The sequence below is a fragment of the Oncorhynchus gorbuscha genome, linkage group LG13, assembly GCF_021184085.1.
Source record: "Oncorhynchus gorbuscha isolate QuinsamMale2020 ecotype Even-year linkage group LG13, OgorEven_v1.0, whole genome shotgun sequence".
NCBI lineage: Eukaryota > Metazoa > Chordata > Actinopteri > Salmoniformes > Salmonidae > Oncorhynchus > Oncorhynchus gorbuscha.
The window spans coordinates 66,661,512-66,714,774 of record NC_060185.1 but is presented as its reverse complement, the minus strand read 5'-3'; the positions used below and the strand labels follow the sequence as shown (position 1 = coordinate 66,714,774).

The window sequence follows — 53,263 nt, the reverse complement described above, 5'->3', positions numbered from 1 at the left end:
TTAAACTGGTCTATGTTACAGTTAATAACAGTTATACATGTTTTCTGAGAAGGCTGTGAGGTTATCACACAACTGTTCAGAAATACACAAGTGAATTAAGTTTTGTGACATTTTCTGGATAGAAGCATTGTTACACATCCATTGAGCACAACATGTCAACAAATGTATGTCTTTGGCTGTAGCTTTTGCTTAGCAGGCCTATAAATCACAGGGGAACAGGCCCTAACAGAGAGGTTTTATGACACAGAGACTTCCCTTCCATCCTGCAGGGGGTATGAAGCTAACACTGTTCATGTGTCAAAAGCCTTTTAACTGGTAGGGTCCCAAAGCAAGTATTATTACTTCAATGGGCACCATTCAGACAACTCCTTTGTATTCAATGTGAGTCTTACCAATAAATCAGGGAAGGGAGAAACTGAAGGGAAAACATAGCTTTTAAACACTGTATTGTGTGTCATTTTTCTCACCCTCTAACGCAAGGTGAGTTGAGAGAAACTGATAATGTTATTACAATTGAAATGCACAGTTACAATTTTCTCTCATAAAACTGTTATGCATACAAACTCTGGAGTCTTTAAGCTTCCTCAATTGATCATTCATCCTCGATGCATACTTAATTGATCATTACATTGTAGGCTACTAGCTACTAAAAAATGGTATTCACTTTTAATTTAACACAAAATGGTCATCACTTTTAATTTAACATTACGTGATAATTTTGCCAATTAAAATCGAAGCTTTCCCAAAATGTGTTTATTACTTCATAGGCTACAATCTAGGCTGCTACTATGTGAAGAAGGGACTGCCTATTGTAAAATATCGTGAAATGCAGATGATGACACGTACAGGAAGGTGTTCAATATTTAAGGATGAAAGAATATCTATGCAGTGAGTCACTCACGTGTGGTGTTGGACAGTAACCTGCCTAATTTAAATATCACCTGCATGGACTTCCTGTGGAGACGTCAGATCCTAGGATACTTGTTTTGTTGTTCGAAATTAGGGATATTACCTGTACTTCTAACAACTGAGTCGGTGCCCTCGGACAAATGAGCTGTATTATTCACCCAGACATGTAACGTATACGATTATATTAATCGTTTCTCGATACTATAGGCTACTTTAGTCATAGCACGAGTTCACGACTGTGTTTGTTTTGTTATTCCGGAAAAAGCCCTTCACAAATTGTAGAAGACGAGTTTCGGTCTCGGCTATCTCTATGTTCTCGTACGTTCTATTCTCTCATCGAACATGACGGTGTTAAACTTTTTAAATGTATTCTCACACATTTTATACAGCCCACCATTAACATAAGTGTACGAATATATAATATATATATATATATATATATATATATAGACTAGTCTAACACATTCCAATAAATGTTAAAGGTAGTCTAACATATCTCAGGCTGTGTTGTTGAAGGTGAGAACGTAATGTGGTCAAGTAGTTTGTTTTTAGAGTGCGGAATGCTCAGCATTATTTTCCAGTGACGTGAGTAAAAAAGGTAATATGCCATAAAATGTATAGGAGTGACACTTAATTGATTTACTACGCATGTGTGCAACGCACATTTGAATGAAGGGGGAAGTTTGCTCGGTTGTTAACCTTGACATCAGCTGTCAGTGGGGACATTGGATTATTTATGTTTTCTGACCAAGGAATAGACCAGTCCTCAACGATGGTCTCTCCTACAGTAACACAATAGTGCTAAAGCCTGTGTGTCAGGTGTTAGAAGTGGGCACTTTCTGGTGAATGACTAGGTTTTATTCTATACTACTAAGGCTATGTCACTGACAGTGAATATTGAAATGATAGAGTATTGCAATGGCACATCATTTGAATTAAGGTATATGAATAGAGAGGTAACAGGAGATTTGCTCATACAACCAGTATATGCTCAGTGGTCAGTTTATTAGGTACAGCCATCTAGTACCAGGTCAGACCCCCCTTTGCCTCCAGAACAGCCTGAATTCATCGGGCATTGAAACGTTACTCAATTAGTGTCAAGGGACCTAAACGTGTGCAAGGAAAACATTCCCCACAACATTACGCCACCAGCCTGTACTGTTGACACCAGGCAGGATGGGGTCATGGACTCATGCTGCTTATGCCAAATCCTGGCTCTGCCATCAGCATGACGTTACAGGAACTGGGATTCGTCAGACCAGGCAACATTTTTCCACTCCTCAATTGTCCAGTGTTGGTGATTGCGTGCCCAATGGAGCCGCTTCTTCTTGTTTTTAGCTGATAGGAGTGGAACCTGGTGTGTTCGTCTGCTGCAATAGCCCTTCCATGACACGGACCAACAAGTTGTGCCTTCCGAGATGCTGTTCTGCACACCACTGTTATACTGCGCCATTATTTGCCTGTTTGTGGCCCGCCTGTTAACTTGCACGATTCTTGCTATTCTCTTTCGACCTCCCATCAACGAGGTGTTTTCGCCAACAGGACTGTCGCTGACTGGAGGTTTTTTGTTTGTCGCACCAGGAGGCCGGCCATTTCTGAAATACTGGAACAAGCGTGCCTAGTACCGACGATCACCCCACGCTCAGTCTCTTAGGTCACTAATTTTGCCCATTCTAACATTCAATCGAACTGTAACTGAATGACTCGATGCCTGTCTGCCTGCTCTATCTAGCAAGCCACGGCCACGTGACTCTCTGTCTGTAGGAACAAACCATTTTCGTGAACAGGGTGTACCTAATAAACTGTATATTGTATGGGATGTGCATGTCAAGTTCAGACAGTCCTATTTGATCTTGAGGTGGTAGTGGCTATTGGCTAATGACTGTTTGTTTTATTGTTAGTTGTGAGCTCCTCTCCATGGGAAACTAGTGTCATGTTCCTAAGAGCCTAAATCAAGAGGTTGTTTGTGTCAAATCATCCATCTTCACATCTTTATAAAACCAGATGTAGGCAAAAGGGGTAATTGGTTTGGAAGAGGTATGTTCCTTTTGAGTAATGGATGATAATTCATGCTTTTCTATTTCATTCACTCTATTGAGTAGCAGACCTAAGGAGCTCTCTATTCATGGATGGATATTCCTGGTCAGAAGTTGATGTTGTGTTTCTGGAACCCAGTGTGGTGTGTGCTTTTCAGACAGTGGTCTGCTGGTGAACAGTGGGAGGATTACAACCTGTAACTTTTTAGCCTGGATGGGGTTCTGTAGTGGAGACTGGCACCAATGGGTACCATGCTCAAGGCTTCAGGGTGGCTAGCAATCATACTGGTGTAGAAAGGGAGTGGGTAGATTATGAAGCAATGTGAACTTTAGGGGGCAAGTACACAGGGCGTTCCCTGTATTTTCACTTTCAGTCAACCATAACGGACAGTCAAATCAGTCAGGATTTCCGCACACCCCTTTTAGCTGATCTAATACGTCTCTCTTTTCTGTCTGCTTCATGGATTTACCTGCGTTCACTTTTATGAGGGTGTGCGGAAAATGTGACTCACCTCTGTTGTGGAGACAATGGAAACATTGGTGAGGGGAGGTTATTGTCTATCATAACCACAGTGACTGAACAGCTGGCAGTCCTGTTTGACTTAAAAGCTCATCTGGCTATGAGTGACTGTTCCAATGGCACCCGTACATGGGAGGCTAAGTTTAAATGTTGATCCTAGAAAGCTTTGAATGTCACATGATTACACATTGATGTTGAGGTATCCCCCCCCCCTGTTACGGTCACCTTGTCATCTTCAGAGCACACCTTATACCAGAACTACACATGATGTTATGTTATGTTCAGTACTTAACAACGCCACGTTGCCAATATTACAATGTATAGCACTGCATACCACTGCTGCCAAAGCATGTTTAGCCCGGGATAACGATTTGACTGAAGACATACAGTGCCTTGCGAAAGTATTCGGCCCCCTTGAACTTTGCAACCTTTTGCCACATTTCAGGCTTCAAACATAAAGATATAAAACTGTATTTTTTGTGAAGAATCAACTAGTGGGACACAATCATGAAGTGGAACGACATTTATTGGATATTTCAAACTTTTTTAACAAATCAAAAACTGAAAAAAATTGGGCATGCAAAATTATTCATCCCCCTTAAGTTAATACTTTGTAGCGCCACCTTTTGCTGCGATTACAGCTGTAAGTCGCTTGGGGTATCGCAGCAAAAGGTGGCTCAATAAAATACAGTTTTATATCTTTATGTTTGAAGCCTGAACTGTGGCAAAAGGTCGCAAAGTTCAATGGGGCCGAATACTTTCGCAAGGCACTGTATACCATGAGTTATTTCTTCCCAAGCAGTTTTCTCCCTAGTTATTTCCTCCAGGCATTAGAAACCATTGATTTTAAAATATGTTTTAATGTATTTTTCATTATGATATTTAACATTGATTAATATGATTTAAACATTGAAGCACAATGGAACATTTAAATGGGTTATACATGAGAACGTGTCCTTTTAGGAGATGAGTAGTTGAACATACTTAATAAAGTTATCCTCTGAAAGAAGGTACCTTCTGTCAGAGGATAACTATATTAAGTATGTTCAACTGCTCATCTCCTAAAAGGACAATAATTCAGGGTCCCTGCCTGCCTGGCTCCTCAGCAGCCCACGGCCTCTAATAACCACCCATGCTACATCCCCAAAGAAACTCGATAGACCCTTTCATTCCCTATCTCTAAGCTACATTCTCTGTCCAGCTCTCTCCTATTAAACATTTATAGACTGTGTGCTTTTTATGCTATGGCAAATATGCATACCAAAGATTAGGAGGAATTGTATTTAGGCTAATCTCTGTTTCGCCCAGGCAAGTCTAAACATGCATGTGTTGATAAGGAGGCATTCCGTCTACTCCAGTCAAGTGGGTGGAGTTTGTTTTATTTTACACAGAATTCCAATTATGGGACACACTTGACTTCATCATCCATCTTCTGAAGTAATCTCAGGTCAGATTGAGTATTTTTGGAGTCATTGAGTCTGGTTATGTGAATTCCCAAAGAAGTTGGGCAGAACCTTGGTTATGCTTCCTCTGCTTTGCCACAGGATCCGTGACGCTTATCCATTACAAGACGAAGGATCACTTGAGTAACGAGAAAGGCGGTGAGACAGTGGGCCGTCCTGTTTGACCTCCATGTATGTGTACACTACAGCCTTGGTGTAATTCCTCAGCCTTGGGTTTGGCCTCAGTGTTTTGCATGCGCTAGTGCAACATCAGCAGTCTGAGTCCCCCCTCCCTCCACCTCTACATCCCCTCCCTCAGTCTAGTCACACCACTCTCCCTCAGTTTGCCACACAGCTGGTGCAGTGCTGGGCACACACGCAGACCCTCTGACTGTGTGCCGGGGATGTAGAGCTCTGGTTTCAGTCAGGCTGCAGGCAGCCAGCACAGCTGTTGGGTCTGAGTTTCTTGTTTGCATACGGTGGCTGCCGACCGGCCGGGGCCCTTGGCAACGCTGATATCAGCTTCTCAGGTAGGTGCAACAAGCTAATGACGAACAAGCTACAGAATCAGTCTGCTCTTTTGCCTTGCTGACCTCTCGACGGGGGTCAGAGAGGAGTGCTGGGAATGCAGGGAAGCTGGTCTGTGTACATAATGCTGTTGGCTGGGTTTTTATCATGTGACAAAGTGGAACGAGAAAAGGTGGCACGTAACAGCTCAGTATTTGCGTCAGTATTGTTGGTTAGGTACTCCTATTTAGTGTACTTTGAGATATTCACACCACACTCGTATGCTTGTTTGTTTGTGCTGCAATTCGCAGGTTAAACGATACATTTGACAAGTGTTGATTGAAGCTTACACATCAGCTTCTTTTCTTTGCACATGTGTAGAGTAAGTTTCTAAAAGCGAAGAATGCATTTTTAATCAGCCTCACCTAAAGACAGGGAATTAGTGGAGAGATTAGAAGCCTCACAGAGGGATAGAGACGGCTGAGGGGGTCATTAGAGGATTTAATTTCTGCCCAGTTCATTCAGTTTTCATTCTAGTACGTTTTTTAAAACTTTTAGTCCTTTCTCGCCCCCCCCCCCCCTATTTTAATGAAGCGCACAGTGACATGTAGCCGAAAGGAGAATTCCTTTTTTCTCTCAGGAAACTGGCTGAGAGGAAACAGCTGCTCCAGCCTCCATATTGTTGCCGCTCTGTGTCATTTCCTGTTGAGCCAGTCAATATGAGTAGGAAAATCCCAACTCTAACGGCAGACCTCTTTTTGTGCTTCCCTAAACAGAAATCTAGGATGAAGACGTGAGGTGGAGATGACACGCGGTGGATCAGGGTTTCAACTTCACCTTCACTTTGGGATGTTTGCCCCACTTATGAAATAAACTAAGCATATCCTTTCAGGGAAACGAGGGCACAGAGGAAGTAGGACAGTGGAACATTGGAAGTTGGACTTGCTAGCTAGGTACTCCAGCCTGTGGCCATGACGGAGCCTATGGTCCCCAGTAGCAGCAGCAGTGCTGGCCTAACATGGGCAAAGATGTGCAAGGAGTGTGGCCAGCAGCACGAGGGAGGCCAGGAGAACCACCTGTTTGAGTACCAGGATGAGGTAGATGACGAGCTGGTGTGCCACATCTGTCTGCAGCCCCTGCTGCAGCCCATGGACACGCCGTGCGGACACACCTACTGCTTCCAGTGCCTCAGCAGCTTCCTGAAGGAGCAGGACTTTTGTCCCGTGGACCGCCAGCAGCTGCAGCTGTACCATTGCCGCCCCTCCAGCCTGCTGGTCAGGAACCTGCTGGACAAGCTGACTGTGCTCTGTCCACACCAAGCTGAGTGCCAGCAGCAGATGCAGCGCTGCGAGCTGCAGCCCCACTTGCACAACAGGTGAATAGGGTTATGGCTGGGGCACCACGGAGGGGTGATGATTGGCATGGGCTGGGGAAGAGGCAGTTTGAGATGGGGAAAGGTATTTAGTTAAGAGTTGAGTTTAAACTGTCTGCTTTGCAACCAGAGTAAGTAAGCCAAAATAGTACCTGTCTGTTTACTGTAGTTTATATTTGGCTGGTCTATTTATTTTCCCATGCCTGAATTTAGGAATTAACATTTGACCCATTAACTCAAAATTAACTTAACATGGATTCACATAACATAAGTCAATCAGTCTCCCATGACAAAGCTTTTATTACATAGTGCCTGGACTCAAAGGAGAGGTTCAGTCTCAAATGTCATATCCCCGACATCTTTGTAATTTGTGGATTAGCCTTCCCTTTCCTCACTTGGCCAGTGTGGTGTGGTGCTTATCGTCTTAGTGGTTAGCAAGCAGCTATGACACAGTCAGTAGTGGGTAAAGGTTATGTTATGATAACTGGTCATCCTACAACCATCCGTGCAAACAGACCGGAGGCAAAGTTCAGACAGCAGGACCAGCAGCAGTAGCTCTCTCTCTGACTTAATCACACTCGACCTGTCCCCCCCTCAGACTCCCTGCAATGCAGTAAAAAAAGGCTCCTCATCTGCATAGTTATCCTCTTCTCATAGTCTCGCTCTCTCTGACTCCCTCACCAGTCACTAAATCTATTCATTCCCATTTCCCACACCTCTAGCTTTTTAGACTTGTCCTCCTCCTCACTGAAACAAATGAATGAACATTGATCGTACTCCTTTTTTTGCTGGTCACACGGTATCTAAAGAAATGTAGGAGGCGTGTGCTCACTCAGGGTATTTTAGGTTACCTTCACGGACAGTTTTGGATGAATGTCATGAGGTTTAATTAAAAGGAGGATTGTTGAATGTTGACTTAACTCTCTCACTCTTTCTCCCTCTCCTCCCTCTCTAAGATGTCCTGTTTTCAAAAGGCTGAGGGAGGAGGCAGAGAGGAGGAAGAGACCCCCCTGGAATGAGCTAAAGGGGAACAGGGGGGAGGGGGAGTCAGGCGCTGATACCAAACATACCCGTACTGCCACCCGGGACACCCAGCCCGAGCCTGGCCTCATCAACCCTGCCTTCGAAGAGAGCGAGGATGGTAAGATGTCACACGTCACTCACTTCCTGATTTGCCCACAACACAAACCAGATAGACGTCACACTAACGTCACTGTCTGAAGTCTGATTATTGTTGTATGATAATGATAGTCTGTCAGTCTAAGTGAATAGCAGTGAGCTCCCACTGGAAAAAAATAGGATACTTTCTAAGAATAGACAAATCTATATCAGTGTCAATCGGGGCAACGAATATGTAAGGATTTTATGAACGCACCCGGGGAAAGGAAGGGAGAGGAAACAGTCTGTCAGCTGTGTTGACTTTAGGGAAAACCCAAAGCCCCTTTGATGTGGCCATCCCTGGCAAGAGAGTAGTCAGACCTGGATAAGACGAGTGCTGATCATTTAGCTGGGGGCTTAGTATTTCAGACACTTAGATTTCAGACACAAATCCTCGTCTGAACCTTCAGAAGGTGTATTTACCAGAGGAGGCTGGTGGGAGGAGCTATAGGAGGATGGGCTCATTGTAAGGGCTGGAATGGAATCAATGGAACGGTATCAAACATATGGAATCATGTGTTTGACTCCGTTTCATGTATTCCATTCCAGCCATTACAATGAGCCTGTCCTCCTATCGCTCCCCCCACCAGCCTCCCCTGGTATCAACATAACCTCTGTCTGGTCTAGACTTAGAACCCCTCCAGGGAATTTGTAATCCAGTACTCTGGAACAAAGTCCATCAAAACAAAGTTACCTGGCAACACTGGCGATCATTATCGCAGAAATTATTACCTCATTGTGAGTGATTCTTGGGGAATAGGTTGCCACTTGCCCTACTTGATTCAGAACCCCAGGGTGTTTTGGCATTGCGCACACAATGAAAGGCAACCATGGACCATTGATATGTGTTTGAGCATATTTGAATCTCGGTGAGTGTGTGTGCCCGTGCATGCGTTTGTCAGGTTGTTTGTCTCTGTTTATGTAAACGTGTACCTCAAATCATCATGCCCTTGTCTGCCCCCTTCTCCCCCCACAGAGACCTCCATGCGGTCCAGCCTGGTGGCCGAGGCCAACGTGGTGGAGATGAATCGGGAGGAGCAGGAGTTGGGCCTGCGTATCGTGGGAGGAAAGGACACGCCCCTGGGCAACATAGTCATCCAGGAGATCATCCGTGACTCACTGGCGGCCCGCGATGGCAGGCTGGCCCCGGGGGACCACATTCTGGAGGTGAGACGGGTTCTTCACTGTAAATAATAGAGGGATAGGTCACCTGAAAAATATGTTCAGGCCGCTCCCCTCCTTCCAATCATCTTATGTAGCTTTAGTGCCGTAGCCGTATACTTTGAAATGTCCACCTTAACAATGGTAATGGCTGCACTTTGTGAAGATGGTGCTTTATAAGAAGCTTTGACCTATTATTCCACACAACCCTATTCCCTTGGGTTCCCATGATCCTCAGTAAATGGGGGGGAATTTGTTGGTGGGGAAGGAGATATTCAGGATGAACGGGTCTCTGGATTCATGGTAACATGCGTGGCAGAGATCTGTTCTCCATGCAGGCCCATGAAACAGGGTTTTGAAACTCACTGTTGAGCTATTGCTGTTTCAGGCCGAGCCCCATCTTCTGGAAGGAACAAAGTTCACCTGATTGCAGACAGGCTCTGTCTGGTTTTCTTCAATGTTTTATTTTTCTTGGTCAGAAAGGGCTGATTATGACACGTAGTCTAGTGACATTTAGGCTATGGTCCTGGTTGTATGTAAATAGGCTAAGGAAGATTACATGCTAGTGGTGAGGTTGTCTCAACACACAAGACCACTCACTAGATGGTCTGTGCACTGTCCCTGTAAAAATCTAAATAAACTCAAATCTGGTTTCCACCCAGAGTGTAGAACTAGCGTACAGAGATGGTATATCTTTTGAAGGGGGTTTTGCAAAGATACAGCTTCCTTTCTTCCCAGAAGCCTGCTCCCTCTCTCTTCCTCAGATTTCTCCTCCCCCCGGCCGTCTGGCAGGGGTACATGACAATGCCTGAGCCCATCTCTTCACAAATTTAGAATAAAAACTCATCTCACCCCTACTAGCTGCCTTGGTAGCAGTAATATAACCGCTCACTTTTTGAGGTCCTTTGTGGACAGCTATTGGCTGTAAAGAGAGATGTGTGACAGAGCGGAGATTGCGTTCTTAATTTGTTGAAATTGAATCCCTCGCTTCCCCCTGAGTCGATGTATTGATTTTTAAGAAGGGCTTCTCTCGGATGAGGTTTGTAAAGCTGGAATTGGTCAAAAATGGGTCCAATAATTTCGTACACCTTCTCAACCAAAGGTCGATGCAATGTCTCGAGCAATATCAGTCGAGGTAGCTGTGGTTTTTGGCTGTAAAGATGGAGGCACAGCTCTGTGTTTTTAAAGTGGTATGTCTAAATCTATTGATTTTCTTAGTTAGTCAATAGTTTTGAATGACATAAGGCCAATCTGAAACAATGCTTTTCACCATACAAACAATACCAGTTTAGAAGTAACTAGTTGCACCTCTATCCTAGGATGTATTGTTCTACATAATTCTACCGTGATCAGCAGAAAGCATTTTAATTTGGCTCTCCATCAGCGCAGGGACCAGTCACTCCGCTCAGCTGTCGATACTCTATGTATATTTAGTCCACCTGCAGTGTTCCAGAGGGATGCTGTATCAGTGTCCGTGTTGCTGACCATGTGGTGTTGTGTCTAGGTGAATGACGTCAGCCTGGCGTCTATCCCACACGGCCGGGCCATCTCCGTGCTGCGGCGGCCATGCCCTCTGCTCAGACTCATCGTCATGCAGGAGAAGGGCTTCAACCCCCGTCTCCTGCAACGCCCTGGCCTCGAGCACCACACTCCCTCCTCCACCATCATGGCCACCGCCTCCCCTCCCTCTCACAGTCCCCACGGCACCGCCCACAACCAGGGTACGGTGATCCAGGTGACGCTGGTAAAGAGGGATCGCTCGGAGCCGCTGGGCATCAAGCTGATCCGCAAGTCGGACGAGACGGGGGTCTTCATTTTGGACCTGTTGGCAGGGGGGCTGGCGGCCAAGGACGGGAAATTATGCAACAATGACAAGGTGATGGCCATCAACGGGCAGGACCTGAGACACGGCACCCCAGAGAACGCAGCACAGATCATACAGGTAGGTCTTCTGTAGTAGACAAGTTACAGCACAGCTATTTCATGGAGACCAAAGCACGAGACATTTTGGAAATAGGATTTATTATGATCTCTTACGGAAATATTGACTTTCATGCTAGCAGAGGTTCCCAGGATATGTTTGCTGGCTGTGTAATGAATCTGAGGCCTGAACTGTGTGTCTGCAGGCCAGTGAGGTGCGGGTGAACTTTGTGGTGATGAGGCAGCCAGAGGCCCAGGAGGAGGGGGGCAGTGGGGGAGAGGGGCAGGGCCGAGTGGCTAGGAGGGCTCCAGAACCCCAGTACTTCAGACGCCCCTCCACCTACATGAAGGTAAACAATCTCCTCTCCGGATGTTTAGAACTTACAAATCACTGTACTAAACTGCTGTATGTTGGTGTGTACACACATGACCCTACAAGCTTCTCATGTTTACATAATGTGATCATGGCACCAAGGTCGATCAGTCACACCCCAGCCCTCTGTCACCAGTACAGGCTTCCTAGCACGTCCACAGAAGCCCTCACTCAGGCAGTGGTGAAAGGGGCCTTGGGAGCAGACTGACACCTGTGTCCCTGGTCCAGGGACAAAAGCCCTTCTCTGGGGCCTGCTCACTCCTGATCAAAAGGTCCAGAGTGCTGCCTCACCATGTTCTATTTGTTTGTTGCTTTGGGTGGCAGAGGATCAAAGCTGCTGATGGTTAGCTTTCACCTGCAGAGGCCAGGCTTTGAGTGTTGCTGGGGGTGAAGGGTTCCCTGCTGGGGGGAGGAAGAGGGAGGTCTCTCCTCCCCAGCCCCCTCTGAAGGTTAACAGACTCCAGAGAGAGAGCAACAAGGATGCTGGCAGGAGCTGTGGATGTCGACACGTGCACTCGGGAGCCGAGTGTCGATCCTTGCACATTACCTCTTGAGTCCGCAGCTGCATCTGAGATGTTGCTGCTTACATTGTTTTGGACAAGCGGTTTCACAAGGAATCAATTAAGTCAAAAGATCCTTCTCAGTCCTAGGAAATGGAGAGGGGCAGATGATGAGCAGCACACCCCAGAAGGAATGCAGAGTCAGGCATACTGTGCTACTTTTCTTTGACGCCAGTCTTTTCTATGATGACCAGAAATAATTCTTATGTTTTGATCTTAAGAACAGGAAGCAAATCTAAATAGCCTACTGCATGCTCCTCATCAATGTAAAGCAAATGAAGGGTTCTTCCTGGTGTTTCCCAGGATCCACCAGGGGGCTTCTGCAGTCAGGAGAAGATGGTGAGTCTGAAGAAGGAGCCAAGACTCTCCCTGGGCATCACCATCGCTGGGGGGAGGGACTGCCGCAGCCGACTGCCCGTCTACATCACCAGTGTCCAGCCTGTCGGCTGCCTGCACCGAGACGGCACTATCAAAAAAGGTACACTTGGGATATATAGTGCATTCTGAAAGTATTCAGACCCCTTAACTTGTTTCTCATCAATCTACACACAATACCCAATAATGACAAAGCGAAAACAGGTTTTTAGAGATGTTTGTAAATGTATTAAAAATAAAAAACAGAAGTACCTAATTTACAAAAGCATTATGACCCTTCACTATGAGACTTGAAATTGCGCTCCGGTGCATTGGTGGCAGGTAGCCTAGTGGTTAGAGTTTTGGGCCAGTAACCCAGGTTGCTGGATCGAATCCCCAAGCTGTCAAGATAAACCCACTTCCCCGGGCGCCAAAAATGGGGATGTCGATTTTTAAGGTAGCCCCTGGCACCTCTCTGATTCAGAGGGGTTGGGTTAAATGCAGCAGACACATTTCAGTTGAATACATTCTGTTGGACAACTGACTAGGTATTTCCCTTTCCTGTTTCCATTGATCATCCTTGATGTTTCTACAACTTGATTGGAGTCCACCTGTGGTAAATTCAATTGATTGGACATGATTTGGAAAGGCACACATCTGTCTATTTAAGGTCCCACAGTTGACAGTGCATATCAGACCAAACACCAAGCCGTGAGGTCGAAGGAATTGTCTGTGGAGCTCAGAGACAGGATTGTGTCGGCACAGATCTAGGGAAGTGTACCAAAACATTTCTGCAGCATTTGAGGTCCCCAAGAACAGTGGCCACCATCATTCTTAAATTGAAGAAGTTTGGAACCACCAAGACTCCTAGAGCTGGCTGCCCGGAAGTGACCAAGAACCAAATGGTCACTCTGACAGAGATCTAGAGTTCCTCTGTGGAGATGGGAGAACCTTCCAGAAGGATAACCATCTCTGTAGCACTCCAACAATCAGACCTTTTATGGTAGAGTGGCCAAACGGAAGCCACTCCTCAGTAAAAGGCACATGATAGCCCGCACATGATAGGACTCTCAGACCATGAGAAGCAAGATTCTCTAGTCTGATGAAACCAAGATTGAACTCTTTGGAGGAAACCTGGCACCATTCCTAAGATGAAGCATGATGGTGGCAGCATCATGCTGTGGGGATGATTTTCAGCGGCAGGACTGGGAGACTATTCAGGATCGAGGGGAATGATAAACAGAGCAAAGTACACAGAGATCCTTAATAAAAACCTGCTCCAGAGGGCTCAGGACATCAGACTGGGGTGAAGTTTCACCTTGCAACAGGACAACGACCCTAAGCACACAGCACACAGCCAAGACAACACAGGAATGTCTTCGGGACAAGTCGTTGAGTGGCCCAGCTAGAGTCCGGACTTGACTTGAACATCTCTGGAGAGACCTGAAAATGGCTGTGCAGCGACACTCCCCATCCATCCTGACAGAGCTTGAGAGAATCTGCAGAAAGGAATGGGAGAAACTCTCCAAATAAAGGTGTGCCAAGCTTGTAGCATCATACCCAAGACAACTCTAGGCTGTAATCGCTGCCAAAGTACTGACTAAAGGGTCTGAATAAATGTGATATTTTCAGTTTATTTTTAACTTTTTATACATTTGCAAAAATGTCAAAAAACCTGTTTTTGCTTTGTCATTATGGGGTTTTGTGTATAGTTTGAGGGGAAAAAAATACAATTAAACAATACAAGTTAAGTTTAAACTAAGGCTGTAATGTAAAAATGTGGAAAAAGTCAAGGGGTCTGAATACTTTCTGAAAACCATATGCTTTCGTATAACCACCAAACCAGTGAGGATTATCAGTCATGGTTTTGATAGGACATGAGTTTTCATTCCATACATTGACCCCACGTAGCATGGCTAATGTTCAGATTTAAATTTTTAAGGGGATAATTCTGTTAGTGAAGGGGTAGACAATATGCATACCTCTTACATCAAAAGGTCTTCCCGTTAAATGTCAAGGCCAGCTTTGCATGCAGAGGCTACATTTTCTTGATGATTTTCTTGATCATGTTTCTGATTTCTGTTGCCCAGGGGATGTCTTGCTGAGCATCAACGGCGTGGATCTGACCCAGCTGACTTACAATGAGGCGGTGTCGGTGCTGAAGGCCCAAACGGCTCAGGCCCAGGTGGTCCTCAGGGTCATCCAGACCATCTCAGAAGACCCAGAGGATGAGGGGGAGGCCGCCAAGGAGGCTATGGAGTCTGTGGAAAATCCAAGGGAGGATGATGTCAACTGGGCCCCGTTGTGGACCCGCTGGCTGGGGCTTCCCGGGTAAGCACACACACTAACCATTGGTTGAAAAATAACTTACCTCAAGTTTGCATGACCTCTACTTTGCATTTCTTCAAAACCAATCTGTGTCATGAGTACAGCTTGTACTCAACACTTCAGTAGTTGGACAATACCAGCAAGCAATATTACTGAACAGTGTGATAATGCTTGGACAGTCTGTTGCGTCGGAAAAGTACCCCATCACTTGTTTCAGGTGGCCATTTAAAACACGAAGGTCTTAATTCTGCGCTTATGAAATCACACGGACACTGTTTTTTTTTGAGCGTCACTTCCTCTCCTCCTTAGTCACATGCACTGGTGCCGTGACATCGTGTTGCTGAAGACCAATCAGGAGAGCTGGGGCTTCAGCATTGTGGGTGGCTTCGAGGAGAGTCACGGACAGCAGCCGTTCTTCATCAAGACCATTGTGCCTGGTACACCCGCCTACCTCGACGGACGCCTCAAGTGAGTTGCTTCACACGGCCAGTGCTAGTTTCTTCTAATAAACTTCAGTGAGGAAAAACATGTTGTTACTATTTGGGTGGGTGACGGAGTTTAGGAGCAGTGAGAAAGGAGTTATGTTTTGGTAAGCCTGCCCTGTTCTTTGATAAGGCATGTACTCCCTTTTGTGCAGGCTTGCCTCCCCAAGGACAGGATTGAACAGAAATACCTGGTTTCACCATTTTAATTCAACTGAGAGCAGAGATGGAGCCAGCCTGGTATCCAGTGCTCATTTAGATGTGATTCTCCTGTAGAAGTCCATCATATTTTGAAATTAATGCACAGCTGTTAGGAGACTGATTATTGTGGCGGGTAGGTCATTGTGTTGCATTTCTTGTGCCCATCTCTGTGCCCCATGTTTACTGACTGTCCCTCTGTGTTGTCTCTAGGTGTGGTGATGAGATTGTAGCTGTGAACGGAGCCACCACGGTGGGCATGAACAACTCGTCCCTCATCCCCATGCTCAAGCTGCAGAAGAATAAAGTCACACTGACTGTGGTGTCCTGGCCGGGGAGCCTGGTGTAGACACGCATGTGTATGCACACGAAGATACAGACGCACACCCTGCCTTCCTCAGCTCCTGTCTCCACTGAGCCTCTTGTCTCTGCACATACCACCCTAGAATCTCATTGGTGACATTCTTGGAAAGATGGTTACTTTTCCGATTGATTAATTTCACTAGGTAATCTCTTCTGATGTGGATTGTAATCTAGTTTAATTTGCACATTAACCTAGCTGACTAGTGTGACTGACTTCCACATTTTAGTTGTTTCACTGCTTTGGTTGTTGTTTTTGTTGTTACTCAAAAGGGCAGTTGATTCTCTGGCTGAACAAATCTGGCTTATCAGGGTGAAGGATGAATTGACAATCAAAAATTGGAACCCTTAATGGTGGAAACAGCCACATCTATTTATATATATATATATATATATATATCACACTCACCGGCCAGTTTATTAGGTACACCCCGTTCACAAATTGATCCCTCCTACAGACAGTGAGTCATGTAGCTGTGGTGTGCTATATAAAGCAGGCAAACAGATTTTGAGACATTCAGTTACTGTTCGATTGAACGTTAGAATGGGCAAAAATAGTGACATTTGAGCGTGGTATGATCTTTGGTGCCAGGCACGCCAGATCCAGTATCTCAGAAAAGGCCGCCCTCCTGGGCTTTTCACGCATGACGATGTCTAGGGTTTACCAAGAATGGTGCGACAAACAAAAAACATCCAATCAGCGGCAGTCCTGTGGGAGAAAACAGCTCGTTGATGAGAGGTCGAAGGATAATGGCAAGAATCGTGCAAGCTAACAGGCGGGCCACAAACGAGCAAAAATAATGCCGCAGAGCAGCATCTCGGAATGCACAACTCGTCTATCCACAGACTCCAACATGACAGCGAGTTCAGTTTACTTGAGTGGCCTGCACAGTCCCCACAGACCTCAACCCAATAGATCATCTCTGGGATTAGATGGAACGGCCTGTTCGCAGCATGCATGTACCTCCGTCCAATCTGCAGCAACTGCATGATTCCATCGCGTCAGCATGTACCAACATCCCTGTGGAATTTTTCCAACACCTTGTAGAATACCCAAAGAATTCAGGCTGTTCTGGAGGCAAAGGGGAATCCGACCTGGTACAAGATGGGTGTACCAAATATACACACACAGAGGTCGGTTTATCTGCGATATTACAACTAAGAAGTTTCTGAAAACAAACACTTTTTTTCCCCCTGGTACATCATTACATGCTCGATAGAATCGCACAATATGTATGTACTGCAATATTTTTTTACATGCTGTGCGACGTGCCTCAGTTTGGCAACAATAACAGCGGTGGTAGGGTGGCCAGTGGCGCTGTTTCCCCCTACTGCGGATTCCATCTTTAAATGTAAACTGGAAGGATCTTTACTGTTTTGGAATTATTGTTTTTACCTTGTCTTGAACACTTTAAACATTTGTTTTTAGCAGGTTTTGCTTACTTGTTCACAATACCCATTTGCCCCCCCCCCCATATGTTAATGGTGATTTTAATTATTCAATGCTGGGATATATTTGTAGATTTCAAATTCCATGGAGGGGGGTGGCATATTTTAGGCTATGAAACATATCCTCATAATTCCACAGTTAATTAAGATGTATTTAATATACCTAATCAATTAGGAAAGGGTGACTGTTGACTAAGTCACCTGTACCCATCCTCTCCAACACCTGCCTTTTTATTTTTGTACATTTAGATTTGAACAGATACTGTGTTTTATCCATATATATACAAGGATGTTATTATAGTGGCTTCTGGTATTTATGAATGATTTATTTCCTATACAACTGCACTGTAAAAATCTCTTACATTCGGTATGAGGCAATGCACAATAATGTATTTGATTACTGTGGGTGCCTTGTACATGTTGAAGGACAAAAGTTCAAACACTTGCCTTAATTGCCACAACCAAATATTATTGTTTTTTTCTTAAAGCTCCCACCTCATTTTCTTACCAATGACTAAGTGGAGGGATGATCTGTTCATTGTTATTTAGTTCAAATGTTCACAGGAAGAGCCAGGAGGAGATCAGAGCGGCTGGCCTTAGTTGGAGCTTTAGATTGACTTCCACTGTTCTTTTCAAGGTGTCGTAAAACACTACAGGCCTTTCATTAAACCCTGTGAATGTGATGGAAGCCCTCAGTATAGTTTAATATTTGAGAAATGTAGGCATTTTATCCTGTGTAATGGCTCATCCCTGGGTTTCATAATGTTCTAAAACCTCAATGTCTTTTGTATTTTATACATAATATTTACAAAGCACTTAAAGCTTCTCAGATTGTATTGAATGGCTTTTAAAGTACAGCACTTAAAAAAACAAGTATATTTCTCCATGGCTGTTTCCACAGGCTCTGGGGCCTAGTGCCTCTCAATGGGCCTTGCTTTACTTTTGGTACCCTGGCCTCTGGCTGTCCTGTGGCTGGGGGGGTATCAGTCATCTGGAGGGGGAAGTGGGCCAGGCGTGTCGCCACGAGAGCTTTAGGAGGAATGTAAATCAGGACGGTGGAGTCGCAGAGGACAGCTTCAAATCATCCCTGGTTTTCCAGCAAGGGTCAAGGCCTCAATTTCAGCTCAGTGAAAGATATAAGGGATGAAATGGTTGGTTAGAAACAGTTATGTTAGTATCTATATTGATCAATAAAAAGCTTATACATACCCTTGTTTCTTATTACTGCAACCTAATGAAAACATTAGCATGAGTTATGGGTGGTTGCTGGCACCTGCAGAGGATGTTGAGAAACAGCTGTTGTGTAGCCATACTTAGACACCAGCAGAAACAGTTAGTCCCTTCACTTTCAATCATTGAATACCTCAAATGCAAGCATTTCAGTTCAACTGAGACCAACATTCTTGGTTAGATGATGCTGCAGGACCATAGCAAAATCAATCCATCTTTCCCACAAGTAATGTGATAGAATGTACAAGAAATTGACTTCAACACTCAATGTGTGATACTTTAAAAGCATTTCAATCGTGTTTGTGGATGAATATTGGACCACACTTCTTCGTCTCATGCTGGGATAAGGAAAATTGGAAATATATAAGGGTCTGGTTTTATTCAAAGAGACAATTTAGCTGAGATGTGACAGAGATTGAACCAAGACAAATGAATCCAAAATGGTTAGACCCGTTGTACACTACTACACACTCATAGCTCATCTCTCATAGTGTGTCAGTCTGCCCTCTGGAGGACATGGAAGGAAAGGCCCATTCACCCATCTCCACCTCTCCGCATGGTTACTTACTGTCTAAACTCCTCTCAATTGATTGTGTATGATCTTTGACATTAATATGAGGCTTTCGCAAAGGATAATACAATTTACACAACCCAAAGTGTTACTCCATTAGATTAGAGGGGTACTTAATACAGTAGTGATAGAAAAGTAAAGACAACCTCCCTTGATCCTGTAGACCAGGGGTATTAAACTCTTACCCTGTGAGGTCCGGATTCTGCTGGTTCTGTTCTACATGATAATCAATTGCACTCACCTGGTTTCCCAGGTTTAAATCAGTCCCTGATTAGAGAGGAACAATGAAAGAAATGCAGTGGTTCTGGCTTTGAGGTCCAGAGTTGAGCACTCTAGACCAGATTTCTTCATCCCAACTTCAACAGGACAATGTGAACAATACATCCAAGAACAAAGAGGGTCTATAAAACAACCCACCACTCCAGTGTATGTATGGGGGTAGTGTTATAGTAACCTATTAGATTTTGTCTACAAACTCAGGGGCCGCAGTTCCATTCCCTGAAAGGGCTAGCTATTTATGGTAATAGTATTCCAAATGTGTCAAGTCATTACAGGCCATCTTGTTAAGTTAATGATTCAGCACCTTGTTAAACATGACAAATTGTCAGGTTTCAGTAGCAGGCGGTGGGTAAAGTACATTACCACAAATAAGATGATCTGTATAACTTAAATGATACTGAAGCATGTCAACAGTTAGCATGTGGTTTTCAGTTGGACCAACTTCAAGACTCTGGGAGAATATTCAAAATCAACTATTTATTTCAGCTTTCCATAGGGATTGAGTTGTCATGACAAACATTTACAAGTACTCTGTAACAGGGGCAATACAAGTGAGCATGTCAACCTTAACAAGTACACCCAGTTTTCTGACTGTGGTTCACCGAACATTCCAGTGGCACTGTAACACAGCAAAACTCTCAGCTACAAGTGAAGGACACAACACTAAGGCCTTACAGATTCAGCGATTGAAATTCAAAGCTCATATCCGATTGAGCTGACATGTGCAGCGTTTACCGTGAACGCTGTCCTCAATAAAGCGGGAACATTGCCTTGAAATGTCAATCACGCTGTAAAGCTGAACTTCAGCGATGCGGATTGAATAGTGCACTAAATGCTGGACAAAATTAATAACTAAGGAAACATTTATTTCAGTATGTCATGTTCTCTAGGCTGTATGTGTGTTTTTAACAACAAGGACAAAACACATTATAGGAAAATACAAAACTATAAAATGAACAAAGACAAAGCTGCAACAAAAAGATTGACAAAAAAAAACAACATTTTGACATGGAAGTGCCAAGTTGGAGTCTTTGTTTCCAGCAGTACATCATAAAGATAAGTAGCCATCTCACGTTAAACTGGATGACACTTTTTTACCTTTTTTTCTTTAGTTGGCAAAACCACACAAATAACATGCATCACTAGTGTCATTGTAAAATTACTCAGAACCTCAGTTTGACCATCCTCTGAAATCATGACATTTTGACGAGCTTAAGTGCAATTTTCTGTCCTAACTCTGGCATCACATAGATTGTAAATTATATGGCTTACTAGGTAAACAGGCCCATATAAACTGGTAAGAGACATCTTTCATAAACAAAACTATGGTACAGCACTTTGACAAAACAAATCAAAGATCTAAATCACAACGTAAACAGCGTACCACTGTACATTTTATCCTAACATATTTACAGGTTCGTTTCAATTCTCCTGTACAGAGGGGTCATTTCCAAAGTAAAGAAAAAACATGATGCTGCCAAATAGTATGTTAGGCAAATTCAAGCATCACATCTACTTTTTGTTTCAAAGAAGAATTGATTTGAGGAAATTAAACCCAATAACCAGAATTTGAACTTGGTGGGCTACAAAATGCTGGTCTCCTCCGGTCTTATAACATCCTTTATTGTTTTACATAAGGCGATGATGCTCTAGGTGTCCAATACTGATACGATACATGGCCTCGATTAATGGTGGCTCTTTGGGCTAAATGCACTTTTCAACAGTATATTTTTGTTCATCACTAGTTGTATTACACACAACAAAAAGGGGGCATTTTTCTACTTCGAAAGGAACTGTGCAAAATCTGCCCTACAAAATCTGCTCTAAAGCAAAGTGACAGTGTTGCAATTTCTATTGTACAAGGTATTGGGAGATGGTAAGGGACATCTCTACACCGGTGCAGACCCTCATTTCAACATATATACAAGGCACTACGGATAGGAGTCAAGGGTCACACTGCAGGTCTCCCAACAGCCTCCTCAGCTCAGTCCGGTCGGAATATAGGATATTTGGGTAAGAATTCTATAAGAATTACCTGTGGAGGGAAAAAATTTATTCATTTCACACTTTTCTTTCAGAATTGAATCTTTCCAGTAGGCCCTGCTCTATTGTACATTGCATAAATTACCATATATTTTGCCTCTTATGATCCGAGACTTGTAATACTCCATATGTTGGCAAGAATCCTATTCTGTTTTAGGGGAATATGAATGGGTTATACTTACATATTCCATCATATTGCTGCTTTCACATTTCCTTTTGCTGAGTTTCCAGTGCAGGCCCAGCTAAAGAGAAGAGGTGAAAGTAAGGACAGACAACAGCGCACACGCACAGACACCCACATACTGTCTGGGTAGCTAATCTGTCTGAGATCTCCCCTAGTGTGAGGGGAATTTAGGAAAGGCTTTAAAACTAGTGTGGGTCATAAATATTGGCAACCTTGACAAAGATTAGCAAAATATACTTTATAAAATAAATAATGCAAATACTTAGCAGGTAGCCTAGTGGTTAGAGCGTTGGACTAGTAACCGAAAGGTTGCAAGATCAAATCCCTGAGCTGACAAGGTAAAAAATCTGTCGTTCTGCCCCTGAACAAACCCACTGTTCCTAGGCCGTCATTGAAAATAAGAATTTGTGCTTAACCGACTTGCTTAGTTACATAAAGGTTTTTTTTTTAAAGTGTACGCTGAAAACATTTGAAGATTCAATTATTTTATACTAATATGCTCAATGAAATAGATTTGTTTAAGAAGTAATACAAAAATTCTAAAAAAGATAAGGGTCAGAATATAGGCATACGTTTTCAGTACTTCAGCACCGTCCCCTTGCGAGGATAATGACCCTGAGCCTTTTTCTAAAATGTTATGAGATTGGAGAGCACAATAGGAGGGGTCTTAGACCATTCCTCCATACAGAATCTTTACAGATCCTTGATATCCTTCATCAGTGCTTATGAACTGCCCTCTTCAATTCAAACCACCGATTTTCAATGGGGAACAAGTTTGGAGACAGATTGCCATTGAAAAATGTTGATTTTGTGGTCAATGAACCATTTTCTTTGTGGCTTTTGATGCACCACCACCACATCTCACAGTAGGTAGGAGGTTATTTTCTGCATATGCTTTCGTTTTTTTCAACGCCCAGCCCACCACTGGTATGCGTGGCAAAAATGCTCTATTTTCATGTCATCTGACCATAGACCGCCTGGGGTTTGATAAACAGCATTGGCACTTGGATTAGAACCGGTGCCATGGTCAGATAACAGGAAAATAGAGCTCTTTGGCCACGCACACCAGTGGTGGGTTTTGTGTTGAAAAACAGAAGCATATGTAGAAAATGACCCCATACTTACTGTAAAATATGGTGGTGGATCTTTGATGTTATTGGGCTGTATTGCTTCCACTGGTCCTTGTTAAGGTCAATGGCGCCAAGAACTGTACCAAGTACCAGGACATTTTAGACAAAAACCTGGTTGCCTCTGCCAGGAGGCTGAAACTTGGCCACATGTAGATCTTCCAGTAAGAAAACAACCCCAACACTAATCAGAATTCACAAAGAAATGGTTCATTGACCACAAAAATCAACATTTTGCAATGGCCATCTCAGTCTCCAAACTTGTACCACATTAAAGAAAATCTGTGGTTTGAATTGAAGAGAGCAGTCCATAAGCACAGACGAAGGATCTCAAGGATCTGTAAAGATTCTGTATGGAGGAATGGTCTAAGACCCCTCCCAATGTATACTCAGATATCATAAAACATTTTAGAAATAGACTCGTTATCCTCACAAGGTGAGGGTGCTGGAGTATTGATAACAATGTTTAATTACTTGCTAAACAAAATCTCTTTGAGCAATTGCATTTGTATAAAATAATATAACGGTCCCAGGTGGCTCAGTCGGTAGATCATGGCGCTTGCAACGCCAGGGTTGTGACTTCGATTCCCACGGGGGACCAGTACAAAAAAGTATGAATATGTATCGCTTAGAGGGAAATTTGTTCTAAAGGTTAAAGTTTACATGAGTTAACGACCATTATCCATCAGAAACCTGCTACTTTAACATCGCTTAAAGATGGAATGCGCAGTAGGGGGAAACAGCACTACTGGCCATCCCACTGTTGTTGTTGTTTGTGTTTCCAAGCTGAGGGAGAGTCGTCCTGCATGGTAAAAATAAAAAAAAGTGTGTAGTACATATTATGCTCTTCTATCGCAAATGGACGTCGCCGTTTCCCCATTAACGGCTACTTCACAACTGACGGAACTGTTATGGTCTTTCAGACAGGTGCTAATATTCCATTTGTTCTTACCTTGTGATATAACCGGTTGTTTTCCCATTCTAACAACTTCTGAATAGATCTTCTCGCCTGTTTGTAAAGGAGCACATACAGCATTGAAATGTTTTCTAGTAATTACCTTGACTTCACACTCTTTTACAAATGACAATAACAGCAACCACAGTATTATATGACAAAGAGACATTTATGGACTGAACTCCTTTTACCAGCTTGTAATTTCCACTTCACAATAACACTGGGTCGAGGCACCACCTTTCAGTGGCGTACCCTTCAGCTGGACAGGCCTTCAATGGTGTAATGTATCATTTATACACACAAGTTGTTATTGCCTGCTTAAGACCAATACGGCTGGATTTGTAAACTAGCCCATGAGTAATGAGTGGGCCTGCTGACTTATGTAGAGTGGGACTGTGCAGCAGACATCACACGAGGGCTGATTGACTTACTCTCTTGTTGAGGCATATAACGGGCCACAGACTGAAGCCCACTGTACAGCAACAGCACAGGCAACCGCAAAGAAGCCACTTCACATTGACAGGCAAGTTCTTCTTCAAGCAAGCGTTCACTCTGCTGATGCTGGTTTTAAACTCCTCTGGAGCCACCTGGAGAAGAAGCGGGAGAAGGGAGGAAGAAGTGGATGGGAAATGTCAGACAGAGGAAATGTGGTTGTAATTGGTATAGTTATCTTATTGGTAATTCTCTCTTCGAGACAAATCAGCTCATAATTGTTTTCAATCATTTGAGCTTAAAATAGTTTTTCATCTGAAGCAATAGTGCTGAGCAATTTACCAAAATGTCAGTTATTAAACAACTAATTGACTTTTTTTTGTGAGCCTGATGCGCAGTTTCGCCAGAGCTAAATCAGACCAAGCCCGAACTGTGGGATGAAATAGGGAGTTGTAGTTTCCAACAAGGCCAATATTCTTCATAGTTTCCTGGTAATTAACAACAATGACCATAATCCATTGCGGGCCTGGTCTGTGTGTTTCTTTTACACCGGCTACTGTACATTAGGTTAGTGAGGGGCAGACATGGAGGGGGAGAGAAGAACTAGAATGCGCAATTGAGAGGGTTTAGAGAGCATTTGCTTAGCGAGGTCTCTACCTGAAAAGACATGACTGATAATTGGCATTCAGCAGTCATGAATGTATGCCTTATTTACACTGAAAAATATAAAAAACGCAGCATGCAGCAATTTAAGATTTTACTGAGTTACAGTTCATATAAGGAAATCAGTCAATTGTAATAAATTCATTAGGCCCTAATCTATGGATTTCACATGACTGGGAATACAGATGTGCATCAGTTGGTCAGATATTTTTTTTTAAAAGTAGGGGCAGGGATCAGAAAACCTGTCAGTATCTGGTGTGACCACTATTTGCTTCATGCAGCGCGACACATCTCCTTCGCATAGAGTTGATCAGGCTGTTGATTGTAGCCTGTGGAATGTTGTCCCACTCCTCTTTAATGGCTGTGTGAAGTTGCTTGATATTGGCGAGAACTGGAACACGCCGTTGTACACGTCGATCCAGAACATCCTAAAACATGCTCAATGGGTGACGTGTCCGAGTATGCAGGCCATGGAAGAACTGGGACATTTTCATCTTCCAGGAATTGTGTACAAATCAATGCGACATGGAGCCGTGTATTATCATGCTGAAACATGATGGCGGCGAATGAATGGCACGACAATGGGCCTCGGGATCTCTGTGCATTCCAATTACCATCAATAAAATGCAATTGTGTTCATTGTCCGTAGCTTATGCCTGCACATACCATAACCCCACCATGGGGCATTCTGTTCACAACGTTGACATCAGCAAACCGCTCACCCTCGTGACACTATACACTCGTCTCCCATCTGCCCGTTACAGTTGAAACCGGGATTCATCAGTGAAGAGCACAATTCTCTAGAGAGCCAGTGGCCATCGAAAGTTAGCATTTGCCCACTGTCACGACCCTGGTGAGGACGACGAGTACACAGATGAGCTTCATTGAGACTGTTTCCGACAGTTTGTGCAGAAATTCTTTGGTTATGCAAACCCAAAGTTTCATCAGCTGTCTGGGAGGCTGGTCTCTGACGATCCCGCAGGTGAAGAAGCCGGATGTGGAGGTCCTGGGCTGGCGGGTTACATGTGGTCTGCGGTTGTGAGGCCGGTTGGACGTACTGCCATATCTCTAAAAATGACTTTGGTGACAACTTATGGTAGAGAAATTAACATTCAATTCTCTGGCAACAGCTCTGGTAGACATTCCTGCAGTCAACATGCCAATTGCATGCTTCCTCAAAACGTGAGACATCTGTGGCATTGTGTTGTGTGACAAAACTGCACATTTTAGAGTGGCTTTTATTGTCCCCAGCACGAGGTGCACCTGCCATGCTGTTTAATCAGCTTCTTGATATGCCACACCTGTCAGGTGGATGGATTGCCTTGGGAAGAGAGAAATACTCACTAACAGGGATGTAAACAAATTTGTGTACAACATTTTTTTTAAATAAGCTTTTTGTGAGTATGGAACATGTGTTCTTTTATTTCAGCTCATGGTACCAACACTTTACATTACGTTGCATTTATATTTTTGTTCAGTATACTTTGAAGAAGTACAAAATGTGATTTTTGAATTTGGTTTTGTCACCAGCATAGGCAGCAGCTCTTTAGAGATGAGTTGACTTGGAATGTAATAAAATAAAATTTAATATATACAACTGAAATATTTTATTAAAGTGAATAAATGATGGCTAATATGTGATAAGCAGTAATGGCCAGTCACTACCATCATGGGTCTTCATAATTGTTTTATTCTGTGTTGTTACAGCATTCAACCCACATAATGCATTTAATGTTTAAAGCCGAAATCAAAAACCGTGATCATTTTTGTAATAATCAAAACTCTCTCAAAAGGCACTAATCGCTCAGCAATATGAATAAAAAACAAACACCTGAAAGGGAAAGTAGGAGAAAGGCAACCACTTCCGTGAAAAACTCCTTTAAATGTTTATTTTTATATTTTATAATAAAACCTGTACTGTAGTCTACAGGATCAAAGAGCCTTAGAAAACAAATGGGTGGCCTAGATATTTGGAGATGCTATCCAGAGATCAAATCTCTTACTAGTACGCCTGTAACTTGCTAACCAATCTCTTGTCTATTCACGGCAGAGAGGGACTAAAGCGAGAGATAAGCTCAGTGCCTGTGGCAGCGGCCATCCAAACAACATGAATGGATGCTAATTCCTCTCTGGGTCTGTACGCCATAAAACTGGGGTCGTAATCTTTTATGACAGGATGCAAAGGTCTCTTTGCAAACAGAATAGGAATAAGGGCCTGCTGATCTGCACCCCTCAATCATCATAATTGTGACCTCTTCCATCATGTCACCATTGGTCACAATACTGGAGAGACTTTTTATTGCCCTGCACTTCCCTCTGCCTGCTCTTATCCCTTTAGCCTTTTTGTGTTTGAGTGTCTGACCCAGGAAGCTGCCCTTTCTTGTGCATGGCACAGTCTTTATTTCCTTCTTTTATCACCTGGAGCTGTGTCCCCGACCAACTGGGCTCCAAAGACGGCTTACTCATTGACAGAGCTTCACTTCAGCTTTGGATGCACCGTGGTGTGTTGCTCCATCATATCAAAAGCACTTAAGAAACGTGACAGAGGTAATTCAGGGATGGTCTGATTTGTCAAAGGGCAAATAGAACAATGGCGCCACCATAATAGCTTAAATTAATTATTAAATTAATTAAATTAATTCGCATCCCAGTCCAAAGCATTTGGCAAGCACAAAACATTGTTTTGGGGAAATGCATGAGACGATACTAATGAATTGGGTTACTGTACCTTTCCAGTGAGTACTGAGGGAAACTCTGTGTCAAATTTGTTGCTCAAGCCAAACCTGTCAAAAAAAACATACAAAAATGGTAGAGATTAAACAAACTTTCCATTGGACATGTATAAAGTACTATACTGTGACTGTGGGCTGTCACAAGGGGAACCTGGCATGGTTTTTTATGGAGATGGAATAACAGACACAGTACTCTCAACAAATAAATACCTATACAAATGTACCTAACACTTTACAATGTACAGACAGAAAAAATATATATATATATTTCCTGAATAACCTGTAATTTGTTTCATTATGTGAATAGCTTCCCCTGTTGATACAATTCAATATGATGACAAGGATACACCATATGCATAACGCAGTTGTGGAGACTAGAGGAAGTATACTTGACTATTTTGATAAAAAGCTAAGGAATGGGCCTGGGGAAATGTAAGCACTCGCAAATGCATAGACAGAGCTATGGATGCAAGGACTGACCATCCATGATATCAAAATGACAGTTAACCATGTATTGCAGTTATACAGTGTTTAACATTTATCTACATTGTTTACAAACATTGGAGTAAAACAATGCTTATTTTGCGTTCTGATGGCATAGGACAGTTGAAATTAACTCACGAGGCATTTATAAGTTATATTTTTCAAAAATCAATGGGCATAGCTGACTTAATATCATAAATGTATAGCCAAGTCCAAAATGGATTCTAGTCTTGCAGGGAGTAACGTTAGCTCAACACAGAATGTTAAATCTATGGATGGTAGCTAGCAAGCTTGCTGGAAATAGTCTTGGTTCATCACCACAATTTGAATAAGCCAGCCCTGTCAAAAATATTCACTAGTTACCGTAGATGTCATGTTGGCTTGTCATTTTTGTTACAGTAGATGCTATGTTAGGCTAGTTTGCAGGCAACCAGTGTAGATAGCTAACGTTAGCTACCTAGTTCGCACAACTATAGTTACGCGAACTAAGTTAGCTAGTCAACTATAATGCAGGAATAGCAGGTAACGTTACACAATATATCACCCTTGCCTCATCAATGAAGTCAAATGTAACAGTTTTGTCCTAATATAAGACCAGACAACTGACTGTTATTGCCACGGCCTAGTGGTAAGTTGTATTTTATAGCATTGTTGTTGGCAGGCTAGCTAGCAAGCTGATGAGGTAGAACAACATAACGAATCATAATGACTGCGCTTTGGATTGCTTACACGGTGATGTGCCCGGCCCCTCGCACAATCACAGGTTCTGGGCAATATTTAACAAGATGTTCTTCATTCACTACACGTTCATCTTCCTCGTCTAACTCATAGATGGTATCAAAATCCGCCATGTTGGGTAGTAAGACGCTCATGACGTTTTCGTCACTGCCAGCATGACATCAACAACCAGTAATGCCGCGTTCAAAACAACTGGGAACACAGAAATCTTCGACTTCAGTGCGTTCAAAACAACTGGGAACTTCGGGGGGGGAAGAACTACCTCCGACTGGGAAAATCGTTTTGAACAGTCATCCAACTCGGGAACTCGGACCTCTTTCTTTCCGACCTGAATATCACTGACATCATGATTTGACCGAGCTCAGCCTCCGCAGAGTGTCTGGAAAAGTGATGGATATAATTTCATATCATTTAAGTTTATACTTTTAAAAGAATACAATAAAGTAGGCTTCACTGCACTCTATACTACTCTGTAAACCGGTCATCTCTGTTTTACCCGTCGCAAGACACACTGGTTGTTGATTGTTTATAAAAAAAAAACTATTAGGCCTCACTCCCTCCTATCTGAGATATCTACTGCAGCCCTCATCCTCCCCATACAACACCCCTTCTGCCAGTCACATTCTGTCAACCCTTAAGCACAAACACCCCTGGGTCGCTTGTCTTTTCAGTTCGCTACAGCTAGCGACTGGAACGAGCTGCAACAAACAGTCAAACTGGACAGTTTTATCTCAATCTATTCATTCAAAAACTAAATTATGGACACTCTTACTGACAGTTATGGCTGCTTTGCGTGATGTATTGTTATCTCTACCTTCTTGCCCTTTGTGCTGTTGTCTGTGTCCAATAATGTTTGTACCATGTCTTGTGCATTGCCATGTTGTGTTGCTGCCATGTTGTGTTGCTACCATGCTGTGTTGCTGCCTTGTTATGTTGTTGTCTTAGGTATCTATTTATGTAGCGTTGTCTCAGGAGGCCTTTGGCCGTATGGTAGGCCATCATTGACTTGCCTAGTTAAATAAAGGTTAAATTAAAATTGAAAATAATAATACAGATATCAATAGCAGACTACACATCAGGGGCGTCATGCACCCAAACATCTGAGGGGGCACAAAGTATGGAAGCCCCCAGTCTGGAAGATGGAGAATTTAGAATTTTCCAAAACTATGAAACATATTTTTCATGCAATCTAGAGCCCTAAACATTATTCTGAATTCTATGTTCAAAATATGTTTATTTTCTGCATATCTAATCATACTTCTTGAGCTGTCTGTATCCTCCTGAAAGGTGGTTATTTTTTTAAAGGTTCAATGCAGCTGTATTTATCTCAATATCAAATAATTTCTGGGTAACAATTACGTACCTTACTGTGATTGTTTTCAATTGAAATTGTAAAAAACAAACATATCTAGCTTCTTAGCAAAGAGCAATTTGTCAAGCAAGAGTTTTGCTAGGACTGTCTGGGAGTGGTCTGTGTGGGGAGGAGAAAACTAAAAACTAGCTGTTTTAGCAGAGAGGGTTGGAACTCTCTTTCTTATTGGTCTGGTTAATTAATTTACTCCTAGTGATGTCACCAGGCAGGCCTAAACTCCATCCCACCAAAACAGGCTGCAATCTTTTCAAACAGCTCTTACACTAAAAGGGTATTATAATAATTTTTGCAATTTCACAGTATTATTCCAAGCTCACAGTGTGGAAATATACACTGAACAAAAATATAAACGCCGTATGTAAAGTGTTGGTCCCATGTTTCATGAGCTGAAGTAAAACATCTCAGAAATCTTCAATATGGACAAAAAGCATATTTCTCTCAGATTTCGTGCATGGATGTCATTGCATTCCTGTTAGTGAGTATTTCTCCTTTGCCAAGATAATCCATTCACATGACAGACCTGGAATATCAAGAATTTGATTAAACAGCATGATCATGACACAGGTGCACCTTGTGCTGGGGACAATAAAAGGCCACTAAAATATGCAGTTGTGTCACACAACACAATGCCACAGATGTCTCAAGTTGAGGGAGCATGCAATTGGCATGCTGACTCCAGGAATGTCCACCAGAGCTGTTGCCAGAGAATTTAATGTTAATTTCTCTGCCATAAGCATCAATTTTGAGAATCTGGCAGTACGTCCAACCGGCCTCACAACTGCAGACAGACCATGTGCGTGGCTTCGGGTGGGAGAGCAGTTTGGTGATGTCAATGTTTTAAGCAGAGTGCCCCATGGTGGCGGTGGGGTTATGGTATGGGCAGGCACAAGCTACGGACAATGAACACAATTGCATGTTATTGATGGCAATTGGAATGTACAGAGATACCATGATGCGATCCTCGAGCCCATTGTCGTGCCATTCATGTTTCAGCATGATAAGCCCCATGTTGCAAGGATCTGTACACAATTCCTTGAAGCTGAAAATGTCAGAGTTCTTCCATGGCCTGCATACTCACCAAACATGTCACCCATTGAGCATGTTTGGGATGCTCTGGATTGACGTGTAGGGCAATGTGTGTTCATGTTCCTGCCAAAAGCATGATCAACTCTATGCGAAGGAGAAGTATCGCGCTGACTGAGGAAAATGGTGGTCGCACCAGATACTGACTGGTTTTCTGATCCACGCCCCTACCTTAAGGTGTCTGTGAACCACAGATGTTTATCTGTATTCCAAGTCATGTGAAATCCATAGATTAGGACCTAATGGATTTTTTTCAATTGACTGATTTCCTTATATGAACTCAGTAAAATATATTTTTATTTTATTTAATTTGACCCCTTTTTCTCCCCAATTTCGTAGTATCCAATTGTTAGTAGCTACTATCTTGTCTCATCGCTACAATTCCCGAGCGGACTCCTGAGAGACGAAGGTTGAAAGTTCTTAACACAGCACGGTATCCAACCCGGAAACCAGCTGCACCAATGTGTCGGAGGAATGTGTCTTATTCAGTCAATTTAGTATTACTTGCTTTATTAAGTGTACCAACCTTGCCAGCCTTGCCAGCACAACTAGTATCGCTTTAGAGTCCTAATAAAACAAGTTAGATTGGTCCTTAACTACTGTTCAAATGTGCAAAAATGTATTTGAAATTTACCCGTACACATCAACAACTGTCGTTTTATCGTATAACACAAGATATGCCCCCCACTACGACATACATGTGTATCTGAAGTGCAGCCGTCGCTTAAGTAGGCCTACACATAATTTTTGCCTACCAACCAGTGTTGCCAATTTAGCAACTTAGTCACTATATTTAGCAAGTATTCAGACCCTTCTAGCGACACATTTTCAAAAAAGCGACTAGCGACTTTTTCTGGTGTTATTGGAGACTTTAAAGAGGTCACAGGCGGCCCAGTCCTTGCGCAGCAGTCTTTCCCAGCTGCAGTCCGAGCAGGAGATGTTCACCCCTCTGCATCCAGACTGCAAATTAATCGCACTTGCGGGAAGCTGCCGCTGGCTGATCCCGCTCTGGCTTACATTCAGGGCGGGATGTAAATGTAAAATGTTCTTTGTCTAAAATAAATCACTGCACAAAAATAAATCACTGCATTTGACTCACACAGCCTGTCACTTACTCACCTTGTCCACTGTGTGTGTGCCTTCTAGCTGGCTAGTTCATCATGTCTCAGTCTAAACTGTACACTCACAAATACAGAAAGGAGTGGGAATCAAACTCTGAATGAAAAAGGCTGGTTGAAGCCTTTTATTGGAGGTGATACACAGGCATACTGCCTGTATTGTAAGGCTAATTTCTACGACAAACTTAGTGATGTAAAAAAAACACATGACAACTCAAAAACATACTCAAAAGGCAAAGCCTTATAACAGTTCCACCCAAAACAAGCTGCTATTTATGTTTTTTTTTTAAATTGACTCTGCAAAAAGGCTGAGGCCACCATGGCATTAGCTATCACTGAACACTGCTGGAATGTGTTCACATTAGAGAAGCATATGTGGGTGACCAGCGTTTCAGCCTCCTCCTCAATGAGTCCACAGATGTAAGTGTTTCTAAGTACCTGGAGGTTGTGATAATGTACTTTAGTGACACCAAGTAGACAATTGTATCAACATTTCTGGGGCTTGTTGAGTTGAAGGGAGGAGATGCCAAATCTATAGCCCGTGCTGTTGTGGCTTTCCTCGACAAGTGGTCTTAAAAAAGAGAAACTCCTGGGGATAGTGACTGACAATGCCTCTGTTATGATGGAGATTAACATTGGGGTCCATAAAGTGCTGAAGGAGGAGTATGGCCTCAAATATCTGGTTCTTATTTGCTGTGTGTGCCACTCTCTGCAGCTTGCTTTAAGTCATGCTTCCAATGACATCATCCCCTGTAGTGTGGAGTACTTGGTACGAGAGACTTATAACTGGTTTTCAGTGTCTACATATATATGAGACCATCAACTGTGGTGAGAAACATAACCATGGTGTGTGCCACACGTTGGCTCTCCATTGAACCCGCGGTTTCACGCATTCACAGACCAGTGGGAGGAGCTTAGGCTGCATTTCGCAGTCTCCAAGTCCAGTGAACACTGCTACATGGCTGAGGTTTTATACTCCATGTACAGTGATCCTCAAAACATATTGTATCTGACTTTTTTGAAGTCAGTGCTGGGTGAGGTACAGTTGGCCATCAAGGCTTTTGAGGGAGAGCAAGTAGATCCTTTTAAGCTACTTGACAGCTTGGTTAGCCTGATCAAGTCTGTGAGCAGCAGGGTGCTGAATCCACTGGCAAATGTTGATGTACTCAAAGTGTCAATAGATGGATACATCAGTCCCAAACCGTACCTTGGTTACCTTTTTGAGTCAAAGGCAGCTGAGCTCCACCTTGCGCCTGAGGATGAAAACAATGTCCGAAAGTCATGTGTAGCCTTCACCATCTCCCTCACTAATGAGTTGAGGGTGAGACTGCCTGACAACATCAAAGTATTGCAGTACATGTCTGTTTTCAATATGGAGGAAACTCTAAAGCACAATAAGAGCCCTGGAGAAATAGAAAAAAATAGCCAACCTCCTTGGCTCCTCCCCTGCAGAGATAGACAAGATTGTCTAGCAATGGCGTGCCATCCATCTTAGTAAAATGAGACAAAAACACACTGGGCTTCTGGAGTGAGATGTGGAAGTTCAGGGATGCAGCTAATATCAACCCATTTCAAGAACTTGCCATTGCTGCTGTGTCTGTGTTGTCCTTGCCACACTCAAATGCTGAAGTCGAGAGAGTATTCAGCCAGATGAGTGTGGTAAAAAGCAAACTTAGAAATCGGATGTCCTTGCAGACCCTTAACTCCATCCTGTACATTCGATATGGACTGAAGCTGTCTGGTGAGGCTTGCTATGAGCACCAGCTGCCTGATAATGTTTTGCAGCTTTTTGGCACATCAGCTGCTTACTCATTTAAGTCAGCTCCCTCAGTTGCTGACCTGCCATAGAGAGCCCTGACCAAAATGACGATGACCCACTCTTTCTGTGAGCCAGCACAGTCTGTGTGAGTATGGAGGGGGGGTCTGGATTTTTTTTTATACCTGAATTAGGGTCACACTAGTTACCATAATTTTCTCACATTGCCATTGAGAGTTATTTCTATTGTCTCTTTTTGGTCCATTTAGATTGTTAATGTAGATTGTATACAAACATGTAAAAAATGTTGTGGTTAAAAACGTTAATGTTCTACTGTGACTTGTTGTAGGCTTCTAAGTGGACCATAAGGTTAAAAACCAAACCAAATTAAGAACACTAAACTAAAAAACAAAACTTTTTTTTTTTAACTAAGTAACTCCGCCAGTGTCTCTTTTGGGTCACTTTTGCCGGTCCAAAGCCCAGATGAAGGAGGAGGGTTGGAATTGTGACATTAAAAAAAAACAAGAATCGACAGAAGAAAGTTCATTTGTCGTTCTAAACATATTTCGGGTGTTTTTTACTCACTTTTTGTCTCTCCCACGACGTTATTCCTCTCTCCTACAGCGTCAATCACAATTTCATGCACATGGCCAATTATGCAAACTAGGCGATGACGTCATTTAGCGACTTCTAGTGACTTTTAGGACAGACAATAGCTACTTTCCTTACTGAGGAGTTGGTAAAACTGCTACCAACATGCACAGATCAGCTCGACAGAATGAGCACCAACCACTAGGCTATCAAAGATTCTTACAGGCTTCACAGCTTAAAGCTGTAATATGTAACTTTTTGGGCGACCCCACCAAATTCACATAGAAATGTGAGTTATAGATCTGTCATTCTCATTGAAAGCAAGTCTAAGAAGCAGTAGATATGTTTTGTGTGTGCTTTTTCTATTTTCGCACCATTGGTTAGAGCCTGTAAGTAAGCATTTCACTGTAAGGTCTACCTACACCTGTTGTATTCGGCGCACGTGACAAATAAACTTTGATTTGATTTGACCAGCTTCAAACAGCTGAAAATGCAATATTTTTGGTTACAGAAAATATATTTCACAGCGGTTTAAACAGTACAATGATTATCTACACCAGGGGTAGGCAACCCTGTTCCTGGAGTGCCGCAGGTACTGCAGGATTTTGTTCCAACTAGGCACCACACCAACACCAACTGAGCTAATTGATCAGTTCAGTGATTGCCTAAATTCAACACACCTGGTTTTCCAGGTCTGTTAAATAAAAAACATGAAGCTCCTGCGGCACTCCAGGACCAGGGTTGCCTACCCTTGCTCGACACATGATTGTTTTGTCACATAAACTGAAATTAGGCTAACTATTTGAATTTTAGCAACCAGGAAATGGCAGAGTGATTTCTGTGAGACTATGCTGTCTTCGCAATGAAAGTAACCAAGCCGCCTCCAGGTGCGCAATATTTTCTGTGTGGGAGAGTTTCACACACACACTCTATAACAAGAGAGCATGGAGGGGGCGAAAAAGTAGGCTTTGTGTCGTTTTCATAGTATTGACATCACTTTTACAGTAGTCTATCACACAATGACTATGTACTGCAAATGAATGACAACAGAGTGAACACTTGCCTACTTATTTTAGTAGGCTACACACGGTATTGGTCCTACTACTGCGACATACAAAATGTAACAAAATGGAGGCCTATCTGAAATGCATCCATATACACAACAACTGTCATTTTGCCACAAGAAAGCATGCCATGTTGAACAGAAGCCTCACAAAGACTGGTAGCCCAAGATGCACTAATTAAAACAGCACACACTGTAACCATCGATTCAGGACCACGGACAGAAAGCAACCCCAGTCAGCAAGGTGAAAGGATCATGTACAATGTGAGTGGACAGCCAGGACAACAGGAGCACAATGCCAGGGATCATCTCAGAGCACAACCAATTAGGCTACATTGGACATTGTCCCTATACCAATCAAATAATACAAAGCTGTATATCTATGAAGTAAAAAGCAAAGGCCTAAACTATACAATACATTCAAAAAGGTATCTTACCATTTAGATGAGTTGCAGCCTCCTTGATGCTGTGTTGAACCTTATGAGAAGTTTCTGATTCCATTCTCCTTTCCAGAGAAGTTTAGGTCCCTCTCAAATACCAGCTGGCCAAGCTGGACTTTTCGTTGATGTGTTCAGAGTCTGTGCTTACTGAATACGTTCTTCAGGGTGGAGAATTCATTTTTGCACATTGCTGCTTGTGGCTGGGGTAACGGATGTGCAGGTACTTGTTGTGATTTTACACTTGTGCTGGTGCTAGGCCCTGGCTCTTGTGAATCTTGTTGGTCAGCAGGCAGCATGGGGGACATGCGGGAATTACATTGGATATTAGGTTCCTCAACCTCGGTGGTCGGGCCTGCAGGCTGGTCAGTGAACTTGGCATTTCTCTCGACATGGTGGTCCTCAGTTGTTTTGCTCTTGGCAGGTCTCAGCCATTTTCGGATATCCATGCTGATCAAAGCTCAGCCAACTAGCTATAATTATTCACTGCCCTGCTACCAAAACTTAACGAAGCTAGTAGCTACTAGCTATCCTGTTGTTAGCTATATCTGTCTGCAAAGGTGAAAAACGTTTCCCCCTCTCTGTGAGAAAGCACAATTTATATGTGGTGAGTCCATGTCTGGATTTGCCTCCCCGTAGAGCCGCCCTGGCTTCTTGGTAGGTAGTTATCAGGTTGACAGATTGTGAACATATCTGGGCTAGCTAAAGCCTTCATAAAATGTCTAGGTGCTAAGTAGTATTACAGAGAAAAAACAACCATCTTGAATGAATTCCCACATATGCTGAGCACTTGTTGGCTGCTTTTCCTTCACTCTGTGGTCCAACTCATCCCAAACCATCTTACTTTGGTTGAAGTCAGTTGATTGTGGAAGCCAATTCATCTGATGCAGCACTCCATCACTGTCCTTCTTGGTCAAATAGCCCTTACACAACCTGGAGGTGTGGTGGGTCATTGTCCTGTTGAAAAACAAATTATAGTCCCACTAAGCACAAACCAGATGGGATGGCGTATCACTGCAGAATGCTGTGGTAGCCATGCTGGTTAAGTGTGCCTTGATTTCTAAACAAATCACAGACAGTGTCACCAGCAAAGCACTCCCACACCATCACACCTCCTCCTCCATGCTTCACGGTGGGAACCACACATGCGGAGATCATCCGTTCACCTACTCTCGTCTTACAAAGACACGGCAGTTGGAACCAGAAATCTCAAATTTGGACTCATCAGACCAAAGGACAGATTCCCACCATTCTAATGTCCATTGCTTGTGTTTCTTGGCCTAAGCAAGTCTCTTCTTCTTATTGATGTTCTTTAGTAGTGGTTTCTTTGCAGCAATTCGACCATGAAGGCCTGATTCACGCAGTCTCCTCTGAACAGTTAATGTTGAGATGTGTCTGTTACTTGAACTCTGTGAAGCATTTATTTGGGCTGCAATTTCTGAGGCTGGTAACTGTAATGAACTTATCCTCTGCAGCAGAGGTAACTCTGGGTCTTCCATTCCTGTGGTGGTCCTCATGAGAGCCAGTTTCATCATAGCACTTGATGGTTTTTGTGACTGCTCTTGAAGAAACGTTCCAAGTTCTTGAAATTTTCCGCATTGACTGATCTTCTTGTCTTAAAGTAATAATGAACTGTCGTTTCTCTGCTTATTTGAGCTGTTCTTGCCATAATATGAACTTGTTTTGTTACCAAATAGGGCTATCTTCTGTATACCACACCTACCTTATCACAACACAACTGATTGGCTCAAACTTATTAAGAAGGAAAAAAATTCCACAAATGAACTTTTAACAAGCCACACCTTGAATGAGTAGGCATGTCCAACCTTTTGACTGGTACTGTTTATACAGCACCTTCATAAAGTATTCATACCTCTTGATGTATTGTTACAACCTGAATTCAAAATGTATTAAATAATATAAATATTTTTTCTCACCCATCTACACACAATACCCCATAATGGAAGTGAAAATATGTTTTTAGAAATGTTTGTGAATTTATTGAATATGAAATACAGAAATATCTCATTTACATAAGTATTCACATCCCTGAGTCAATACATGTTAGAATCACGTTTGGCAGCGATTACAGCTGTGAGTCTTTCTGGGTAAGTCTCTAAGAGGTTTGCACACCTGGACTGTACAATTTTTGCAGACATCCTGAAAAACTCCCCATTACTTAACAATTACTAGCATACCCATAACATGATGCAGCCACCACTATGATTGAAAAGATAGAGAGTGGTACTCAGTAATGTTTTGCATTGGATTTGCCCCAAACATAACACTTTGTGTCTAGGACAAAATCTTAATTGCTTTGCCAATTTTTTTGCAGTATTACTTTAGTGCCTTTTTGCTAACAGGATGTATGTTTTGGAATATTGTTATTCTGTACAGGCTTCCTTCTTTTCACTCTGTCAATTATGTTATTATTGTGGAGTAACTACAATGTTGTTGATCCATCCTCAGTTTTCTCTTGTCACAGCCTCTAAACTCTGTAACTGTTTTAAAGTCACCATTGGCCTCGTGGTGAAATCCCTGAGCGTTTTTTTGAGTTAGGAAGGACGCCCATCTACCAATAGGTGCCCTTTGCGGGGCATTGGAAAATCTAATCAAATCTAATTTTATTGGTCACATACACATGGTTAGCATATGTTAATGCGAGTGTAGCGAAATGCTTGTGCTTCTAGTTTCGACAATGCAGTAATATCTGACAAAGTTATCTAACAATTCCCCAACAACTACCTAATACACACAATCTAAAAGGGTGAATGAGAATATGTACATATAAATATATGGATGAACGATGGCCGAGCGGCATAGGCCAGGTGCAATAGATGGTATAAAATACACATTATACCGTTGAAGTCGGAAGTTTACATACACTTAGGTTGGAGTCATTAAAACTTGTTTTTAACCACTCCTCAAATGTCTTGTTAACAAACTATAGTTTTGGAAAGTCAGTTAGGACATCTACTTTGTGCATGACACAAGTCATTTTTCCAACAATTGTTTACAGACAGATTATTTCACTTATAAGTCATTCTATCACAATTCCAGTGGGTCAGAAGTGTACATACATTAAGTTGACTGTGCCTTCAAACATCTAGGAAAATTCCAGAAAATGATGTCATGGCTTCAGAACCTTCTGATTTGTTAATTGACATCATTTGAGTCAATTGGAGGTGTGCCTCTTTGCTTGACATCATGAGAAAATCAAAAGAAATCAGCCAAGACTTCAGAAAAAAATTATAGACCTCCACAAGTCTGGTTCATCCTTGGGAGCAATTTCTAAACGCCTGATGGTACCATGTTCACCTGTACAAACAATAGTACACAAGTATAAAGACCATGGGACCACACAGCCGTCATACCGCTCAGGAAGGAGACACGTTCTGTCTCATAGAAATAAACATACTTTGGTGCGAAAAGTGCAAATCAATCCCAGAACAACAGCAAAGGACCTTGTGAAGATGCTGGAGGAAACGGGTACAAAAGTATCTATATCCACAGTAAAACGAGTCCTATATCGACATAACCTGAAAGGCCGCTCAGCAAGGAAGAAGTTACTGCTCCAAAACCGCCATAAAAAAGCCAGACTACAGTTTGCAACTGCACATGGGGACAACGATCATATTATTTGGAGAAATGTCCTCTGGTTTGATGAAACAAAAATATAACTGTTGGGCCATAATGACCATCATTATTAGGAAAAAGGTTGGAGGATTGCAAGCCGAAGAACACCATCGCAACCGTGAAGCACGGGGGTGGCAGCATCATGTTGTGGGGTGCTTTGCTGCAGTAGAGCCTGGAGCACTTCACAAAATAGATAGCTTCATGAGAAAGGAAAATTATGTGGATATATTGAAGCAACATTTCAAGACATCAGTCAGGAAGTTAAAGCTTGGTTGCAAATGGGTCTTCCAAATGGACAATGACCTCAAGCATACTTCCAAAGTTGTGGCAAAATGGCTTAAGGACATCAAAGTCAAGGTATTGGAGTGGCTATCACAAAGCTCTGACCTCAATCCTATAGAAAATCTGTGGGCAGAACTGAAAAAGCGTGAGCATGGAGGCCTACAAACCGGACTCAGTTACACCAGCTCTGTCAGGAGGAATGGGCCAGAATTCACCCAACTTATTGTGGGAAGCTTGTGGAAGGCTACCTGAAGCGTTTGACCCAAGTTAAACAATTTAAAGGCAATGCTACCAAATACTAATTGAGTCTATGTAAACTTCTGACCCACTGGGAATGTGATGAAAGAAATAGAAGCTGAAATAAATCATTCTCTCTACTATTATTCTGACATTTCACATTCTTGATATAAAGTGGTGATCCTAACTGACATAAGACAGTTTTTTTTTACTCTGATTAAATGTCAGGAATTGTGAAAAACTGAGTTGAAATGTATTTGGCTTCAACAAACTTCCGACTTCAACTGTACATATGAGATGAGTAAAGTAAGATATGTAAATATTATTAAAGTGGCATTATTTAAACGTGACTAGTGATCCATTTATTAAAACTTCTCTGGTCTTTGTGGTTGAATCCGTGTTTTAGATTCACGGCTCGACTGAGGCACCTTACAGATAATTTTATGTGTGGGTTACAGAGATGAAGTAGTCATTCAAAACTCATGTTAAACACTATTATTGCACACAAAGTGAGTTTATGCAACTTATTATGTGACTTGTTAAGCACATTTTTACAATTGAACTTATTTAGGCTATAACAATGGGGTTGAATACTTATTGACTCAAGACTTTTCAGCGTTTCCTCAACATAGTGTGGAATACACATATTAACAATAGCCTAAATGTAGGCTAATTTTACTGGTGGGCAATGATGAGATTCGGGATCTTTTCCCCACAGCATCTTATCCCCCACGTGTTTCCATGGCAAATCCATTGTTTTGACCAGTTCCATTGACCTCTTTACTGCATCTATAACAGCTAGTTCTCAGTTTTCCCCTCCCCACTCAGACCACTTCCAAATAGTCCGAGCAAAATTCTTGCTTGAGAAATTGCTCTTTGTTAAGAAGCTATTTGTTGTGTCTCTTTTTAATTCTGAGTGGGGAGGGGAAAACTGAAAATGATCTGTTATTGGCAGAGGTTTGGAACTTTCTTATTGGTCTATTAATTAATTTACAGTCAGGCAGGTCAAAACTCCATGCCACCAAAACAGGCTGAAATTTCAGGCGGTCTTTTCAAACAGTTCTTACACTAAAATGAATTATCGTCATTTTCATTAAAACAGCCTCAGTTTGTTGGGGCATGGACTCTACAAGGTGTCGAAAGCATTCTACAGGGATGCTGGCCCATGTTGACTTAAATGCTTCCCACAGTTGTGTCAAGTTGGCTGGACGTCTTTTGGGTGGTGGGCCATTCTTGATACACGCAGGAAACTGTTGAGCATGAAAAACCCAGTAGCGTTGCAGTTCTTGACACCTGGTCCTACTACCATACCTAGTTCAATGGCACTTGCATGTTTTGTCTTGCCCATTCACCCTCTGAATGGCACACATACACAATCCATGTCTCAATTGTCTCAAGGCTGAAAAAACCTCCTCCCCGTCATCTCCACTGATTGAAGTGGATTTAACAATTGACCTCAATAACGGATCATGGCTTTCGCCTGGATTCACCTGGTCAGCCTATGTCATTGAAAGAGCAGGTGTTCTTAATGTTTGTATACTCAGTGTATATGAAACACAGGAAAACAAGTTTTTGTTGAGGTTGTGCACTTCTATACGGATCTCTTGCAAGTTTTTGGAGTAGGCCTAGGCTAGGTTATGAGGATGTTATGAGCCATTTTAATGACAGTCTTGGGTGAACTTTTTACAAGTTCATGTAATATAACCCCATAGGCTTGAACCTACATTGAACCTATCCCAAAAAATAGATCACTACTTATTTCCCCATATTAATGGCTCAAAGGTCAACATGAATTGAGAAGACAGTTTTACAGTTTGTGGACACGCATAAGTAGGCCTAGACTACAAAGTCTACAACTTGACACTATACAGAATCCCGTTACAAAAAGTGACTGCGTAGCTGTGTGTTGCTTTGGCCAATAGCAACATTTTTGGTGCAATTTAAAAATGTGCCATTATTCACATGAGAAGGGCTATAGGTCTAGGTCTTTTTTAATTGAGAGAGATTAAAAAATATTTAAAAATATGTTACATGCACATCACCAATCAAATATTGCCTTTGACACATGCTGGGTGGTCAGAATGAACTTTAATCCCATCCTTATAGTTTGTATTAAAAAAACAGAAGGGCGATAAACAATTTAAGAGCATGTTAACTGTAATAGCCTAATGAATGAAGCCCTTGATAAATCATTTGTATGGTTTTAAAATATAAAATATATACATCAACAATAAAGTGTTTTAGAAAACAGTAAACCTATGCACACTCACATTCCTGTTAGTATGCAGTAGTACGCTATACTTTTCCAGTCAATGAAATAAGTAGAAAACGATATAACGTTATTGCAAAAAAACACATTTTATTTTCATTTTGAACGTTGCCATCAGACAAACGTTCTACCCGTATCACTCTTAAAACCTGCCTCACTTTCCCCGTATTAAGTCTTAAAACGTGCCTCACTTTCCCCGTATCACTCTTAAAACCTGCCTCACTTTCCCCGTATTAAGTCTTAAAACCTGCCTCACTTTCCCCGTATCACTCTTAAAACCTGCCTCACTTTCCCCGTATTAAGTCTTAAAACCTGCCTCACTTTCCCCGTATTAAGGAAGTGTGCTTTGCAATCAAATTGGAGCAGAAAATGCTAAAAGTTTGTGAAACAGAAACTCCAAATTAATAATATGCCTTTTCTGTCCAGTTCAACTTCAAATAAAATGTAATGCCTACGTGATTTCTCATTTTATTAACAAACTTATACACCTTATCACATACAGAAAATTATTTTGCCTATCTCAATAAACTCAGACACAAACAAACATGTTAAGCATTACATTTCTGAACCATACATTTATTTTTTGTATGTTTTTATTTTATTATTAGAACTATTCTATAAAAAAGTATATTTGAAGAGCCTCCAGCATTTCGTTGCAATTATAAATCATCTTGTTTCTCGACTTCTCGTAATCCACAACATGTGCTTCAGGACGTCTGAGTAATCCATTGGGAGCCAAGTCTTGCGGAACTGTCCTTTCAGCGTGTCGGAGTGCTCAGTTATGTTGGATGGTCCAAATTCGATTCTACTGAGTGACAGTAACTTGCTGTATGTTCCTAATAGATGCCAAGGTGTTCATTCCGGGGGGTGGGTAGAGAGAGCCGTGAATATCCGACGGACTGAGTGAGCCTGGTACCGGCAGAGGGCTCACTGATCCCGGGTCACTGTGCACTGATCCTCCGCTGCCATCAGATCCCATTTTCTTTTTGATTAATTTCCTTTCCTTGGCTCGGCGATTTTGAAACCAGATCTTCACCTGTAAATGTAAAAGAAAGATGTGTCAAAATTGGTATTTCGTTTTATATTTGATTCATCATTTGATTTATCACGTCTAGGGACATAATGCTCTATCATGAATTGGTATTGACCTACCTGTCGTTCTGAAAGGCCAAGGTTTCCCGCAAGTTCCGACTTTCTTCTGATCGTGATGTAACGATTAAAATGGAACTCCTTTTCCAGCTCCAGTCTCTGGTGGTCGGTGTAAACCACTCTGTATTTCTCCTTCGTTCTTGTTTTGCCTGAAATTATGAGAAATGATGAGAAGTCAATATGCTCCGTAGGCCTAATTTTTAAATAGGCTAGTCACAATGAACATCGAATACTTCAATATATAATATATAATGGAGCAATAGGCTATTTAAACTCTGAAGTTCATTCTTGTTTTAAATTCACTTTTATAGCAGTAAATTGAGGTATTTATAGCAAGTAGGTTTAATACTAGAGAAATAGGACAATCAACAGGTTAATTATCAATGCCTATTAAACTTTACGATTCGTTTATCTAACACATCTCAAAATGTGTATGTAGCATCTTTAGGCTCTATCAACTGAAGTGGTGGCTATCATGTTAATCTAGATTGTGTTGCTTTGTTGGTAGATATGCAAATTGAGCCACTGATCTTTTGATCTCACTTTTTGAACAAACTGCAGAACAAAGAGTCTCAGAGATATTACCTAAACTCCATTGAAGTGTTAAGAGGCAACACACGACAACACAAAGGACTAACAAGGCAATACTATCTCAGACATTTCTCTAGCTTGGATCAGGTTGCTTTTGTTGATCAATATATCATAACCACATACACTTTTATCAGGTAGACAATATTATTAGTCGTTTTGAACAACATTGAAACATGTTGATATTAATAGTTATAGCTATAGGTCATGCTTGACACGTTTGACAAGACCCGGGATAGCCTCCTAGAATTAAACACTTGACAACACGTTTGATAAGCTAGCCTAATAATACAAATACAGAAAAAGACATCTAGGCTAAAATAATTTCAGGATTTTACAGTGGTTCGTTTTATAACCAAGTTAATTAATAAGCTATAAAACGAAATATACGAGTTAATTTAGGCTTATGTTACTGTTACTTATAAGTCGCTCTGGATAAGAGCGTCTGCTAAATGACTTAAATGTAAATGTAAATGTCTAATTTATAAATATAGGCCTAAAGTAAACGAATTCTATTTTCTACATATTTAATTTCTAGCGAATTAAGAGATGCTGTGGTTTATTGCCAAGTTATAAAGCTTTGTTTATATTCGTCAAAGACCTTTCTTTATTTGCTGTGAAAAACGTCACCCTTTCCGGTAATAGAACTCGAAGAATGGGAGCCGAGGAAGACACTTTGGTGCATATCAAAGTAAAATGAGGTGTTAAAAGAGACCGCAGCCTGAATATGACGGATAACCTCAAAACCCGAGACAATGTAGCAGGAAAAGTAGACCTCACATCTAGTTTACGGGAGTCGAGAAATTAGCATTACAAGTGCGCCTGGCGCCGTTTCAGATCTTGACACCTTCATCGTTTCCTCCACAAGGCTAAAAGCCCGTATCAGAAAATAACTAAGATGTTAACGTTTGAATTCATATCATAGTTTATCAGACTATTATCGCTATTGTATGCCTATAGTTGCATTGTCAATAATGAATTTGACAAATTAGATCTAGAGCCTATCATTTTCCTCCTTTCGCTTTTGAGTCTGTTGTGATTTACAATTTAATGCCTTGAAGTTGCATTTTACAGTTTTCAAAATGTGTCCAATACATAAATGTTACATGCGACTGTGTGATTTCGGTGACATCTAATTTAAATCATGATTAGATAATGTCATGTTAGTGCTTCCTTTTATTCGTTACGAATCTCTCCAAAATGTTACCATAATGCACCCATTACGCATGAGGTTATTCGTTTTTACCGTGAAATTTATCACTTAAAGTATGCAATTATTTTTGTTATATTGTATCAATTTTCTAAATACTACCTGTTGCACTTGCACAACTTTTATGAGCCAACACCAGCAGTTTTCACAGCACACGAGAAAAACACAACAATTCCGACACTTAGCAAAATATAAACATGTGGTTTGGCATGAGTTGATGATGTGCACGAATGATTTTAACAGTGGCATGCATTTCTTGGCTCAAGCTTGTGACCTTACTCACCCGTGGAAGATGATTGTACCGTTTTGTTCATCCACTGGTAAGAAGAATTGCGCCTTTCTCTCTCCGGGGAAAGTTGAGCAACAGAAATATTATCTGGAGGTGGTTGCAATACTGCTGACCCTGGCGGGTGCATGGGATTGTATTCAGGTGAGCAATAGGAAACTTGTCCCGGCGATGAGTTGTTCATGGGCGTAGGAATAGTGTTAGGAGGCCCCAGACTATAGGCGCCCCAGTCCTCTCTCGGTGCGCCATAAGGAGCTCCCCAAGCCCCCGACGACTGTGCGTGAGTATCCATGTTTGGCACATGATGGTATCCTGTAAAGTCGGAATATTGTGGCGTGGGAACAAAGTTCTGTGGTGGGATGTTGATGCCCGATCGTCTTACAGGTCCTTGGTGATACATGCTGCCTTCTTTATCCAAAAGGTATCCCACATGCATGATTTGAAAACAAGGGACAAAAGTGACTTTCAAGTGTACATAGTTGCCCTGCAACTGCGTCAAAAAAAGTCAAATAACAATCCTCTTGCTGTGGTTATGTTGCGTATAGTCCAATGGTGCCAATTAAATGCGACGTAGTTCCTGACGTGATACTGTCTCACAGGATGTGGCTCTGTTGTCAAGGTGGTGGTGGCAAAGGTATACTAAGGCCTTCCTTCCTGACGTCAGAAGAGTCTTCAAACCCCGACAATTTGCATTCAAATGACGAGTCAATTATGCTGGCGAACTCACTGTCCTCTAGCGCCTGTTTTACGCATCACCCCAAAAAAGAGCAAACTCCACTCCCAAATCTGAAATCTTGGCGCCAATAATCGAATTTATTGCAAAAGTGAATTGCAACTTCTCCAACAAACAATATGCTTAAATGGATATGCTCCTGAACACGTTATGACTTATACATATCTCTCAGGCCAATTGAAGTGTCCTAATTTAAGTGTGCTTGCTATATATTTTATATTTTGTGCCAGCAGCATGCCACCCTGCATACCACTGCTGGCTTGCTTCTGAAGCTAAGCAGCGTTGGTCCTGGTCAGTTCCTGGATGGGAGACCAGATGCTGCTGGAAGTGGTGTTGGAGGGCCAGTAGAAGGCACTCTTCCCTCTGGTCTAAAAAAATATCCCAATTCCCCAAGGCAATGATTGGGGACACTGCCCTGTGTAGGGTGCCGTCTTTCGGATGGGATGTTAAACGGGTGTCCTGTCTCTCTGAGGTCATTAAAGATCCCATGGCACTTATTGTAAGAGTAGGCGTGTTAACCCCGGTGTCCTGGCTAAATTCCCAATCTGGCCCTCAAACCATCACGGTCACCTAATAATCCCCAATTTACAATTGGCTCATTCATCCTCTCCCTGGAACTATTCCCCAGGTCGTTGCTGCACATGAGAATGTGTTCTCAGTCAATTTACCTGTTAAAATAACGAATAAATAAAAATGTTCAACAATATTTTTTATTTAGGCCTATTGCATACATTATTCCTTACTAGAAATATAGATGTGACAGCATTGGCCTTATTTTAATGCAGGTTCTGTTACTGTGCTATAATAAGCTAGGCTATTTGTAGGCTTTCAATTATATAACGTGCAATTGTAGCTGTCAACTTCTTGATTGTGTTGTTGTCATTCTGTTTTGTGTCAGAGAATAATAAATAATAAAAAATACCATTAAACATTTACAGCAGGGATCATCAACTAGATTCAGCCGCAGGCCTATTTTTTTCTTGGACAGATGGTTAGGGGGGCAGAACATAATTACAAATCATTTGTAGACTGCAAATTGCCCACAAGAAGCCCAAACAGATATAATATTTGACTAAAACATAATAATTTCAAACTTAGCTTATGTTTGTATATGATCACATATCTCTCTCATTATGCATGGGAATACTTGGAAACAGATTTCCAAAATTAAAATAACTTGGAGCAGATCTCCTGGTGTTTTTAGAGTCCAAAAAGGAAAATTCCCCAAAATAATAAAAACATACATCTTTTTTTATGCTCTAAAAACTTGGTGGGCCAAATAAAACCGCACATGGGCCGCCAGTTGGGGAACCCTCATTTACAGTGCAGGTGATGGTCCAACACAACCGTCACACTCTCCTCTCCTTTGGTTGAATAATGTCTTTAGGGCTAAACCTGTTAATATGGGAAGGCAATGTCTTCCATGTCCACAGACACGTTTCACGCCTTCGGAAGCTATTATTTGTATTTGTTAAAGATATTCACTTGCAAAATAGGTACAAAGTATGATGAGACTTTCTCCTGTAGCAATGCGAACTTTTCACATTCCTTTTAGTTCGCACTTCGACACTTCAAGGTCGCACTTCACAGCTAATTCCGGTTTAACCTGACACTCACTAACGACAACGTGGTCTCGCGCCCGTGCGTGCCAATATTTTAGGCATGATCTTAGTTGTTATCCGTCCCTATTTTACATAAGAGATTGCATAAAACGTCTCGAATTAATTGCAATATCTATCATAAAACAATCCAAACGAATCGAAGTACAAAAGTACAACAAGTACAACAATACTAACACGAATAACAACAATACTAATAACACATGTACTTTACTAGGCCTACACATAGGCCTATTTATTTATTTTAAAGCATTTTATGTTTTTATATATGACTGATTATAGTTTTTTTCACAACAGACAGTTGGAGTCATCTAGCATCAAATAAACCCAAAGTAGATAAAGATTGCCCTCCAGCTTGCTTTTGTTTGTGTTAAAGGTATGGAAACAAATATTAAACCGGAAACATGCTTTCTTTTTCGGGTGGTTGGGAAAGGTGCTCAAGAAGCCATGACCATGCTAGTGCCTTGTAATGCAAATGTTTGGTTTATGTGAAGAAGAAGAAATCAGAGGCACATAGAGACATCTGTCCATTTGTGTCTACTGCATTTACAGGCATTTTATTTTATATTTCAAAGTGAAGTATGGCTTCTGAATCTCATTGACCATACACTAAACAGGCAAAAAAAACTCTGATACAAGTCAGGTGCCTTGACTGACTGTAACCAAGAAATTACTTATTTCCTCAGGCTCTGGTGGAAGGATATTTGAGCTGAGATAATTGAAAGCCACTGCTTCCTTGTGGATGGATACAGAACTCCCATTAGTGGCCAACCACAGGTTAAATCCAGACCTAACAACGGCCATGTAGTCCCCTCAAGAGGGCACCATCTACCGGAGAATGTGACAATGTGCTCCATATAGTACAGCTCTGTGCTGAGTGTATATGAATTACAATGCAAGCTGAATTGCTTTACAGTTGGCCTATATGGTGTACAAGTTATTCCAGCGCAGAATAGCAAAGAGAATCTTCATAAAATAAATCTATGTATATATATTTTTTTCCCTACTGAAACCACATCATCAGCTGATGTCCCTCTGTATGTACCTTGATAAGTGCATTCCATAGGTTTGTACAATATGTAATTACAGGGGGTGTCAACATTACTTCTATATTACTGGGCAACTGGATTGCACGTTTATGTAAGGAGTTTAGTTATAAATACATGTAAATATAATATGTATACAGTGATGTTTATTGACATACCACACTATACACATACTGTGCCAGTCAAAAGTTTGGACACACCTACTCATTCATGGGTTTTCTTTACTTTTACTATTTTCTACATTGTAGAATAATAGTTAAGACATCAAAAGTATGAAATAACACATCTGGAATCATGTAATAACCAAAAAAGTGTTAAACAAATCAAAATGGATTTTAGATTTTGATTCTTCAAAGTAGCCACCCATTGCCTTGATGACCACTTCACAGGGCTCCCGAGTTGCACAGCGGTCTAAGGCACTGCATCTCAGTGGTAGAGGTGTCACTACAGATACCCTGGTTGAAATCCAGGCTGTATTACAACTGGATGTGATTGGTTGTCCCATAGAGTGACTCACAATTGGCCCAGGTTTGGATGGTGTAGGCTGTCATTGTAAATAGTTGTTTGCTCTTAAACTGACTTGTCTAGTTAAAATATATATATATATATATATATATATCTTAACCAACTTTATGAGGTAGTCACCTGGAATACTTTACCAATGGTCTTGAAGGAGCTCCCACATGTGCTGAGCACTTGTTGGCTGCTTTTTCTTCACTCTGCAGTCTAACTCATCCCAAACCATCTCAATTGGGTTGAGGTTGGGTGATTGTGGAGGCCAGGTCATCGGATGCAGCACTCTCCTTCTTGGTCAAATAGCCCTTACACAGCCTGAGGTGTGTTGGGTCATTGTTCTTTTGAAAAACAATAGTCATTGTCCTTTTGAAAAACAATTTGATAGTCCCACTAAGCACAAACCAGATGGGATGGGCTATCGCTTCAGAATGCTGTGGTAGCCATGCTGGTTAAGTGTGCCTTGAATTCTAAATAAATAACAGACAGTGTCACCAGCAAAGCCCCCCCACACCATCACACCTCCTCCTCCATGCTTCACGGTGGAAACCACACATGTAGACATCAGTTCATCTACTCTTCATCTCACAAAGACACGGCAGTTGGAACCATAAATCTCACATTTGGACTCATCAGACCAAAGGACAGATTTCCACCGGTCTAGTATCCATTGCTTGTGTTTCTTGTCCCAAGCAAGTGTCGTCTTCTTATTGGTGTACTTTAGTAGTGGTTTCTTTGCAACAATTCGACCATGAAAGCCTGTTTCACGCAGTCTCCTCTGAACAGTTGATGTTGAGATGTGAACCCTGTGAAGCATTTATTTGGGCTGTAATTTCTGAGGCTGGTAACACTAATGAACGTATTCCCTACAGCAGAGGTAACTCTGGGTCTTCCATTCCCGTGGCGGTCCTCATGAGGGCTGTTTCATCATAGCCCTTGATGGTTTTTGTAACTGCACTTGAAGAAACTTTCAAAGTTCTTGAAATTTTCCGCATTGTCTGACCTTCATGACTTAAGGTAATGATGGATTGTCGTTTCTCTTAGCTTATTTGAGCTGTTCTTGCCAAAATATGGACTTGGTCTTTTATCAAATAGGGCTATCTTCTGTATACCACCCCTAACTTGTCACAACACAACTGATGGGCTCTAACGCATTAAGAAGGAAAGAAATTCCACAATCAACTTTTAACAAGGCACACCTGTTAATTGAAATGCACACACACACACACACTCACACAGACACACTTTCACACTCTTCACATACGCTGCTGCTACTCTGTTTATTATATATCCTGATTGCCAAGGCACTTTAACCCCTACCTACATGTACATACTGTATTACCTCAATTACCTCAACTATCTTGTACCTCTTGCACATTGACTCGGTATTGGTACTCCTTGTACAGTGCCTTGCGAAAGTATTCGGCCCCCTTGAACTTTGCGACCTTTTGCCACATTTCATGTTATGCAGGTGAATGAGGACCCAAAAGCGACTTGGCGAAAACAGAGTCTTTAATCCAGTCAAGTAAATATTCAATACTCCTAGACAATTCGGAGCGGTAAATAAAGCATAAAGAACAATTCCACTCGTAATGACGAGAACGGACTGGAGACTCGATCATAAACTGCAGGTTGCCTCGGGAAGGCACTTGACCGTAGCAGACTCAGACACCTGCTCACCACGCAGCATCTGAGGGAAACACGACACGACAGGGCGATACAAAGACACAGCACGGTGACCAATATACAAGGATCCGACAGGACAGAAACGGAAAACAAGGGGAGAAATAGGGACTCTAATCAGGGGAAAAGATAGGGAACAGGTGTGGGAAGACTAAATGATTGATTAGGGGAATAGGAACAGCTGGGAGCAGGAACGGAACGATAGAGAGAAGAGAGAGAGAGAGGGAGAGAGAAAAATGGGAACGAACCTAAAAAGACCAGCAGGGGGAAAACAAACAGAAGGAAAAGCAAAATGACAAGACAATATAAGACAAAACATGACAGTACCCCCCCACTCACCGAGCGCCTCCTGGCGCACTCGAGGAGGAATCCTGGCGGCAACGGAGGAAATCATCAATCAGTGAACGGTCCAGCACGTCCCGAGACGGAACCCAACTCCTCTCCTCAGGACCGTAACCCTCCCAATCCACTATGTATTGGTGACCCCGTCCCCGAGAACGCATGTCCATGATCCTACGTACCTTGTAAATAGGTGCGCTCTCGACAAGGACGGGAGGGGGGGAGGGAAGACGAACGGGGGTGCGAAGAAAGGGCTTGACACAGGAGACATGGAAGACAGGATGGACGCGACGAAGATGTCGCGGAAGAAGCAGTCGCACAGCGACAGGATTGACGACCTGGGAGACACGGAACGGACCAATGAACCGCGGAGTCAACTTACGAGAGGCTGTCGTAAGAGGAAGGTTGCGAGTGGAAAGCCACACTCTCTGGCCGCAACAATACCTAGGACTCTTAATCCTACGTTTATTGGCGGCTCTCACAGTCTGTGCCCTGTAACGGCAAAGTGCAGACCTCACCCTCCTCCAGGTGCGCTCACAACGTTGGACAAACGCTTGAGCGGAGGGAACGCTGGACTCGGCAAGCTGGGATGAGAACAGAGGAGGCTGGTAACCCAGACTACTCTGAAACGGAGATAACCCGGTAGCAGACGAAGGAAGCGAGTTGTGAGCGTATTCTGCCCAGGGGAGCTGTTCTGCCCAAGACGCAGGGTTTCTGAAAGAAAGGCTGCGTAGTATGCGACCAATCGTCTGATTGGCCCTCTCTGCTTGACCGTTAGACTGGGGATGAAACCCGGAAGAGAGACTGACGGACGCACCAATCAAACGACAGAACTCCCTCCAAAACTGTGACGTGAATTGCGGGCCTCTGTCTGAAACGGCGTCTAACGGGAGGCCATGAATTCTGAACACATTCTCGATGATGATTTGTGCCGTCTCCTTAGCGGAAGGAAGTTTAGCGAGGGGAATGAAATGTGCCGCCTTAGAGAACCTATCGACAACCGTAAGAATCACAGTCTTCCCCGCAGACAAAGGCAGACCGGTAATGAAGTCTAGGGCGATGTGAGACCATGGTCGAGAAGGAATGGGGAGCGGTCTGAGACGACCGGCAGGAGGAGAGTTACCTGACTTAGTCTGCGCGCAGTCCGAACAAGCAGCCACGAAACGGCGCGTGTCACGCTCCTGAGTCGGCCACCAAAAGCGCTGGCGAATAGAAGCAAGAGTGCCTCGAACACCGGGATGACCAGCTAACTTGGCAGAGTGAGCCCACTGAAGAACAGCCAGACGAGTGGAAACAGGAACGAAAAGAAGGTTACTAGGACAAGCGCGCGCGACGCAGTGTGCGTGAGTGCTTGCTTAACCTGTCTTTCAATTCCCCAGACTGTCAACCCGACAACACGCCCATAAGGAAGAATCCCCTCGGGATCAGTAGAAGCCACAGAAGAACTAAAAAGACGAGATAAGGCATCAGGCTTGGTGTTCTTGCTACCCGGACGGTAAGAAATCACAAACTCGAAACGAGCGAAAAACAACGCCCAACGAGCTTGACGAGCATTAAGTCGTTTGGCAGAACGGATGTACTCAAGGTTCTTATGGTCTGTCCAAACGACAAACGGAACGGTCGCCCCCTCCAACCACTGTCGCCATTCGCCTAGGGCTAAGCGGATGGCGAGCAGTTCGCGGTTACC

At 42.5% G+C, this 53,263-nt stretch overlaps 3 protein-coding genes across 9 annotated transcripts; 1 reads left to right on the top strand and 2 right to left on the bottom strand.

Annotated features, from left to right (window-relative positions):
- Nucleotides 1–899: 899 nt before the first annotated feature.
- Nucleotides 900–18,337, top strand: lnx2b (ligand of numb-protein X 2b). 7 transcript variants are annotated; one of them, XM_046295439.1, is made up of 12 exons: nucleotides 900–1,075; nucleotides 4,857–4,912; nucleotides 5,010–5,066; nucleotides 6,191–6,789; nucleotides 7,743–7,927; nucleotides 8,921–9,111; nucleotides 10,610–11,047; nucleotides 11,232–11,375; nucleotides 12,262–12,436; nucleotides 14,403–14,643; nucleotides 14,950–15,108; nucleotides 15,534–18,337. In XM_046295439.1, the coding sequence occupies exons 4-12, from the start codon at nucleotides 6,386–6,388 to the stop codon at nucleotides 15,667–15,669; spliced, it is 2,073 nt and encodes a 690-aa protein (XP_046151395.1). In that variant the 5' UTR covers nucleotides 900–1,075; nucleotides 4,857–4,912; nucleotides 5,010–5,066; nucleotides 6,191–6,385; the 3' UTR covers nucleotides 15,670–18,337. The 7 variants fall into 7 exon arrangements, with proteins under 7 accessions (XP_046151395.1, XP_046151396.1, XP_046151398.1 ...); XM_046295440.1 differs by lacking the exon at nucleotides 4,857–4,912; XM_046295442.1 differs by lacking the exon at nucleotides 4,857–4,912 and having other exon boundaries at nucleotides 5,010–5,099.
- A 1,329-nt stretch (nucleotides 18,338–19,666) lies between these two features.
- chic1 (cysteine-rich hydrophobic domain 1) lies at nucleotides 19,667–28,747 on the bottom strand. Its single transcript, XM_046295436.1, has 6 exons — nucleotides 28,558–28,747; nucleotides 27,342–27,396; nucleotides 23,950–24,105; nucleotides 23,516–23,572; nucleotides 21,435–21,494; nucleotides 19,667–21,244 (listed from the first exon to the last, which is right to left on the bottom strand). The coding sequence occupies exons 1-6, from the start codon at nucleotides 28,698–28,700 to the stop codon at nucleotides 21,194–21,196; spliced, it is 522 nt and encodes a 173-aa protein (XP_046151392.1). The 5' UTR covers nucleotides 28,701–28,747; the 3' UTR covers nucleotides 19,667–21,193.
- Nucleotides 28,748–42,967: 14,220 nt separating this feature from the next.
- cdx4 (caudal type homeobox 4) lies at nucleotides 42,968–46,079 on the bottom strand. The gene is made up of 3 exons (XM_046293570.1): nucleotides 45,641–46,079; nucleotides 43,563–43,708; nucleotides 42,968–43,446 (listed from the first exon to the last, which is right to left on the bottom strand). The coding sequence occupies exons 1-3, from the start codon at nucleotides 46,077–46,079 to the stop codon at nucleotides 43,216–43,218; spliced, it is 816 nt and encodes a 271-aa protein (XP_046149526.1). The 3' UTR covers nucleotides 42,968–43,215.
- Nucleotides 46,080–53,263: the final 7,184 nt, after the last annotated feature.

What these genes read in the sequence shown, in the direction of transcription:
- lnx2b (XM_046295437.1), top strand. Translation starts at nt 6,386, where the DNA reads ATGACGGAGCCTATGGTCCCCAGTAGCAGCAGCAGTGCTGGCCTAACA. An exon ending in CAGCCCCACTTGCACAACAG is followed by an intron (nt 6,790 to 7,742) that starts GTGAATAGGGTT and finishes TCCCTCTCTAAG; the next exon opens with ATGTCCTGTTTTCAAAAGGC. An exon ending in CTTCGAAGAGAGCGAGGATG is followed by an intron (nt 7,928 to 8,920) that starts GTAAGATGTCAC and finishes CTCCCCCCACAG; the next exon opens with AGACCTCCATGCGGTCCAGC.
- chic1 (XM_046295436.1), bottom strand. Translation starts at nt 28,700, where the DNA reads ATGAGCGTCTTACTACCCAACATGGCGGATTTTGATACCATCTATGAG. An exon ending in GGGGCCGGGCACATCACCGT is followed by an intron (nt 27,397 to 28,557) that starts GTAAGCAATCCA and finishes TTTTTTTGACAG; the next exon opens with GTTTGGCTTGAGCAACAAAT. An exon ending in GCAGCAATATGATGGAATAT is followed by an intron (nt 21,245 to 21,434) that starts GTAAGTATAACC and finishes TTCCCTCCACAG; the next exon opens with GTAATTCTTATAGAATTCTT.
- cdx4 (XM_046293570.1), bottom strand. Translation starts at nt 46,079, where the DNA reads ATGCATGTGGGATACCTTTTGGATAAAGAAGGCAGCATGTATCACCAA. An exon ending in GGTACAATCATCTTCCACGG is followed by an intron (nt 43,709 to 45,640) that starts GTGAGTAAGGTC and finishes TCATAATTTCAG; the next exon opens with GCAAAACAAGAACGAAGGAG. An exon ending in TTGGCCTTTCAGAACGACAG is followed by an intron (nt 43,447 to 43,562) that starts GTAGGTCAATAC and finishes TTACATTTACAG; the next exon opens with GTGAAGATCTGGTTTCAAAA.